The 72,089-nt window shown below is 38.4% G+C and overlaps 1 protein-coding gene and 1 long non-coding RNA gene across 2 annotated transcripts; one reads left to right on the top strand and one right to left on the bottom strand.

Moving 5' to 3' along the window:
* Positions 1 to 8,758: 8,758 nt before the first annotated feature.
* LOC129926896 (uncharacterized) lies at positions 8,759 to 16,722 on the top strand. Its single transcript, XR_008778596.1, has 3 exons — positions 8,759 to 8,891; positions 9,433 to 9,545; positions 16,492 to 16,722. It is a non-coding gene; the product is annotated as an uncharacterized LOC129926896 (long non-coding RNA).
* Positions 16,723 to 54,409: 37,687 nt separating this feature from the next.
* LOC106051156 (uncharacterized) lies at positions 54,410 to 64,957 on the bottom strand. The gene is made up of 3 exons (XM_056004194.1): positions 64,756 to 64,957; positions 58,009 to 58,367; positions 54,410 to 55,493 (listed from the first exon to the last, which is right to left on the bottom strand). Exons 1-3 carry the CDS (start codon positions 64,814 to 64,816, stop codon positions 54,645 to 54,647), a joined length of 1,269 nt encoding a protein of 422 aa, XP_055860169.1. The 5' UTR covers positions 64,817 to 64,957; the 3' UTR covers positions 54,410 to 54,644.
* Between the last annotated feature and the right edge of the window lie 7,132 nt (positions 64,958 to 72,089).

Below are 72,089 nucleotides of genomic sequence, written 5' to 3'. Positions count from 1 at the left end.
ATCGAGACCTCCTCGGACATAGTCGACTACAAACACGTCATGAGCAGATTGACTCTCTACTCTCTTTCTCTCTCTCTCTCTCTCTCTCTGTGTTTTGGACGAGCAAATAAATGGCTTGTGTCTTGGTGCTTACTGGATGCTCCTCTCCGGCCGGAAACAGCTCCCCGCCGACATCTGCCGCACCGCGACGCTCTCTCTAGCCTCTCCGTTAACTCTTCCAGTAGCTCTCACGTTATCTTAGCCACCGCCCACTGGCAAGCAAAAGGCTGACCAAAGAGTTCAAATCTAAGACCCATCACCCCTCCCTCTTACCTCCCCCCACCTCTTTCCCCCCCCCCTCTCATTCTCTCAGACCGTACTCTGTCCCGCACCTCCGTCTACCCAAGAATTAAGTCCGGCCTGTAATAAAGATGAATTGCCGAATTAGACTGTAGAAGAGTTATCCGCCCCCTGCTCTCATTTGACCTTCCCCCCCCCCCCCCCCCCTCACCGCACCACCATTTCTTGTTTGGTCAGACCAATAAAAATGACTCTGCTCCCGTCCTCTCCCCCCCCCCTTTTTTTTTTTTCCAATACTAGATTGATAATGGAGCCGAGGTTTTTGGCTTCTATTGGCGAAGGCCACCTCAATAAAGGACAAATAAAACAGGAAGAAAAAAAAATGGAGTCCGCTCTCCCTGTATTTATCCCCGGCGCCGTCACAAGTGTCGGTCCATCATTTATTCTGCTCTTTGCCCCCTCCTTGTTTTCCACCACCCCCGCCCCATTTCCTTAGATTCCTGTAAATTGGAGGGGGAGGAGGGTGTATTTCATTTAAACGTTGGCCAGAAGACGGAGAGGGACTAAACGCGAGCTCATTCAAATGTATCTATTTAGCAGTTGTCCGCGAAAGGTCGCGCAGGATCGTTTGAACCCTTTTGGACACAGTCCATTGTCAGGTCGATCTCAAGGGGACGGGGATCTTGACCAGTAAGGATTTGGAGAGGATGGGGGCAGGAGGAAAGTAGATCTTCAATTTGGGAATACAATTTTCATTGTGATTGAACGACTGTGTTTACAACGTGGCTACATTCTTAAACACACTAAACACAGGTGTAACACACTAAACACAGGTGTAACACACTAAACACAGGGGCAACTCACTAAACACAGGGGCAACACACTAAACACAGGGGCAACACACTAAACACAGGGGCAACACACTAAACACATGGGCAACACACTAAACACATGGGCAACACACTAAACACAGGGGCAAAGCACCAAACACAAGGACAACACATTAAACACAGGGGCAATATACTAAACACAAGGGCAACATACTAAACACAGAGGCAACACACTAGACAAAATAAAAGAAAGTCTGCACACTTAAAAACACACACACATTGTCTTAAGCTTGAACACAGACATATACCCATTCTACAGCAGTCTTGACGACAGCAAACACAGACATCCCCAGTGTCCTACAGATCACAACACAACCAGCTCCTACAGATCGCACAACACAACCAGCTCATACAGATCACTAAACACAACCAGCTCCTACAGATCACTAAACACAACCAGCTCCTACAGATCACACAACACAACCAGCTCCTACAGATCACTAAACACAACCAGCTCCTACAGATCACTAAACACAACCAGCTCCTACAGATCACTAAACACAACCAGCTCCTTCATCACTGAGACCACAACACACGCCCATTACACCGCAGAAAGTTTGGGCCAACAGTTATTTGCAAGACCGACCTCAATCGGCAAACCAAGAAAATGGCCCTGAAGCAAACACATGAACCAACTCGCCATCTAATTTGTGTCTGCGTTGCGTTTTCTACAGTAATAGATGAACGCGCATCCCAACCGAAATGTCTCAGCACTTGAGCTCACTGGGACACGAAAACTTGGTGAGATGTTATGTATTGACCTTCACCTTAACAACAGCACTGACAAGACATTATAAAACTGCCAGCACTATTTATTTGACACATTCAATACACATTCTATTTAGTGTTTAGAACAAAAGAAAAAAAAAACAAGTTAAATACAAACAAAAACAAGGTTACAAAAGACAGTTTGTGTGGAAACACAAACTCAAAATCGGCCCCCGAAGTAAAATGTTTTACATAATTCGGATAATCCTTCAGAGTTGAAGATAGTTTACTTCCTAGTCCAAACCTCCCGCAGGACGACGGGGGATGGGAGCAGGCAGGGTTTGAACCTTCGATCGTCGATAAATCCAAACGACAGTCCAGCGCGCAAACCGCACGACCAGTGGTCCACCCAGGTAGGCTTCAATATTTTCAGAAAGAAAATCCGAATGAAATTATATCAAAGACAAATGAGAGATAAGAATGGAGAAAGAAGGTTAACAGATCTTGTGTAGTGCCCAACCGTCCCGCAGATCAAAGGATACGTGAAAGTGAATGTAAAGTTAGATGTGAACCTGGCCTAACTAGTTTGTGGTCTATAGGGCAGATGATGTAAAGTTCATCTGTTTTTGTGGCCTACGGTTAAAGAGGGTGTCATGTAGCCAGCACAACGACCAACCGCCTTTGCTTTTCCCCAACTAATGTCAGGTACCCATTAGAGCTGGGTAGACTCAGAAGTTGAAAATCCCAGTCTCCACCAGGATTCGAACCCGGGACCCTCGGTTCGAACTAAATAAGTTAATTGTTTTGAAAAAGCTCAATCTCATATTCGAATCCTTAAAAAAAAAAAAAAAAAAAATTCCGCTATATAGAAAAAATGTTCACGAAAATGATGTTTATAAGATTACTATTCGTCTTAAATTAGGTCTAACATATAATGCATACTAATTAGCTTTTTCTTATAAAAAACTGCTTGCATAATTAATTTAAAAAATTAGAATTTTCGCTTTCAGGAAAAAAAAAGTAGCCGTTGCATCAGAACTTTGAATGGTCTAAAATATTGTGAAGTCGGATTTTCAATATCTCTTCTAGTTTACGAGATCTAAACGGGACGGACGGACAGACGGACAGACGGACAGACATTTCGCACAAAACTAATAGCGTCTTTTCCCCTTTCGGGGGCCGCTAAAAAACCCCAATAAAATAACAAAAGTTATATTGATTGAAATTACATGAAATATTTAGAATCAGTCATAACTTTTCAAAAGTGCAGAGTTACTCTCCTGGTCTTGCCACTTTTAAGAGTCTGCTTATCTTGCAAGCTGACTAAAGTCCCATTCGCGCTTTGGGGAGAGTGGGAGAGCCCCTTTCAATCGCATCCATATCTCTCCTTATTGCAAGACTTATTTCCCGTCAGCTTAGTACATTTTTCATATAAAACAAAGTTAATTGATTGCGACAGTTTTATTAACAAATGGATTATTTTTTGTTGCTTTTAATGTTGTCCTCGGCTGTTATATTAATTGTTTCAAGTTTCCAATTGATCTGAAAATAGTGAGAGAAACAAGATGTGCAAGATAGTGTTGGACAGACAGACGGAAGTGAGAGAAACAAGATGTGCAAGATAGTGTTGGACAGACAGACGGAAGTGAGAGAAACAAGATGTGCAAGATTGTGTTGGACAGGCAGACGGAAGTGAGAGAAACAAGATGTGCAAGATTGTGTTGGACAGACAGACGGAGTGAGAGAAACAAGATGTGCAAGATTGTGTTGGACAGACAGACGGAGTGAGAGAAACAAGATGTGCAAGATTGTGTTGGACAGACAGACGGAGTGAGAGAAACAAGATGTGCAAGATTGTGTTGGACAGACAGACGGAAGTGAGAGAAACAAGATGTGCAAGATTGTGTTGGACAGACAGAGGGAGTGAGAGAAACAAGATGTGCAAGATTGTGTTGGACAGACAGACGGAGTGAGAGAATTGGATAAATAGCAATGGCTTTTGTTCTTCATTAAAGTTTGCTACTTGTTTGTCTTATCTTATTGTGTCATTGACATCTATTTATCTTTCCAGTGTAAGTTATGGGGTTATGGGTCTTCGTTGGGTTGTAGCTCCAGTCAGATATTTCAAATATGCCGTCCAGAATACAAAACTTGACTAAAACTTTGAAATGTAAAATGAACGTTTACTGACAATTTATACGGTAATTTTTTTTTTATTTCAATATAGGTATTTGAAGAAACACTAGTGAAAAATTAATGAATTTAAAATGTCTTTCAACTTACTACGAAACAACAAGTCTTTCTGTCTCTGGTCTCTGCACAAGTCTTTCTGTCTCTGGTCTCTGCACACATCTTTCTGTCTCTGGTCTCAGCACACGTCTTTCTGTCTCTGGTCTCTGCACACATCTTTCTGTCTCTGGTCTCAGCACACGTCTTTCTGTCTCTGGTCTCAGCACACGTCTTTCTGTCTCTGGTCTCTGCACACGTCTTTCTGTCTCTGGTCTCAGAAGACGTATTTCTGTCTCTGGTCTCTGCACACATCTTTCTGTCTCTGGTCTCTGCACACGTCTTTCTGTCTCTGGTCTCTGCACACGTCTTTCTGTCTCTGGTCTCAGCAGACGTATTTCTGTCTCTGGTCTCTGCACAAGTCTTTCTGTCTCTGGTCTCTGCACACGTCTTTCTGTCTCTGGTCTCTGCACACGTCTTTCTGTCTCTGGTCTCTGCACACGTCTTTCTGTCTCTGCACACGTCTTTCTGTCTCTGGTCTCTGCACAAGTCTTTCTGTCTCTGGTCTCTGCACACGTCTTTCTGTCTCTGGTCTCTGCACACGTCTTTCTGTCTCTGCACACGTCTTTCTGTCTCTGGTCTCTGCACAAGTCTTTCTTTCTCTGGTCTCTGCACACGTCTTTCTGTCTCTGGTCTCTGCACACGTCTTTCTGTCTCTGGTCTCTGCACACGTCTTTCTGTCTCTGGTCTCAGCAGACGTCTTTCTGTCTCTGGTCTCTGCACAAGTCTTTCTGTCTCTGGTCTCTGCACACGTCTTTCTGTCTCTGGTCTCTGCACAAGTCTTTCTGTCTCTGGTCTCTGCACACGTCTTTCCGTCTCTGGTGTCAGCACACGTCTTTCTGTCTCTGGTCTCTGCACAAGTCTTTCTGTCTCTGGTCTCTGCACACGTCTTTCTGTCTCCTGTCTCTGACACGCTTTCTTCAACCGTATTTACCCTTTAAGTCTCAGTTATTAATAATGTTACATCATAATTTACCCCTCCAAGGCAAACATACACAGCATAACAATTACAATCTAGAAAATAAATTAAATAACATTTTATAGATTACATGTCATAAAGGTATTCCCAAACGCCCGCTCTCCTTGTCAGAACAGAATCCATAGAAGCCTGTAACTAAACTACTAGTCAATTGGAACTTAGGAGGGGATCATGAAACCTTCTGTGCAGTGGCGTAGCTAGGGTAGGGGGAGGAGGGGGAGAATTTGAAAATCCCCCCTTCCCCACTTGAGAGGGGACCCCAAAAATTAAAAATGAGATATTACACAAAATGCAGGAGCCCCCCAAAAAGGTCAAGCCCACCCGGGCCCCCAGACGATGAAAAATTCATAGCTACAACCCCGGCTTCGGTGTACTCATAAAAGCTTTTCTCCATTGCGGTCTAGTTTCACAACCTCGTTTGAGAGTATGGTAAATAACTGAAATATGTTTTAAAATTGGTCTCTTGACATAACCATTTCACATAACTTAGTCAATGTAATTGACTTTTAAAGACCTTAATTGGAGTGTTCAATTATCATCAATCTCAGTTCACAACGTTAGTTTCTACATTCGTTAGAACACACAAAAAGTTTTAATATATAATTATTAAAGAAAAAATAAAGTAAGTGGTGATGGATAATTGATGATTTGTATTAATGTTTGACAAAATGCAATGATTCGAATTCTCATGAAATGTAGTTTTTTTTTTTTTTTAAGATGAAAAAGTTTATGAAGGACAGACAACGTTATGGATAAAATGTTTTTTTTTGTTCTGCTTTCCAGTCTGAGAGACTCTTTGGAAAGAACTCCCCCCTCAAACTAATCTCCCCCCTCCCTTTGCCAGTCTCACACTAATCTCCCTCCCCCTCCCTTAGCAAGTCTCACACTAATCTCCCTCCCCCTCCCTTAGCCAGTCTCACACTAATCTCCCTCCCCCTCCCTTTGCCAGTCTCACACTAATCTCCCTCCCCCCCCCTATCTTAGCCAGTCTCACACTAATCTCCCTCCCCCTCCCTTAGCCAGTCTCACACTAATCTCCCTCCCCCTCCCTTAGCCAGTCTCACACTAATCTCCCTCCCCCTCCCTTTGCCAGTCTTACACTAATCTAACTCCCCCTCCTTTAGCCAGTCTCACACTAATCTCCCTCCCCCTCCTTTAGCCAGTCTCACACTAATCTCCCTCCCCCTCCTTTAGCCAGTCTCACACTAATCTCCCTCCCCCTCCTTTAGCCAGTCTCACACTAATCTCCCTCCCCCTCCTTTAGCCAGTCTCACACTAATCTCCCTCCCCCTCCTTTAGCCAGTCTCACACTAATCTCCCTCCCCCTCCTTTAGCCAGTCTCACACTAATCTCCCTCCCCCCTATCTTAGCCAGTCTCACACTAATCTCCCTCCCCCTCCTTTAGCCAGTCTCACACTAATCTCCCTCCCCCTCCTTTAGCCAGTCTCACACTAATCTCCCTCCCCCCTATCTTAGCCAGTCTCACACTAATCTCCCTCCCCCCCCCTATCTTAGCCAGTCTCACACTAATCTCCCTCCCCCCTATCTTAGCCAGTCTCACACTAATCTCCCTCCCCCCTATCTTAGCCAGTCTCACACTAATCTCCCTCCCCCTCCTTTAGCCAGTCTCACACTAATCTCCCTCCCCCTCCTTTAGCCAGTCTCACACTAATCTCCCTCCCCCCTATCTTAGCCAGTCTCACACTAATCTCCCTCCCCCCCCCTATCTTAGCCAGTCTCACACTAATCTCCCTCCCCCTCCTTTAGCCAGTCTCACACTAATCTCCCTCCCCCTCCTTTAGCCAGTCTCACACTAATCTCCCTCCCCCTCCTTTAGCCAGTCTCACACTAATCTCCCTCCCCCCTATCTTAGCCAGTCTCACACTAATCTAACTCCCCCTCCTTTAGCCAGTCTCACACTAATCTCCCTCCCCCCCTATCTTAGCCAGTCTCACACTAATCTCCCTCCCCCTCCCTTAGCCAGTCTCACACTAATCTCCCTCCCCCTCCCTTTGCCAGTCTCACACTAATCTCCCTCCCCCCCCCCTATCTTAGCCAGTCTCACACTAATCTCCCTCCCCCTCCCTTAGCCAGTCTCACACTAATCTCCCTCCCCCTCCCTTAGCCAGTCTCACACTAATCTCCCTCCCCCTCCCTTTGCCAGTCTTACACTAATCTAACTCCCCCTCCTTTAGCCAGTCTCACACTAATCTCCCTCCCCCTCCTTTAGCCAGTCTCACACTAATCTCCCTCCCCCCCCTATCTTAGCCAGTCTCACACTAATCTCCCTCCCCCTCCCTTAGCCAGTCTCACACTAATCTCCCTCCCCCCCTATCTTAGCCAGTCTCACACTAATCTCCCTCCCCCTCCTTTAGCCAGTCTCACACTAATCTCCCTCCCCCCCTATCTTAGCCAGTCTCACACTAATCTCCCTCCCCCTCCCTTAGCCAGTCTCACACTAATCTCCCTCCCCCTCCCTTAGCCAGTCTCACACTAATCTCCCTCCCCCTCCCTTTGCCAGTCTTACACTAATCTAACTCCCCCTCCTTTAGCCAGTCTCACACTAATCTCCCTCCCCCTCCTTTAGCCAGTCTCACACTAATCTCCCTCCCCCTCCTTTAGCCAGTCTCACACTAATCTCCCTCCCCCTCCTTTAGCCAGTCTCACACTAATCTCCCTCCCCCTCCTTTAGCCAGTCTCACACTAATCTCCCTCCCCCTCCTTTAGCCAGTCTCACACTAATCTCCCTCCCCCTCCTTTAGCCAGTCTCACACTAATCTCCCTCCCCCTCCTTTAGCCAGTCTCACACTAATCTCCCTCCCCCTCCTTTAGCCAGTCTCACACTAATCTCCCTCCCCCTCCTTTAGCCAGTCTCACACTAATCTCCCTCCCCCTCCTTTAGCCAGTCTCACACTAATCTCCCTCCCCCCCTATCTTAGCCAGTCTCACACTAATCTCCCTCCCCCTCCTTTAGCCAGTCTCACACTAATCTCCCTCCCCCTCCTTTAGCCAGTCTCACACTAATCTCCCTCCCCCTCCTTTAGCCAGTCTCACACTAATCTCCCTCCCCCTCCTTTAGCCAGTCTCACACTAATCTCCCTCCCCCCCTATCTTAGCCAGTCTCACACTAATCTCCCTCCCCCTCCTTTAGCCAGTCTCACACTAATCTCCCTCCCCCTCCTTTAGCCAGTCTCACACTAATCTCCCTCCCCCTCCTTTAGCCAGTCTCACACTAATCTCCCTCCCCCTCCCTTAGCCAGTCTTACACTAATCTCCCTCCCCCTCCTTTAGCCAGTCTCACACTAATCTCCCTCCCCCTCCTTTAGCCAGTCTCACACTAATCTCCCTCCCCCTCCCTTAGCCAGTCTCACACTAATCTCCCTCCCCCTCCCTTAGCCAGTCTCACACTAATCTCCCTCCCCCTCCTTTAGCCAGTCTCACACTAATCTCCCTCCCCCTCCTTTAGCCAGTCTCACACTAATCTCCCTCCCCCTCCTTTAGCCAGTCTCACACTAATCTCCCTCCCCCCCTATCTTAGCCAGTCTCACACTAATTTCCCTCCCCCCCCCCCCTATCTTAGCCAGTCTCACACTAATCTCCCTCCCCCTCCTTTAGCCAGTCTCACACTAATCTCCCTCCCCCTCCTTTAGCCAGTCTCACACTAATCTCCCTCCACCCTCCCCTGCACGGAGACAGCGTACAAAACGATCAGAAGAACTAATCGAAGTGACGGTGATGAATGCCGGCAGGTATTAAACCCATTCCTAGTGTTTTCAAACGAAATAATAAACACATCGTAGTTCAGAATTATGAATAAAGTCACCGGGCCTGGACCAAACCTTTCACTTTCTCTCAGCCTCCCCCCACACAAACACTCCTACACATGACGCAAACATCTCACTGAGACATCCACAAACACACACACGCAGACAAAGTACCGGTCGCGTGCAATTTCCTCCCCCCACCTAATAAGCTCTCGTTATAGACCGACAGAACGATTGCTGTAATCACGTGTAATGACCAACAGTCAGATACCCAAGATGCTTTGTAGGCACGGAAAACGGAAGTCGGTGTCTTCTACGTCATGTGTCCCCCGCCCCTTCCTCTTTCCACCTCTCATCAACTCCCCTTGACGACCCCCCCCACCTCAAAAGGGGGAAGGACGCAAAAAATCAATTACTGAACCATGAAGATAAGCCATTTAAACACACGCACACACACACACACAAAGAATCGTGATATTTCCAAATTTTAATTCTCTGAAAGATTCATAAAAATATTTTTCTCTAGCGGTTTTGTTCATCCCCAAGCAGACGTGATACTGAGGAAGATTATCAAAGAACTCTTCCGTGAAGTGAGAGAGAAAATTCTTGGGAACATCCTGGGGAAAAAAATCATTCAAAGTAAGAACTTTCTTGAGCTGATACAAACAAAGCGAGTATAGAATAATAAAAAAGTTTAATTTATTCATTCGTTTTTACAAAACAAAAATTAAGAAACAGATAAAGCACATAAAGTTCAAAGTGGCGGTAAATGTTTCTAATGAGGTGAATTAATGGAAACAGAAAAAAAAACAACAAGGTTACAAAAAGTGGTCCACCCAGGCAGACTTCAATATTTTCAGAAAGAACATCCGAATGAAATTATATCAAAGACAAATGACGGATAGGAATGGAGAAAGAAGGTTGACAGATCTTGTGTAGTGCCCCAACGGTCCAGTGGATCAAAGGATAGGTGAAAGTGAATGTAAAGTTAGATGTGAACCTGGCCAAACTAGTTTCCCTTTCAGACCTTGTGGTCTATAGGGCAGATGATGTAAAGTTCATCTGTTTTTGTGGCCTACGGTTAACGAGGGTGTCATGTAGCCAGCACAACGGCCAACCGCCTTTGCTTTTCCCCAACTAATGTCAGGTACCCATTAGAGCTGCGTGGACTCAGAGGTGCCCAAGGATTCCCAGTCTTCACCAGGATTCGAACCCGGGACCCGGTTCGGAAGCCAAGCGCTTTGCTGCTTAGCTACCGCGCCTCCGCTGGCCTAACTGAAGTCTTATTATTGATGTAATTGTTTTGAGGATGGTAGGGATGGTGATCATCCTGAGTAAATATCTATAAATGCAGTTTACAAGATTACTATTCGTTTTAAATTATGTCTAACTTATAATGCATACTAAATAGATTTTTTCTCTTAAAAAATAGTAAACATTTGTTTGTGTGTAAATATAGTACTTAGTATAAGATAACTTACATAACTTAACAATACAAATATAAAAACTAAAATTTTTGACAAAAAATCTACAACCGTTTGCATAAATGTGTTACTAATATGGTAGACTATCGTCTCCCCTAATAAAGAACCTCAAGCGTTTTGAGTGTTTAATAGTTGTAAAAGTGATGTATTTTTATTTTAAAAACTGCTTGCATAAGTGATTTGAAAAATTAGATTTTTCGCTTTCAGAAAAGAAAAAAGTAGCCGTTGCATCAGAACTTTGAATGGTCTAAAATAATGTGATGTCGGATTTTCACTATCTTTTCTAGTTTACGAGATCTAAACGGGACGGACTGACAGACTGACAGACAGACAGACATTTCACACAAAACTAATAGCGTCTTTTCCCCTTTCGGGGGCCGCTAAAAACATGAAAAAATACATTAATAACATGTCTTTTACAAATTGAGCTTCATAAAGTTATCTGCAAACTGATGCTAAGTTGCCAGTATAGCGCATTGTAGAGTTGTTTTGAGGATATCATGTCTGCTGCTTGTAACTCGTTGGTTCTCTTCAGAATATGATTACACTATGCACAAATACTTGCAATGGCATCTTTACAGGAAATGATTTTTTCCAATATCGGAAACTGCTTACCTAGGTCGCCATAACCAAGTTGCAAAACTAATATACCAGCACTTGGCTTCGACACACAATTTGATCGGTAAGGATACTCCTCCTTATTAAAAATACTCACCACAAGAGGTTCTCGAGTCTACGGATCATCTACTGTACTGGGATAGGCCTGACAAAACGGTAGATTTTAATAGCCATGATCTGCTGCTCATCGATAAAAAAGCCGCTATCTTTATTGACATCGTTGTACCACTATCTCATAATTTAAAAAAAAATAGAGCTTGAAAAACAACGAAAATATGGGAACCTTGACTAGGAGATTAGTAGTTTATGGACATTATCTAAAACAACAATATACCCCATTGTTATAATAACCGAGGGGACAATAACAACTGACCTCACAGATACCTTCAAGGCCCTTGGCATTCCTAGGAACATTCTCAGAGGGCGGTACTACTGCAGACCTGCCTCATCACCAGAAAATTCCTCGGTGGAAACTGATAAAGGGACTACGATGAATTTTGTTTCCCTTAAACGAAACTCGACCCTGGCTTCGCAAGAGGATGAATACTCGTTCTTTTCTAACATACCAAATTTACAGTTTATTGACAAAAAGGAAAAAATCCTCAAACATCATTGAAGTGGCAATACCATTATTTGATAATTTAAGAAAAACTGAACGTGAAAAACAAAATATTGAAAACCTAAGCTTGGAGATTTAGCGAATATAAAAGTTAATAACAATACATGTCTACCCTGTTGTTACATCAGCCGAAAGGGATAGTGACAACTGACCTCGCAGACACCGCCGAGTCGCAAAATATCCCTAAGAATATCCTTTTTGCCTGTCAGAGGGCGGTACATCACCAGAGAGTTCATCAATGGAGACCGTTCAGTCATTTGGACCCAGGCAGTGCCAGAGAATGAAAATTAGTTCATTTCTAAAATAATAACAATAATTAAAAAAAAAAAAGAAATGTCTCCGTCTGGCTATGGCTGTACCTACACCAAGAAATGTCTCTGTCTGGCTATGGCAGTACCTACACCAAGAAATGTCTCTGTCTGGCTATGGCAGTACCTACACCAAGAAATGTCTCTGTCTGGCTATGGCAGTACCTACACCAAAAAATGTCTCCGTCTGGCTATGGCTGTACCTACACCAAGAAATGTCTCGGTCTGGCTATGGCAGTACCTACACCAGAAAATGTCTCCGTCTGGCTATGGCTGTACCTACACCAAGAAATGTCTCTGTCCGGCTATGGCAGTACCTACACCAAGAAATGTCTCTGTCTGGCTATGGCAGTACCTACACCAAGAAATGTCTCTGTCTGGCTATGGCAGTACCTACACCAAAAAATGTCTCCGTCTGGCTATGGCTGTACCTACACCCAGAAATGTCTCGGTCTGGCTATGGCAGTACCTACACCAGAAAATGTCTCCGTCTGGCTATGGCTGTACCTACACCAAGAAATGTCTCTGTCTGGCTATGGCTGTACCTACACCAAAAAATGTCTCCGTCTGGCTATGGCTGTAAATACACCAAGAAATGTCTCTGTCTGGCTATGGCTGTACCTACACCAAAAAATGTCTCCGTCTGGCTATGGCTGTACCTACACCAAGAAATGTCTCTCTGGCTATGGCAGTACCTACACCAAAAAATGTCTCCGTCTGGCTATGGCTGTACCTACACCAAGAAATGTCTCGGTCTGGCTATGGCAGTACCTACACCAAGAAATGTCTCTGTCTGGCTATGGCTGTACCTACACCAAGAAATGTCTCTGTCTGGCTATGGCTGTACCTACACCAAGAAATGTCTCGGTCTGGCTATGGCTGTACCTACACCAAGAAATGTCTCGGTCTGGCTATGGCAGTACCTACACCAAGAAATGTCTCTGTCTGGCTATGGCTGTACCTACACCAAGAAATGTCTCGGTCTGGCTATGCCAGTACCTACACCAAGAAATGTTTCGGTCTGGCTATGGCAGTACCTACACCAAGAAATGTTTCGGTCTGACCATGCCAGTACCTACACCAAGAAATGTCTCGGTCTGGCTATGGCTGTACCTACACCAAGAAATGTTTCGGTCTGGCTATGGCAGTACCTACACCAAGAAATGTCTCGGTCTGGCTATGGCAGTACCTACACCAAGAAATGTCTCGGTCTGGCTATGGCAGTACCTACACCAAAAAATGTCTCCGTCTGGCTATGGCTGTACCTACACCAAGAAATGTTTCGGTCTGACCATGGCAGTACCTACACCAAGAAATGTTCACACCCGACCGTCAATGTATTATCACCGAAAGGCTAAAATAATTAAGTCATTACCGGCCATTTATTAGCTGTCCACTCCAAACAGACACAACTTCTGGAAGAGATCTCTTCTAACTATCTCTCTATTATCACGCCCAAATTTAAGAAAGCGGCGCCCATTGAGCCAATGGAGATTTGGTCACGTGACCCATTTCACTGACGACTTCCGGTCTAGAGACAAAGATGGCAGCGATAACTCACGAGTCCGGCCCAAGTCTCCTTCCCCCCATTTCTCTTACACCACAACCCTCACATTTTCCCGACAGCCTTAGCGTGCTTCACCCCTCTCTCTCTCTCTCTCTCTCTCTCTCTCTCTCTCTCACACACACACATGCACCAACACACAAGATCGGTTCACGTCGGTAGATAGCGGTAGTTAGCTGTGAATCAAAGTGAGCAATTAAAGACACTGTCGCGTGGATGGCAGCCGAAATAACGACCGTAAAGGGGGAGGGGGAGAAAGCGGGCTGCGGTTGTGAGGGCGATGTGCGGTATGCTTGAATTAAAGCTTGGAGTTGGCAGCGAACTCTCAAATCTCGAACAAATCTCCGCCTCGTTTAGTTTCAAGTCTAGAAGAGAAGCGATGAAAACAAAACATGCCGCCGTGTGTGATTTACACCGAGAAAGAAAGAATGCTAGACAGAGAGAGAGAGAGAGAGAGAGAAAACTAGAGACAAATATAGGAAGATAAAGAGAAAAAGAGAGAGATGTTTATCTCTATCATATAAACTTAAAAGAATATTAAAAAGAATATTTAGTATTGAATTATACCTAAAAGGGTCTCAAACCTTTTGACCATAAGTCCCCGTTATATTGTCAGAACTTGTCCACAGACCCCTAGATTTGTAATTATGTGCTCAATACACAATATATATATATTTTTTTGGTTTGGTTTAAAATTTGTTGAGGTTTGTGAACTTTTCCAAGTGTGCATATATTCAGCTCAATGATTGTAAATAGTAACCGCAAATCTCGACGACCATAAATTTCTAGTCGTGTATTTTGGATGAAGTTCATGACGAGACTAAACAAATAGACGGGAAGTTAACAACTTCTGTAGAATGACCTAGTGTCAGGGCCGCCGCTACCTATTGCACAATGACCTATTGTCAGGGCCGCCGCTACCTATTGCACAATGACCTAGTGTCAGGGCCGCCGCTACCTATTGCACAATGACCTATTGTCAGGGCCGCCGCTACCTATTGCACAATGACCTATTGTCAGGGCCGCCGCTACCTATTGCACAATGACCTATTGTCAGGGCCGCCGCTACCTATTGCACAATGACCTATTGTCAGGGCCGCCGCTACCTATTGCACAATGACCTATTGTCAGGGCCGCCGCTACCTATTGCACAATGACCTATTGTCAGGGCCGCCGCTACCTATTGCACAATAACCTATTGTCAGGGCCGCCGCTACCTATTGCACAATGACCTATTGTCAGGGCCGCCGCTACCTATTGCAGAATGACCTATTGTCAGGGCCGCCGCTACCTATTGCACAATAACCTATTGTCAGGGCCGCCGCTACCTATTGTACAATGACCTATTGTCAGGGCCGCCGCTACCTATTGCAGAATGACCTATTGTCAGGGCCGCCGCTACCTATTGTACAATGACCTATAGTCAGGGCCGCCGCTACCTATTGTGCAATGACCTATTGTCAGGGCCGCCGCTACCTATTGTGCAATGACATATAGTCAGGGCTGCCGCTACCTATTGTACAATGACCTATTGTCAGGGCCGCCGCTACCTATTGCAGAATGACCTATTGTCAGGGCCGCCGCTACCTATTGTACAATGACCTATAGTCAGGGCCGCCGCTACCTATTGTGCAATGACCTATTGTCAGGGCCGCCGCTACCTATTGTGCAATGACATATAGTCAGGGCTGCCGCTACCTATTGTGCAATGACCTATAGTACAGGATTTAAAATTGGAATCTGTTTTTTGTAACCAGAACTTGTGGTAGCCTTGTTCAAACGTTGGTTTAAAAGTAACTCGTTTTTTGTCTATTTCAATAAGCTATTCCTGTAGTTGTATAGATTCATCATTCAGCTATGTTAAGTATCTGAGTTTGTCAAAGGGTTTAACACCAAGTCAGGAATATCCAAGTGTAGAATGTCTTCCAATCTTTGCTCTACGTCGGCATAGAAGTATACGTAACAGTAGTGTAGGGCGAGTTGTACTATTTACATTATCCGGTCGGATGAACTGGCTTTAAGCGAAAAAGGTTTTTTAATTGTATACAATTTTCATCTCCCGGACCCCTAGGACCACAGCTTGAGAACCACTACTAAACGGACTATCTGTGTTTCAGCATTTGTTAAAAATATTATTATTATTGATTTGGAATTAGTAGTAAATTAGTAAATCCTTAGCACCCCTATTCATTTAGAAAATACAGTATTTAAACGTTTTGCGTTGCAACAAAACAGATTTTTAAAAATCTTTCTATTAGATCATGGCTAGAGTCTGACTAAAACTATTAATAAAAAGATACTGTTTCTTGTTCACAATTTGCTAGTTGTTTTAAAATTACTTAAAGACAATTAAAAGAATATTTAATGGACGTATTGTCTGGATGACCCTTTCGCCCTAATCTTCTCATTTTACTTACTCATTTTATTGACGTTGGGACTGAATGACCCATAGAATTGAAATAGTTTCTTTGTTGGATCATTCGGAGAATTGTATACATAAAAATGCAACTATATAAATGTGTTTGTGACACTGTGTGTGAGGGTGTGCGCCTGTGTGTTGCTCGTAAGCACTTATAACAAATAAAAAATTGAATAAGTAAGCTAGAGCTATTACCTTGACACTAAGGTGTTAGTTCAAATCTTATAATTTAATTTGCATATTCATTGTTGTTAGGATCTCTTAGAAGAGTGGGTGAGTGTGTGTGTGTGTGTTCCTTTCTAATATTCTTATGTTGCATTCACATTGTTTGGATTCCAACTTATAGAAACGAATACAATCTAGAATAAAAACAAATTACAATAGATACAATTCTGCATTGTTTCGTTGAGTGGTTCACGATTTTTATTTTACTCGATCCGGAAATACCCAATGTAGTTTTGTACTATTTTAAGCACGGCGAAAAGATAACATTCAAAGTGATAATAACACTAAAAATACATTTAAAAAAAAACAAAAAAAAACTTATATCCGTGAATAATTTTTTTTCTTAAGGTACAATTGATGTTGAAACGCCAGGCGTCAGACAACCCTTTGAAGTTGAGATCTCGCTAAGTCAGACCCCATCCCCCCTACAGTGTGGCACATATCTCCTCTTTTGTTTTCCTCTATTCTGAAGCTAACGTCAAATGCCGGTGTCCGCGGAGATGGCAGCGATTCAGGCGAGACTAGAGTGATCACAGCTATTGCACAGCTATCTATAGCACGGGACAACAACAACCCCCCCCCCAAAAATGGAACAAGAAATAGAAACTGAAAAGAAAGGTTTCTGATATAGAGCTAGGATATGAAAGAAAGCACTTAATAAAGATACAAAAAAAAAAAAGGTATTTGATTCACACAGACAGTGGGGCTTTACGGCTCCCCGTGCGCTCCGGTCTTCAATGTCACCTTTTTGTCAATCTGAAAGAAATTAAATGAATTTTTTATTATATCGATCTTCATATTATATGTGCATGAAATTTGTGTCTATATTATTGATACTTAGTTTTGACAAAGGTAAATACAAGTGTCAAGGTGTCTCAGGTAGAGTTGCCTGACTTCTGTACTCCCAAAGGAGGAAATAAAGGAAGAGGTAGCCTTACCAAATAGAACAAAAAAAAAAGATAATATGAATTCGTAGAAACTAGACTTGCATTGTATTTGTTGAAACTTGTCAGTAAACCATAGGTTGTAAAACCACAACATTGGAGATCCTCATACATAGCAGAAAAACTATAAATAGCCAACTTTCTGGGGTATCCGGTATACAAAATGAAATGCTGATAAAAAAAAATGTTTTATCAACAGGAAAATGATAATTTTTGCTCAAATTTTCTGGGATCTTCTGTTTGTGGCATAAAATAATTTCCCTATGTAAGAATCTTCAGACTTTAAAACAACTACCTAGCAGCAATAAAAGAGATTTGAATCATTTTAAACTCATATTCATTCTTTTTTATTTAGTTGGCAATGGAAAAGTTGAATTAAGCGTCCTTGACATTGGTTTATCGAGAAACTCTGCATTAAAGTATCTCAGATGAATCGACTTTACGCAGAGTTTAAATTCCAGATTTGAGAAGCTCTGAGAAACGGGTTTGTTGTGTACAGTCGTGAATAGATAAAACATACATGAAGAAAGTTACCAAAAACTTTCCATCTTTCTGCTATTTCTTCTCACTTTGTTTGCTTGAAGCAAAAGATTAAACAGATTGAATTCGATCGAATCAAAAAATGCAATTGAAATAAATATCAGATTGAAAGCTGGGCATTTTCGCAATTCTTATCTAATCTAATATAATACAGACGTTTCTTCAGAAAAGAAGATGATTACGTCCTACTAGTTCTAGTACAGATCTCAGAGCGCTAGTTCTAGTACAGTTCTCAGAGCGCTAGTTCTAGTACATATCTCAAAGCGCTAGTTCTAGCACAGTTCTCAGAGCGCTAGTTCTAGTACAGATCTCAGAGCGCTAGTTCTAGTACAGTTCTCAGAGCGCTAGTTCTAGTACAGATCTCAGAGCGCTAGTTCTAGTACAGATCTCAGAGCGCTAGTTATAGTACAGATCTCAGAGCGCTAGTTCTAGTACAGTTCTCAGAGCGCTTGGAAAAAACTTATGTAGTATACGAGGTTGAACACTTAAAATGCTACCGTCTATGGCTTAACGCTCTATCACCTCAACCCCACTTTAACAACCTATAGATTGAACATGCTTGGACTTAAAAAACCATCCAAGTATCTCAGAGAAAATAATTTCCTCCTCCTCACAAGATTCGAGCCTGGGTCCAGTGACTCCAGTGACTCCAAACCACATTTCACATTTTGATAATATCTCTCCCTTTGTTGCTACGTCATCCAATCAAATCCCGTCTCTCCCCCCTCCCCCCCCCCCCCCCGAAAAAAAAAACTCACGATCTTCAATGTAATGCATTAAATAAGACATATATACATTAATACGTCCGCCATTCATAAGATCATACACTCAAGATACCTGCAAATTAGCGCCGACATTAGAAGAAAGAAATACCATCGTAAAAATCCATTACAGAGTTTTGAGGTGTAAACCAAATTGAAAGGCAACCTACAGACTTTGTGTTTTTGATCTTTCTGGGGGTCACGGTACATTAAACGTGTAATTGTAGTGCCCTGGACTTAGGGTTCAGTTCAGGGGACCTCAGTTGGAGGATCAGCCTGTATTACAAGTTACATTCATACAGGTCTTAATTTCGTACAATGAGACTGAGACATAAAGAAAGGCGGACAACTCCTTTAAAAAATGAGCTCCGGATATCAAATCATTTTTGGTCAACGATGCGAGTTATGCTTTAAATTGAGAGGTTTTAGGACTTGCTGTGTAGTGTGTAGCATTTAGAGACCTGTTGATGTGTGAATGATGATCAGAGTGTGTTTAGATGCGTGTGTGTGTCTTTGATTGTGTGATTATTTGTGTTTGTTTAATAAATTGTTAGGTCTGTTACTAAAATCCTGTCTAAAACCAAATAGTATCAAGTGATATTAGCATTTTGATGTGAGTCCTGATAACAACGTATGACTTTGGTTCTAAACGACGGATGACCTAAAAATAATAGACTTTGGTTTTAAGCGACAAATGACTTAGAAATAATTGACTTTTATACTAAACAACAGACGCCTTGTGAATAATTAACTTTGACTTCTTGTGACGCTGGAAATGTGTTGTTGGCACTGTCTCGAGCTTCACTGAGGACTTCTTGTGACGCTGGAAATGTTGGCACTGTCTCGAGCTTCACTGAGGACTTCTTGTGACGCTGGAAATGTTGGCACTGTCTCGAGCTTCACTGAGGACATTTGGTGTGAAGAGAACCAACACAATTCTTCTTGAAATAATTAAATACTTGAAGAATTCGAATTGTAATCATACAATGAATACTATTACTATTGGCCTCCTTCAGTCGTAGAACGACTATGTTCATCTCATATGGTTGTGGAGCCCTATTTTGGAGAGACACTCCTGTCCACATATATTGCAGGCCAAGGTGGCTTTCACTTTGGTGGTAGAGGAGCTGGCCATTATTCATGTGGCACGCTTTTCTTTAAGAGCTGTCCATAGCTTTCTTGGTCACCGTCTCTCTCCAACTAGTGCGGCCTAAGGCTATGTCTTCGCAATGGTCAGTATCAATGCTTAAAAAAAGGTTAAATAAGGCATCCATAAATTTGAATTTTAACATGTAAACTTTGTTTAGAAATCCATAACAAATTGGACAACATGAACATTGAATGACATATGGTAGCAGGGGAGGAAATCTGGTAAGGTAGTTTCTTATAGCTCCCCTATGCAGTTCAAGTGACCCTTCAGTTGTCTCCCCGCAGCTCTTGGACACTCTTGTAAGACATGCACCTCTGTTTCCTCTGCCTGCCCCATTAGTTTAAGCAGGATTAAAAAGAAAACAGTACAGTATTGACATGCTTCCAACCTCATCTGCTCTCTATGAGGGAAATTACTTCTGAACCTGGCAAACAGACAAAATGATAATTTCTGTGAAAGAACATTTGCGCATGTCTGTAGACAAAATTTCCTCCTACTTTGCAAATCTACTCAGCATCTCATTGTACTTGCCAGAAATCCAATGAAATTCAAAGTTAAAGATTTTTAAGAGATATAAATAATTTAACAGTGAAACATTTCTTTTTAATTAGGCCTACACAATTCTGGATCAAGCGTTTGCAGCCATGTTCCGCTTTTGTTTCGGTTGCACCTTCTTCGTCCATTTGCAATAATAGATTTATTTCTCGAAACAGCCTGTTAGTTCTCAAATTTAAATACAGAAAATTGTCACGTGTGTGGAATGTGACTATGAAGTACTAACGTAAATAGATGCACGTCATAAAGAAATTAGTTCATAATTGGATAATAAGGAGAAATATATCTATACCATAAACATTCAACTTTGGCAATACAAATCAGATAGTTACATTAGGCCTCCAATTATAATTTTGTAATATCATACTTATAAACGAAAATGATTTAATGTTTGGCGTCGCTAATAAGTGAGGAATGGTAAAAAGGGTTCGCAAAGCTAAAAAGGTTGAGAACCGCTGTTCTATGGCGGCTTTTGGGATTTTCTCGATTTTTTTCAGCTTGAAAACTCTTCTTTGGGTCAAAAGACAAAAAAAGGGAGGGTGGGTGGACACAGTTCTCAAAAACGTCTCTAAGGATTTTCATAGATATTTGATAATTGATGTATATCTTTGGGAAAAGAATTACTAGCTAACTTGCCACAATGGGATATTTTAAAACATTAATAAAATTTAATTTTAATTTAATTTGAAGGTTGGTTTTTTTTTTTGTTTTTTTTTAATCTTGCACAGACATTACGTAAGTTTTTCTAAGGCTGTATCTATAGGCTTCTAAGAATTGTATTTACTCTGAGTAGATTTAGACCTTTACTAAACCAAGATTTCTTTCCGTGGGGAGGGGGGGGGGAACAGTGGCGGAGTTAAAATGTTCCATTTTTACTTCAATCAATCATTCATTAGATTTATATGGTAAAATAGTAAAATATAAAAAAAAAATATATAAAAATCATCAGCTTCATAAAGGAATTTAGTTTTAGAAAAATATTAAAATATAATTTGTTGAAATTGAAGGCGAGGTGGCTGGATGGTTAAGCGCTTGGCTTCCGAACCTGGGGTCCTGGGTTCGAATCTCGGTGCAGACTTTACTTCAAAAGGAAGATAATTAAGTCCTATTATCATTGTCAGTATCTGCTCTTTTTTTAAAAAAAATAAGTTATTCGAATGGATGGTCTTAAGGTCATACGATGTGAATGTGTGGGCACTGCATCGTATTGGTTTCAAAATCAACCACCGCTAGAAAATAAAAAAACAAACAAAGAAACAAACTTCGAATGGATGGTTTTGAGGTCATACTATGAGAATGTATGGGCATTGGCATCGTATTGGTTTCAAAATCACCCACCGCAGGAATCCGCTATCGGAATAATTTAAATATGCACTCGCTGAACCTCCAAGAAAACATTGAACATCTATATTTCATTTAGTATGGGGATCCAACCCAGGAATTGTGTGACAGGCTCGAGCTAAATGGGAGATGGAATAAACACGGCTTGGTGTAGAACCAAATTGATGTTGGAAATCAAGTGCCAGTGCTTCTTGTGACTGAATAAGTGACAGTATTATAAGCGCACATTTTTAAAAGGATAAAACGATATTATTAATTAATATCTATTCGTTTTAAGACCCATTAGGAAGTAATATGTAAGCACGTAGTTTAAATATTGGACTATTAGTGTTAAGTTAAATTCTAATTTAGGTGATGGCCAGAGACTGTAGATATATACGACGTAACCACTGCCTGCTACACAAGTAAATATCACACCAGTATTGCGAGGACTATAGGACGTAACCACTGCATGCTACACAAGTAAATATCACACCAGTATTGCGAGGACTATAGGACGTAACCACTGCATGCTACACAAGTAAATATCACACCAGTATTGCGAGGACTATAGGACGTAACCACTGCCTGCGACACAAGAAAATATCACTCCAGTATTGCGAGGACTATAGGACGTAACCACTACCTGCTACACAAGAAAATATCACTCCAGTATTGCGAGGACTATAGGACGTAACCACTACCTGCTACACAAGTAAATATCACACTAGTACTCCGGGTTCAAGAACATCTTGATGGGCTCCTCTCCAGCCAATGAGACAAATTTAGTATGTGACAAAAAATGAGTAAATTAAATGTCAAGACATTCCAATGTAAAGATCGTACCTTTTTCTTTAAAAAATTAAATGATGTCATGTCGTTTGATTCCCTTCGCACCATGGATGCTACGCCACTGTGTGTGTGTTGTTAGACACCTTATTTATATAGGTTAGTTATTTTAGCGACGCACCATAGATGACGCATATTGAACGGGACTAGTGACGTTTGGGATATGTTGGGTTAGAGACCGGAAAATCAGTTAGCAATAGAACATTCCAGGGTAACGACGTGTTTAGTGACAGAGACTTCTACTGTGGCCTTTTATCAGAATAAATTCATGTGAACTTATTCATCAGTGTTGACTACATCTCTTCACCTGTTAAAACAGGTGTTGTTTTATTCTTGTTTGGCTTGTCGTTCAACTGCACGTAATACACCCGAACAATTACACCCAAACGATTGCAGAGTAATTGGTTGACTTCAAGACAGCCTGAATTAGCAACATCACAGTGGCGACCCCGAACCTCGAAGCCCGAACCTCGAAGCCCGACGAACATCGAACCGGACCTCGAAGCAGAACGTTTACTCAGGTGAGGGTCGTGCACTCGAAGATATAAGATTTCATCGGAGTACGGCTGAACACAGCAGTATCGCAGAGTGACTTTGTTTTAGATCTACAAGTAGTCGTCGCCTGTTTGATCGCACGTTCAACGAGCCGTTAACTCAGGGTGACCTTCGTCAGGACAGTAATCATCGTAACGTCTGGTCTACTTAACCAGTATAGTATCAAAGCCTGATCTTCTTATGCTGAATCGACCTACAACCAGAGAAACCGTTCATTCATAACGGGTGAGAGATCGTTAGTGAACCTGTTGGACATATTTTTTTCTTCGTCATAGGAGCCACATCGAGTATCAAGTTTTACCTCGTCAGTTTCGAGAAGGACAGTTTGCCCGCTGTCAGAAGTATTGTGAGTACTACAAGTTTGGTAGCTAACTAAATCGAAATCGCTCTGTCGTCTTACCCTTGGAGAGATTCTTGTGGAGCAGTTTGCTCATTGAACCGGTTGCTTGCCACGTTTATAACGGTCACTGTGTTTAACCTTTGGAAGGTTAGTAAAATCGTATTTGCTGAACATTGATATATCTAATATTCGTCGGTCTAGACGATATCTAGACTTGTTGATAGTGAAGTTGTGGAAACAGCTACGTCCACTTAATTTCGTTGAAAACCGTTAATCGTCTAACGGAACGTCGTCGGAGGTGACCTTGGTTTCACCTAGTCTACATTGGACAGTTGGTCTAATGAAGCAGAGTACAACAGCAAACTTCGTCGTACTACCAGAGTAGCAGCAGAAGCAGTGAACTATTCTTAGAGAGCCGTTATTCGTCAGCCCAGATCAAGTCATCGTCAAGAAATTCGTTATTCGTCAGTCGTCCAGATCAAGTTGCCGTCAAGAGACTGTTATTTGTCAGTAGTCGTCTACACAAGTCAAGTCATCACCAGAAGAACCGTTAACCTATTCGTCAGTAACTGTGTACACAAAGTCGTCGGAACTACACATACGGTCATCAACAGTCGTCGAAGAAACTAGAACATTTTGCTGTGGCATATCAGGACATCTGTGGCATTACGTGGGATACTGGTAGCACCGGAGAACAGAGTCAGAACTGGAAAAGAGGCAGTGGAATTTGTTGTGATCTAGCATATTCGGGAGTCCGAACAAAGGGATCTTTCTTATCAAAAGCTAAGTGCCATTTTTCTTATTAGTATATGTTTAGATTGCCCTTAGAAATAGATTTTGTCTAAATTTGGTACGTTAGCCTGAGTAAAATCAGGTGGTGCGCCTTAAAACCCGTCGGGGTAGAAGACGTAATTTAGATGAAAAGCTATATTATACGTTTAGAGTTGTAATTTGTTTTGTTTGTGTAAACGTCATATCCGTTGTTGCCTGGTTACTTCGTGACGTTATCATTGTGTGCCATATTGTCATACCCCAACCCATAGTGATAGTCTCATTTACTTATTTCATTTGTTTATATTATTTTAAATTATTTATTTTTATTAATTTAATTAGATCTGTATTTTTTTTTCACTTAATGATAGAAAGTGCGGGTAGGATTCTTTTACTGTGAATCAGACTAAAATAATTTTAGTTTGAGCGGTTAAAATCAAATATGATTTTACCATGAGAATAATGCCGAAACTGGCTATGTAGTCAAACACTGTCGTCTGGCTAAATTTAGATCTGCAAATTGTACATCTCTTTGGACTATTAAATCATCTAGACTCTAATTTGAAATATTATTAATTGAAAGATGAATGAAGGTAGTACATTCTAGATATATATATCTTGTTGAAGATATTTGACACTGTATACACATATGTATTTCGCATGGTTAAATAGAACCATAATCTACTCTAGATCTAGACTCTAGACAGTCTTTGAATTTACTCTAAACACTTCACTGTGACTTCAGTCATACCAGATTTTAAAATTGATCATAGTTATTCATACTAATAGTCATAGTGCTCTTGATAACTATAGATCTAAATAGTATTATTATACATACTATAATATACTAGATTTAAATTTGTGTGATACTAGACCTAATATACAGATTTGAATATAACCATAATAACTCAGACTAGATTTACTCATTTACTAAATCTATAGATAGAGACATAACACTTAAAACTTATATAAAAGTGTGGAAAAACTTAAATATAAAATAAGTTTAAAGTATAGCCATAACCAATATAGGCTAAGTAAAAATATATAAATTTGAGTGAAAATAAAATACAATGGCTACATCATCATATGTGGACCTTAAGGAGGTTAAGGAAACAGCTATGCAGGATGGAAAGGCCATGGAGTTAAAAGGAAAGGACTTAGCAGCTTATGTACAGCAAGTTGTGAAGGAAGAAACGGAACGTCAAAGACAAGAGACAGATAGACAAGAAAGGATCAGAAAGGAAGAATATGAGAAGCAAAAAGAGGAACAAGAAAGGCAAGACAAAGAGAGAGAAAAAATTAGAGAGCATGAAGCTAAAATGGAGAAGATGAGATTGGATGCAGCACAAGCCAGAGCCCAAACTGAACAAGGAAATAACACAAATAACTCAAATAATTATACCACTCAAAGAGACAACCCTAATTCGCAGACATGGCTAAAAAGAAAAATTCAAAGTTTTGATGAACAGAAGGATGACATTGGTGATTTTTTGAAAAGATATGAGGCAAAAATGTCTACATTTAATATGCCTGAAGAAGAATGGTCTGAAATACTGATAGACTTTGTTCATGGTCAAGCTCTAACAATATGCCAAAATCATGACCATCATATTGATGATAGCTATCAGGTTTTAAAAAGAGAGTTACTGAATGCCTATGGTCATAATGCTACAACTTTTAGAAAGAAATATTTTGACAATATACCATCATTAGAAATAGAACCCCAAACTACTATTAATATGGAAAAGGATTTCTTCAATAAGTGGGTAAAATTAGAAAAAGTGACAAACTCTTATGAGGGATTAAAAAATTTTATTCTAGTGGACAACTTTGTAAATAAATGTGATCCTCAATTACAATCTTTTATTAGAGAAAGAAACCCAAAAACTATAGATGAAATAACAGAAATAATGAGAGTATACAAAAATGCCTATCCAAATAAAACATTTTCTGATAGGGATAAGAGCAAAGTAGATTTAATAGGATACACCAAAGAAAATGTTGATAGAAGTAGAAATAGAAACAGATCAAATAGTGGAAATAGAAAATATAGTGAAATAACCTGTTTTAAATGTCAAGGAAAAGGTCATATAGCAGCTAACTATAGAAGAGGGAATAGTAGGTCTGGAAGTAGAAATAGATACAATGAACAAAATAGCAGTAGATATAGGAGTAGAGATAGGAATGACAGGGGAAATTATAGAAATAGGAGTTACAGTAGGGAATACAAAAATAAAGGTACAGATAGGATATATTTCATGGAAGGAAATAGGAACAATTTTGCAGTGTACCCAGGATTTGTAGATAGAATTCCGGTGGAATTAATCAGGGATTCAGGTTGTAACACCTTGGCAGTAAAAACTAAATTTGTCAAACCTCATTGGTATAAAGGGTTTACTAGGAAAGTAGAATTAGCAGATGGCACAGTAAGGGAATTTAAAGCTATAAGGGTATACATTGAAACCCCATTTTTCACTGGTTATTGTGATGGCATTGCAATACCAGAAATGAGATATGATATGTTAGTAGGAAACATAAAAGGAGTTAAAGAATGTTCAAGAAAAGAATTAGAAGACTGGCAAAACAAATACAAAAACATAAGACAAAATCATGAAAACATAGAAACACAAAATATAACAAGTATGATAATAACAAGATCAATGGATAAACAAGATAAGAAACAGGAAAATACAATAAATGTAATAAGTAATGATAAAGAAGAAGAAACCAGTAATGTAATACAAATAGAAAATACAGATGTTAAGGAAAGAAAGATAGAAAATGAAACACAAAATAGTCTTGAAACACAAATATCTCAAAATGAAAAAGAAACAACACCCACATTTGCATTAGAACAAATGAATGACAATATTATTGGGAAAATTTATTCAAGAATATCAGATAAAAACAATAATAATCCAATGGAGAAATTTTGTATAGAAAATAAAATATTATTTAGACAAACAAGTAATGATAACAAGAAAATAAAACAACTTGTCTTACCACAGAAATATTGGAAAGATGTTTTAATCATGACACATGATAATAATTTAGCAGCACATAGGGGAGTAAAGAAATGTTATAGGAATTTGTCAAAACAAGTATTTTGGCCCAAAATGAAAGCAACAATCAACAAATACATAAACTCATGTGACATATGTCAAAAGAGATCTAACAAAAGCCTAGTGAATAAAGCACCTATTCAAGAAATGGATGAACCTACAGCACCATTTCAGAAAGTATCTATTGATTTAATAGGTCCTTTAATTCAAACTGAAAATAATAACAAATACATTCTAACAGTAATAGACATGTTTAGTAGATATCCAGAGGCAATCCCATTATCAAATACAAGTGCAGAAAATATCATTAATGCCATAACTCAAAAAGTAATTACAAGACATGGTATACCTAAAATTATATTGAGTGATCAGGGATCTCAGTTTAAGTCAGAACAATTTAAGAAATGGACTAAACAATACAATATACAGCACATATACTCTTCGGTTTACCACCCGGAGAGTAACGGTTTATGTGAACGATATGGTGGTTCATTAAAAAGATCACTAACAAAGATAATTCAGAATAATCAGAACAAGTGGGATCATTACATTAACTATGTACTATTTGCTCATAGAAACAACATTCATGAAGCAACACAATTTTCACCATATGAAATAATACATGGAAGAAAACCCAGAGATGAATTAGATGTTTTTAAAGAAAATCTAATAGACAATGAGAATAAATTAAATAATGACAGTGAAACAACAATCACAACAGAATTGAAAGAAATATGGACTCAAGCATATAACAACAATAAGAAGTACAAACAAAGTGCTCATGAGAATCTAAATAAGAAAAGACAATTGAAAACACTAGAAGTAGGAAACAATGTATTAATATTGATAAATGACCTGAAAAATAAAATTGGTAAACAATGGAAAGGTCCATTTAAGGTGATAAAACAAATTAGTGATGTGAATTATCAAATTGAAATAAATGGGAAAATTAAAACATATCACATAAATAATTTGAAACTGTATCATGATAGAGAAGATGAGTTGATACAAAACATTCAGGAGAAAATAGAAAATACATTTTCAGAAAGAGAAGAATGCTTGATGATAATAACAAATGAAAATCATAATGAAAATGATATTAAGGAAATACCTGTAATAGAAACAAAAGAGAATCAAACTTGGCAAAAGATTAATCTTAATAATCTAACTAAGGAAAAGTCGAAAGACATAACTAAAATAATACAGGAATACAAAGAAATTTTTTCCAGCATACCAGGAAAAACTAATATTATTAAACATGACATTAAAGTAACAGACTCAAAACCTATCAAGCTTAAGCCATATAGAATACCGCTACATTTACAAGACAAAGTAAAGAAAGAAATAGACAATTTACTAGAATCAGGTATAATTGAGCCATCAACATCTCTTTATGCTTCACCAATTGTGATAGCCAAAAAGAAGAATGGAGATATAAGGTTATGTATTGATTATAGGAAACTTAACAACATCACAGAATTTGACCCATATCCAATGCCAAATATAGAGGATATTTTACATAAATTAAATGGAGCAAAATTTTTTACTAAATTGGATTTAACTAAAGGTTATTGGCAAATACCTTTAACAGAAAATGCAAAACCTTACACAGCATTTGTAACACCATATGGTATTTTTCAATGGAATTATATGAGTTTTGGATTAGTAAATGCACCTGCCACATTTAATAGAATGATGAACATGATAATTGGAAACAAAGAAAATGTTATTTGCTATTTGGATGACATATGTATTTTTAATAATAGTTGGGAGGAACATTTGGTAGATGTAAAAGAAGTATTCAAAATAATAAAAAAAAGTGGACTTACAATTCAAGCAGAAAAAGTAGAAATAGGATTGGAGGAAATAATTTTCTTAGGACATAAAGTAAATAACAACATGATTAGCCCTATTGAAGATAACATAAAGAAAGTACTTAATATTGAAATACCTACAACAAAAAGACAAATTAAAAGCATATTGGGAATAGTAAATTATTACAGAAAGTTTATAAAGAACTTAGCAGAAATAGTGAATCCACTAAATGACTTACTTAAAAAAGGAAAACCTCAAAAAGTAGTCTGTAATGAGGAATGTATGAAAGCTATTGACAGAATTAAAGATGTTTTTAGTCATGAACTAATATTAAGACTACCTGATAAAGACAAAATATTTTATGTCACAACTGATGCATCTGGTAATGCTATTGGTGGTTGTTTAATGCAGAACTATGATAACTTACATCCTATATTATATGTAAGTAGAAAATTGTCAGAGGCAGAGAAAAAATATAGTGTCATTGAAAGAGAAGCCTTAGCTGTAATATGGGTAATTACTAAGCTAGAGAGCTATTTAATAGGAAGGAAATTCATATTATTAACTGATCATAAACCTATTCAGTATATACAGCAAAAGAGCATGAAAAACAGTCGTGTTTATAGATGGTTCTTAGCACTACAGGAGTATAAATTTGAAGTGAAAGCTATTAGTGGATCTGTGAATATTGTAGCTGATCTATTGTCTAGAATGACATTGAAGTGAAATAATTTTGTAAATAAACTATGATTATATTGAGTATGTAATATATATTAATATATTGACACCATTTATATGTTATGGAAAAGGGAGATAAGTAAATTTGATGTTAAGCGTTTAAAAGTAAGTATGGATATTTTTTTTTGTGTGAATCATTTCATATATCATTGACGAAAGTTAGTTCTATGGAAAAGGGTGAGTATAAAAGAAAAATGGACAAAAGCGTATAAAAGGGTGGTAAGAAAAAAAAATTTACTGAATGTGTAAATAAAGTTTATAATTGTTTTTTGAAATAATGTATTTTATCAGATTACTACCAGTAAAGAACATTTGAGATGTGTAGGACGTGCCCATAAGATGCCACATTTTCCTCCATGATGAACTGTGTACCAATGAAGATGATTCTGGAATGTTATGAACTGTTATGAACATTGACTTGAATATGAGGAACTGTCAAGATGAAGATGTCAAGATGAAGAGATCAAGATTTTATGTTTGTGGTCTTCCCCGTAAATTGAAAATGCCCTTGTAAGACTTGACAGTAGTGGAAAAATATTGACATATTTTTTTTTCAAGGGGGGGAGGAATCTGTTAGACACCTTATTTATATAGGTTAGTTATTTTAGCGACGCACCATAGATGACGCATATTGAACGGGACTAGTGACGTTTGGGATATGTTGGGTTAGAGACCGGAAAATCAGTTAGCAATAGAACATTCCAGGGTAACGACGTGTTTAGTGACAGAGACTTCTACTGTGGCCTTTTATCAGAATAAATTCATGTGAACTTATTCATCAGTGTTGACTACATCTCTTCACCTGTTAAAACAGGTGTTGTTTTATTCTTGTTTGGCTTGTCGTTCAACTGCACGTAATACACCCGAACAATTACACCCAAACGATTGCAGAGTAATTGGTTGACTTCAAGACAGCCTGAATTAGCAACATCACAGTGTATAAATGTGTAGATGTCATTAATGTCAATATATTTACATGAACATGTATTTCAAGGTTTTTACAATCATAATTTTTAAACACCTTTTTTTTTCAAAAAGAAAATTACATTTTAATGTACATCAAGCATCTACCTTAGAAGATATTCTAATCAAACATGTGGTGGCAGTGGCGTAGCTATGGCTTTGGGTGCCCGGGGTTGCTTGATCTCTTTAGGGGACCCAGCATTTTGACATTCGACATCATGACATGTGGTAATGGCGTAATATTTAATGTACAAAATCAATTTCGGACGCAATTGACACTTATTTGCCCCCCCCCCCCAATGGGAGCCCGTGCGGGAATTTTTAAATTTGGATACCCCCTTTCCCCACCCTAGCTACGCCTCTGTGTGGTGGCGTATGATCGCCATTTTTGAAATTGTTAGATGTGAAGTGTAGATCCAGTGGCGTAGCTACCAATGTGCGGGTGGTGCGGGCCGCACAGGGCACCAAGTGGAGAGGGGCACCAAAATTCCCCCAGTGTGTATTAATTTCCTATTTCCCTGAGCTTTTCAGAAAAAAGGACTTATTGTATGGACACGAACAAACATAAACTACTGTATTTTAAACATGAACTAACGATTTATAAACTAATCATGTCGCTATTTTGTTTCATCTCCTTGACGATTTCTTCCATACAATGTAAGCTATAGAACAGTTTGAATCTAATTTACTAGATTCATTTCGGACACACGGTACATGTTGTTACTACACTGATCAATGCTCTGTAATATAAAGAAGAAGATAGGCCAACCCTTTTTTTACTTCATTGTTTAGTCCATTGGTTTAATCTAGATATTGAGTTAACAAATATATTTCTAAATTCTAGCTCTAAACAATTGTCTTAGTTTATTCATTTCTTTATGATTCTTTATAGTTTAATTTTGGAAATAATTCTATTGTAATGTCAATATTTTTTTAAATAAGCTAACCTTTGTTTTCTACGAGTTTTTTTTTAACTTACTAGTTAATTGTAATATTGTAACGTAAACAAAATGATGAACAGTGCTCAAGACTGACTGGCGCCTCAAAACCCTTTTAAGCTCAGACGGAGAAATCGGCATCTCTGGTTCTGTCCGGTCTGGGTAGACTATAAGGGCCCTATACCCAGATCTATCGGGGTCCCTCATTACCGACCCATCGGTATAGCAGAAAATGGCATCTGATGGGTAGGACTTTAGTGTAGCTGATGCCAAGTTTTGGAGTATGACAGGTGTTAATCGCCTATTGGTAGCTCCCTCTTGTCCTATAAGGGACATGTTTATTTGTGGGTCCGACAATCTCCTCCACGGAGGGCAAGTACTAATTCTTCCAATAGGAATTCTATCAGTGGAGAGCTCAGCTGATTTTGACAAATTGGCCGCAATGTGGAGGAACGATCGCATTTTTATGCGGCTTCTCTCTCTCCACTGTTGCACTAAGATTGAGGTGGGTAGCCTAGAGTCGCCCCTTTTGTAGGGCTCGTAGGCCGTAAGTACCGCCCTCTCCCTCCTTAAATGTAAATGGGCCACGTTTGTTAAGATTTTAGCAGCGTTTGTTGGGCTTTGGGCTTCTCCGAAAGGTGCCACAAATGAACCTTAGTGCCTGTGATTGTACTCGGTCGAGTGATTCGAGGACAGTTTTACTAGCATATACTTGAACTGTATAGCTGTACTCAATTAGTGATCTGACTGCCCCTAAGTACAATGTGCGTAGCAGGTAAGCTTTGGCACCCCACTTTGTGCTGGCCAGCTTTCTTAGTAACGCTAACTTCTCCGAGGCTTCTCTTTCAACTTCCTGGACGTGCTGGAGCATTGACAGTTTTCTATCCAGGGTCACCCCTAGATATTTTGGCGTGTTTTCACGTTGGAGTCGCAGCCCACCGAGTTGAAGCTCGAATGGAGCCTTAAGAATGTCGATCCCTAGGCTGAACAGGGATCAGGTCGTTTTGGCGACGTTTATCTGAATCTGTCATTTGTCGCAATACGAGGAGATGGTTTGGAGGTCTGCTAGTAATGCCGCCTGTATTTTTTCGGCTTTCTTGCTGGTTGACCAGAGGACAATGTCATCCGCATAAAGCAGTTTCTTTGACCGCAGTGAGGTGCGTTTCTTAAATTTTTTTAAGTCTAAAGAAGCATCGAGACAATTTCAAGTCACATCATTGCCTGAGTCCACCGACTATAGGCGAGCTGTTATTAGGTATGAATTAAATGAACAATTAAAAGCAACAAAGCAAGATGAGACGTTTATCATTGAATCCAGAAAAAAATGATGAGGCAGACATCCTGAATGATGAAAAAGAAGAAAATACTTCAATACCGCAGGTTCTAGAGACTAAAGGACAGCACACAAGCATGTCTTAAGTACACTCCTCAAAAATTCATACTGAAGAAGCTGAACCATCAGACAGTGTAAACAATATAGAAAGCAGGATAATAAACTCTAGACTGAACGACATTGGAGATTGGCCTGATGTCATCACAGATTATATTCGCATACACCTTGTCACTCAAGGATCTGAAACAGTTCAGCGTATGGACAGTCAATTCAGAGAGGCGTATAGACATTAAGAATCAGCAAAAGGAAAGGCTAGAAAGCTTTCATAGGCATGTTTTTTTTTTTTTTTTTGCAAATGTCAAACGGCGAGAAAGTTCTTAGAAAGTGGATGTGTTATTCGGCAAAAAAAAAAAGAATCCTTATTTTGCTTCCCCTGCATACTCTTCTCAACAAGATCAAGTACCAAATCTTCATTTATATCCAAAGACGGATTCAATGAGTGGTGGAGGTTATTCCCGAAAATAGAAAAACATCAGACCAGCAGAGCTCACATTTAGTCATCGCTTGCTTGGAGGGAACTTGAAGTTCGCCTGAGAGTAGGGAACAATATTGACAACAAGGCCAAAGATTTGATTATACAAGAGACGAAAACCTGGAGAGTTAGTAAAATTACTATCAAAGTACTATCCACTCTGAGGGAGCATGTGCTTCGAACTAAGCTTTGTTTCTGACCGAATGCATACATGTCTCCACAAATACAAAATGAATTTATTACAATATTGGGGTATCACGCTAAAAAACAAATCATACAGCAAGTAAAACAAGCCAAATATTTCTCTATTATTTTTTACAGTACACCTGACATCTTAAAGCTGGATCAAACTTCCCAAATTTTACGGTACGTTGTCATGGATAATGACGGGGTGCAGGTTCGTGAGTCTTTTGTTGACTTCATCGACACAAAGGACAAGCATGCTGCTGGAATCACTGAGATGATTCTAGAGAAACTACGTTCGGATGGCTTAGACATAATGGACTGCAGGGGGTCAAGACTATGATAATGCTGCGGTCATGAAAGGTCAAAACTACGGTGTCCAAAAAACGTATTCTAGAAGTCACTATTCATTGCCTGCTCAAACCATTCTCTTAATTTAGCAGAAATTCGAGCTGCTGAAGCTGAAGTCAATTCGGTAATATTTTTGGTACACTGGACCGTTTACACGCCTTTTTCTCAACTTCAACACACCGCTGGGATATCCTCATCAAAATAACCGGAACTAGCCTTAAACGTTTAGATGAGACCCGCTGGAGCGCCACAGGAGAAGGTTAGGTTTTGGTTAGGGATAAATTTTCTAAAATTATAGAAACTCTGGAGACAGGTGGATTATTAGTTGCTATTCAATCTTTTAATTTTCTCACCTATCTTGGATTTTGGGCTCCTGTATTAACTGAAATTAATGATGCGCAATTCTACCTTCAAAAACAAGGATTGTCTATTCGAGACTGCTCACTCAAACTAAAAACATTAGAGACATTTTTAAGTAGTAATCGAGAGGACATCGTTGAAGCCAGCATTACCTTTGCCAAAAGCGTGTGTTCAGATCTGAGAATCAGTACAGAACCTCAAAAACGTATTGGCCATAAGAAAAAGATCCCTGGTGAGAAAAGAAGAGCATCGAAGGGAAATTTATTTTACCTTGGACAGGATTGTTCAAGAAATAATCACCCGATTCGAGAAACTTCATAATGTAGCAGATATGAATTTTTGTCGCCTTCCCAGCTATTAAATCCTCAGGTCGAAATCAATCTCGATAGTACTCCTAGCGAAATTCTGCTGGAGCGAAAGAGGCTTCAACGGTTTGTCACAGTTTAATCAGAAGCCTCCGCACTTCCAAAACAAGGACCTGTTGAGCTCTTGAATTTCTGAAATATCAGCTAGATGATTTAGTCCCGAATATCGTCATCATGATTCGCATATTTTTGACTATTGTGGTAAGCGTCGCTACATGCGAGAGAAGTTTTTTCAAACTTAAACTGATCAAGAATTACTTACAATGACAAATTTACGACTCACTAATTTGGCCATTTTGTCCATTGAACAAGAGCTGGTGGAAAAAATTGATTTCGATAAAATTATTGATACTTTTGCCAGCAAGAAAGCGTGTAAAAGTAAAATTCATTTGTAGTATGTTTATGTAAAAGTGATTTTTTTGAATTAACAATATCGCATTAACGAATACATATTATTTTGAACAAAAAAGTAAGGTTTTGCTATTTTATTAATTAGTTAGTCTTTTTTTTTTTTTGGGGGGGGGGGGCATCAAGATGAGGTACCGCACCAGGCATCATATAGTCTAGCTACGCCACTGTGTAGATCGCTATCTATGTGAAAACAATTTAGCCTCTTTGTGCTACTATAGATCTCGATTAGCCTCTTTGTGCTACTATAGATCTCGATTAGCCTAGTATTTTGTTTTGTTGTTGTTCTGATTTATGCACTGCCGCGTATGTATTTCCATAATAGAAGATTTGTTGATATGATTTGGATCACGTGATAATTGCACGACATTAATTCGACATGCAGTTAGATCTAGAAATGTTTGGCAAGACACTCGGATGAAAGATCAGAAGGGGATTGCAATATGGCTCCAGAAGATGGCGGAAGTGATAACAGGGACTTGTGGGTCAAAGTTGAGGTCATCAAATCATGCACACGTCTGCTCTGCAGAAACTTCCTAGGTTGATGAGTTTCTCCTCTCGCCTCCTCCTTTCCCTCCCCGATAACTTTTTTTTTCTTGTTTTTTCCGCCCCCATAGTCCTCTAGTCAACCTTGTTTGCTTTTCATTAGTTAACATGACTGAATACTTTCTTCTTTTCTCTCCCTTCAGTTTCTTTCTATTTTTTGTCAACCACATACACACTCACACTCTCTCTCTCATTAATCACTTTTACTCCTTTTCACACTATTTCTCTCTCTCTCTCTCTCTCTCAATCACTCTCTCTCAATATAAATATATATCTCAATCACTCTCTCTACATCTCTCAATTACTCTCTCTATATCTCTCAATCACTCTCTATATATCTCTCAATCACTCTCTCTTTTTCTCTCAATCACTCTCTCTATATCTCTCAATCACTCTCTCTTTCTCTCAATCACACACTCTCTCTCTCTCTCTCACAATCACCATTTTTTCCCTTAACAGTTATAAAACTCCTCAATGACCAAGGTTGGAAGTTTTCCGGAATGGAGGGTGCCATGACGAAAAGCCAAGTTAACTTTACATTTTATATGAGCCTCTCACACCCCCCCCCCCACAGCCCCTTTTGAAGTTTCAGACGGAGCGAGAGAAAGGGGGCGTAAGGAGTCGGGGGGGGGGGGCGGATCAACGGCTATATTGATGAACTAACGAGATAGAAAGAAATGATAGCGCTCCCCCCCTCTTTTTTTTTTCTTTTTTCTCTCTGTCGTGAGGTTTGCAGAGCAGTCAAGCGAGGACCTTTTTTACTGTGGCGGAACGAGAGGGGGGGGGGGGGGAGAGGTGATACAAAAAACGGAAGGGGGAGAAAAGTGATAGGGTGTAGCTTTCCTTGGCCAGCCACTACCACAGTGCAACATCCTTGAGTGCCCCTCAGACGACGCCCCCTAATGGAGCCGGCGGGAGTCGATTCCTTGCGCCCGTCATTCTTCTCCCCTCTCTTTCTTATCTCCTCCTCTCCCCCCCCCTTGTCTTCAGTATTGTGGTTGTAAGTTCAACTTTGAACTCCCCGCCCCCCCCCTTAAGCTTCAGACCCTTGTACAATGTTTTCTTCGTCAAGGTATCCACATCGGAGCGCGTAATTGCAGTTGTTCCGGTTCATTTCCTACCAGCTCAGCTCGCCTGTACGGAGTCACCAGGGAGGACAAACAAACACCGGACAAGGTGCTACTTTTGTCTACATCACAGAAGGAGAGGCAGAAATACAAGAGGGGGGGGGGCAACTATTCTTTCTCTCTCTCCCTTGCTCTCTTTCTTTATTCCTTTCTATCTTTATATCTCTCTTTCTTTTTCTTTTACTCACTCTTTTTTTTATTTCTTTCCCTACTCCCTTTTCCCTCTTTCTCTCTTTCATTCACCTTTCTTTCTCAATTGCTCAATCTCTCTTTCTTTCACCTTTCTTTCTCAATTGCTCAATCTCTCTTTCTTTCACCTTTCTTTCTCAATTGCTCAATCTCTCTTTCTTTCACCTTTCTTTCTCAATTGCTCAATCTCTCTTTCTTTCACCTTTCTTTCTCAATTGCTCAATCTCTCTTTCTTTGGTTTTCTTTCTCAACTGCTCAATCTCTCTTTCTTTCACCTTTCTTTCTCAATTGCTCAATATTTCTTTCTTTGGTTTTCTTTCTCAATTGCCCAATCTCTCTTTCTATCACCTTTCTTTCTCAATTGCTCAATCTCTCTTTCATCTTTCTTTCTCAATTGCTCAATCTCTCTTTCTTTCACCTTTCTTTCTCAATTGCTCAATCTCTCTTTCTTTGGTTTTCTTTCTCATTTGCTCAATCTCTCTTTCTTTCACCTTTCTTTCTCAATTGCTCAATATTTCTTTCTTTGGTTTTCTTTCTCAATTTCTCAATCTCTCTTTCTATCACCTTTCTTTCTCAATTGCTCAATCTCTCTTTCACCTTTCTTTCTCTATTGCTCAATCTCTCTTTCTTTGGTTTTCTTTCTCAATTGCTCAATCTCTCTTTCTTTGAACTTTCTTCTCAATTGCTCAATCTCTCTTTCACCTTTCTTTCTCAATTGCTCAATCTCTCTTTCTTTGGTTTTCTTTCTCAATTGCTCAATCTCTCTTTCTTTCATCTTTCTTTCTCAATTGCTCAATATTTCTTTCTTTGGTTTTCTTTCTCAATTGCTCAATCTCTCTTTCTATCACCTTTCTTTCTCAATTGCTCAATCTCTCTTTCACCTTTCTTTCTCTATTGCTCAATCTCTCTTTCTTTGGTTTTCTTTCTCAATTGCTCAATCTCTCTTTCTTTGAACTTTCTTCTCAATTGCTCAATCTCTCTTTCTTTCACCTTTCTTTTTCAATTGCCCAATCTCTCTTTCTTTCACCTTTCTTTCTCAATTGCTCAATCTCTCTTTCTTTCACCTTTCTTTCTCAATTGCTCAATCTCTCTTTCTTTCACCTTTCTTTCTCAATTGCTCAATCTCTCTTTCTTTCACCTTTCTTTCTCAATTGCTCAATCTCTCTTTCTTTCACCTTTCTTTCTCAATTGCTCAATCTCTCTTTCTTTCACCTTTCTTTCTCAATTGCTGAATCTCTCTTTCTTTCACCTTTCTTTCTCAATTGCTCAATCTCTCTTTCTTTCACCTTTCTTTCTCAATTGCTCAATCTCTCTTTCTTTGGTTTTCTTTCTCAATTGCTCAATCTCTCTTTCTTTCACCTTTCTTTCTCAATTGCTCAATCTCTCTTTCTTTCACCTTTCTTTCTCAATTGCTCAATCTCTCTTTCTTTCACCTTTCTTTCTCAATTGCTCAATCTCTCTTTCTTTCACCTTTCTTTCTCAATTGCTCAATCTCTCTTTCTTTGGTTTTCTTTCTCAATTGCTCAATCTCTCTTTCTTTCACCTTTCTTTCTCAATTGCTCAATATTTCTTTCTTTGGTTTTCTTTCTCAATTGCTCAATCTCTCTTTCTATCACCTTTCTTTCTCAATTGCTCAATCTCTCTTTCTTTCACCTTTCTTTCTCAATTGCTCAATCTCTCTTTCTTTCACCTTTCTTTCTCAATTGCTCAATCTCTCTTTCTTTGGTTTTCTTTCTCAACTGCTCAATCTCTCTTTCTTTCACCTTTCTTTCTCAATTGCTCAATATTTCTTTCTTTGGTTTTCTTTCTCAATTGCCCAATCTCTCTTTCTATCACCTTTCTTTCTCAATTGCTCAATCTCTCTTTCATCTTTCTTTCTCAATTGCTCAATCTCTCTTTCTTTCACCTTTCTTTCTCAATTGCTCAATCTCTCTTTCTTTGGTTTTCTTTCTCATTTGCTCAATCTCTCTTTCTTTCACCTTTCTTTCTCAATTGCTCAATATTTCTTTCTTTGGTTTTCTTTCTCAATTTCTCAATCTCTCTTTCTATCACCTTTCTTTCTCAATTGCTCAATCTCTCTTTCACCTTTCTTTCTCTATTGCTCAATCTCTCTTTCTTTGGTTTTCTTTCTCAATTGCTCAATCTCTCTTTCTTTGAACTTTCTTCTCAATTGCTCAATCTCTCTTTCACCTTTCTTTCTCAATTGCTCAATCTCTCTTTGGTTTGGTTTTCTTTCTCAATTGCTCAATCTCTCTTTCTTTCATCTTTCTTTCTCAATTGCTCAATATTTCTTTCTTTGGTTTTCTTTCTCAATTGCTCAATCTCTCTTTCTATCACCTTTCTTTCTCAATTGCTCAATCTCTCTTTCACCTTTCTTTCTCTATTGCTCAATCTCTCTTTCTTTGGTTTTCTTTCTCAATTGCTCAATCTCTCTTTCTTTGAACTTTCTTCTCAATTGCTCAATCTCTCTTTCTTTCACCTTTCTTTTTCAATTGCCCAATCTCTCTTTCTTTCACCTTTCTTTCTCAATTGCTCAATCTCTCTTTCTTTCACCTTTCTTTCTCAATTGCTCAATCTCTCTTTCTTTCACCTTTCTTTCTCAATTGCTCAATCTCTCTTTCTTTCACCTTTCTTTCTCAATTGCTCAATCTCTCTTTCTTTCACCTTTCTTTCTCAATTGCTCAATCTCTCTTTCTTTCACCTTTCTTTCTCAATTGCTCAATCTCTCTTTCTTTCACCTTTCTTTCTCAATTGCTCAATCTCTCTTTCTTTCACCTTTCTTTCTCAATTGCTCAATCTCTCTTTCTTTGGTTTTCTTTCTCAATTGCTCAATCTCTCTTTCTTTCACCTTTCTTTCTCAATTGCTCAATCTCTCTTTCTTTCACCTTTCTTTCTCAATTGCTCAATCTCTCTTTCTTTCACCTTTCTTTCTCAATTGCTCAATCTCTCTTTCTTTCACCTTTCTTTCTCAATTGCTCAATCTCTCTTTCTTTGGTTTTCTTTCTCAATTGCTCAATCTCTCTTTCTTTCACCTTTCTTTCTCAATTGCTCAATATTTCTTTCTTTGGTTTTCTTTCTCAATTGCTCAATCTCTCTTTCTATCACCTTTCTTTCTCAATTGCTCAATCTCTCTTTCACCTTTCTTTCTCAATTGCTCAATCTCTCTTTCTTTGGTTTTCTTTCTCAATTGCTCAATCTCTCTTTCTTTCATCTTTCTTTCTCAATTGCTCAATATTTCTTTCTTTGGTTTTCTTTCTCAATTGCTCAATCTCTCTTTCTATCACCTTTCTTTCTCACTTGCTCAATCTCTCTTTCACCTTTCTTTCTCTATTGCTCAATCTCTCTTTCTTTGGTTTTCTTTCTCAATTGCTCAATCTCTCTTTCTTTGAACTTTCTTCTCAATTGCTCAATCTCTCTTTCTTTCACCTTTCTTTTTCAATTGCCCAATCTCTCTTTCTTTCACCTTTCTTTCTCAATTGCTCAATCTCTCTTTCTTTCACCTTTCTTTCTCAATTGCTCAATCTCTCTTTCTTTCACCTTTCTTTCTCAATTGCTCAATCTCTCTTTCACCTTTCTTTCTCTATTGCTCAATCTCTCTTTCTTTGGTTTTCTTTCTCAATTGCTCAATCTCTCTTTCTTTGAACTTTCTTCTCAATTGCTCAATCTCTCTTTCACCTTTCTTTCTCAATTGCTCAATCTCTCTTTCTTTGGTTTTCTTTCTCAATTGCTCAATCTCTCTTTCTTTCATCTTTCTTTCTCAATTGCTCAATATTTCTTTCTTTGGTTTTCTTTCTCAATTGCTCAATCTCTCTTTCTATCACCTTTCTTTCTCAATTGCTCAATCTCTCTTTCACCTTTCTTTCTCTATTGCTCAATCTCTCTTTCTTTGGTTTTCTTTCTCAATTGCTCAATCTCTCTTTCTTTGAACTTTCTTCTCAATTGCTCAATCTCTCTTTCTTTCACCTTTCTTTTTCAATTGCCCAATCTCTCTTTCTTTCACCTTTCTTTCTCAATTGCTCAATCTCTCTTTCTTTCACCTTTCTTTCTCAATTGCTCAATCACTCTTTCTTTCACCTTTCTTTCTCAATTGCTCAATCTCTCTTTCTTTCACCTTTCTTTCTCAATTGCTCAATCTCTCTTTCTTTCACCTTTCTTTCTCAATTGCTCAATCTCTCTTTCTTTCACCTTTCTTTCTCAATTGCTCAATCTCTCTTTCTTTCACCTTTCTTTCTCAATTGCTCAATCTCTCTTTCTTTGGTTTTCTTTCTCAATTGCTCAATCTCTCTTTCTTTCACCTTTCTTTCTCAATTGCTCAATATTTCTTTATTTGGTTTTCTTTCTCAATTGCTCAATCTCTCTTTCTATCACCTTTCTTTCTCAATTGCTCAATCTCTCTTTCACCTTTCTTTCTCAATTGCTCAATCTCTCTTTCTTTCACCTTTCTTTCTCAATTGCTCAATCTCTCTTTCTTTGGTTTTCTTTCTCAATTGCTCAATCTCTCTTTCTTTCACCTTTCTTTCAAAATTGCTCAATATTTCTTTCTTTGGTTTTCTTTCTCAATTGCTCAATCTCTCTTTCTATCACCTTTCTTTCTCAATTGCTCAATCTCTCTTTCACCTTTCTTTCTCTATTGCTCAATCTCTCTTTCTTTGGTTTTCTTTCTCAATTGCTCAATCTCTCTTTCTTTGAACTTTCTTCTCAATTGCTCAATCTCTCTTTCTTTCACCTTTCTTTTTCAATTGCCCAATCTCTCTTTCTTTCACCTTTCTTTCTCAATTGCTGAATCTCTCTTTCTTTCACCTTTCTTTCTCAATTGCTCAATCTCTCTTTCTTTGTTTTTTTTCTCATTCTTTCTCTCCCCCCCCCCCATCCCAAACATCTCTCTCTTTCTCTTTTGTTTGACCTAGCACCCAAATTATAAAATATTTATTGGTGCTAGAGACACAAGTTGAAAGAAGGCAGTAAGTTAGGGCGACACCTTTGATACAACTTTGCAACATAACATGGGGAAAGAAATAAGTGGGTGGGTAGAGCACGGTCTGGAGTGGGTGGGTGATACCGATGTGTAGAGCACGGTCTGGAGTGGGTGGGTGATACCGATGTGTAGAGCACGGTCTGGAGTGGGTGGGTGATACCGATGTGTAGAGCACGGTCTGGAGTGGGTGGGTGATACCGATGTGTAGAGCACGGTCTGGAGTGGGTGGGTGATACCCATGTGTAGAGCACGGTCTGGAGTGGGTGGGTGATACCGATGTGTAGAGCACGGTCTGGAGTGGGTGGGTGATACCGATGTGTAGAGCACGGTCTGGAGTGGGTGGGTGATACCGATGTGTAGAGCACGGTCTGGAGTGGGTGGGTGATACCGATGTGTAGAGCACGGTCTGGAGTGGGTGGGTGATACCGATGTGTAGAGCACGGTCTGGAGTGGGTGGGTGATACCGATGTGTAGAGCACGGTCTGGAGTGGGTGGGTGATACCGATGTGTAGAGCACGGTCTGGAGTGGGTGGGTGATACCGATGTGTAGAGCACGGTCTGGAGTGGGTGTGTTAAGAGGAGGGGTAATGTCAAAATGAAACGTGAACAGGTAAAAAAAAATAAAGAGTGATACATTTCTCGAACACAATAAGAATTTTTTAAAAGTGACATTTGATCGTCGCGGCCGCCCGTGTCTCTTGCCTCCCGCGACGCTGCTGCTTGTATTGCAAGTTTGAAATCAGACTAATTTTTTTTTCTTTCTCTTCTGTTGACGTAAATATTTGGTTGAAGCTGCAGGTATTGTGGTGACGATGATTTCAGTTGTATAGTGTTACCACGTTTGTGGTAGATTGACATACAGCAGGTCCCAGTCTACAATGTGGTCTTTTGTGGACCCGGATGTCACGTGATCCTAGAATTCAATGATAAAAACAAAAAGTAATTATTTAAAGTATTTGTGTGTTTGTAACAGGAGATACAAGTGTGACAAGAACTGATTACATTGTCAGGTTTTTGTAATATTAGATTTTAATTAGCTGTCTGCATTCCTTTAGCGTGATATTGACAAAAAAATATTTTTAGTTCAATTGTGCAGAGTGTTAATCATTTCTTTTATGTGTATCTGTAGTGTGTCTATAGAGTGTCTATATCTGATACATTAAGGATAATTTGTGTCTTTTGTGGCATTGTGTTTTGTTGTTGTTGTTAATGACACTGTGGCTGTGGTGTGGGAAATAAATCACAAAGGCTTCTAAAGTTTAGAACGACGCCAACTTACTATCAACCAAGACGTCTGAGTCACGACTTTTTCCGATTGGTCACTTGATATCAGGCTTTCATTTCACTTAGACTATCCTAAGAAGTGTCATATCAACCTGGAGAGATGTCGGGACATAGAGACCAGACTAGTACTTGAACGTAGAACCCTTGCTTAGAGGAGAAAATGCTCTATCACTTAACCCATAAGATGACTTCCCCGAGCTTCATTTTGAAAAATACAAGGTCATTGTTGTGACCACGCAACACCGAGTGACCGATCAATGAAACATGGAACAATTACTTTGGCCTACCTATGAACATTTACATAGACCTCAAAGGGAATCGTACGTCCTAATAAGCTAACATAGAACTCAAAGGGAACTGTACGTCCTAATGAGCTAACATAGAACTCTAAGGGAATCGTACGTCCTAATGGGCTAACATAGAACTCAAAGGGAATCGTACGTCCTAATGAGCTAACATAGAACTCTAAGGGAATCGTACGTCCTAATGGGCTAACATAGAACTCTAACGGAATCGTGCGTCCTAATGGGCTAACATAGAACTCTAAGGGAATCGTACGTCCTAATGAGCTAACATAGAACTCTAAGGGAATCGTACGTCCTAATGAGCTAACATAGAACTCTAAGGGAATCGTACGTCCTAATGAGCTAACATTGAACTCTAAGGGAATCGTACGTCCTAATGAGCTAACATAGAACTCTAAGGGAATCGTACGTCCTAATGAGCTAACATAGAACTCTAAGGGAACCGTACGTCCTAATGGGCTAACATAGAACTCTAAGGGAATCGTACGTCCTAATGAGCTAACATAGAACTCTAAGGGAATCGTACGTCCTAATGAGCTAACATAGAACTCTAAGGGAATCGTACGTCCTAATGAGCTAAGTGGAAATAAAACGCAACAACACCGATAATGTCCTATAATGTCCACGCACCTAATTTCTAAAAACATTCAAGGTTAAAAACTTGTACTACGAGAACTGAAACAAAAATAAAATGTATACACACGGGGCCCCCAGAGGCGTATCAGCTGTTCTCACACACTACGTCACACAAAATCCCATTCAGTGACCATGAACTGACCAAGAAGAGATCATCATTCTTTGAAACAGACATTGTATCAGAGGAATGAGACTCTTGTCATTCCATAAGCTATATGGGAAGATTTCATTAGTGCACAGTCGTTGGATCTGTTCTGAATACAATATAAGATTGAACTGAGTTGTTTCAAAGGATTTCTCCTGTAATGAGAATATATTTGCTGTTTTGGGTGTGTGTGTGTGATAACACTATTAATAATAAAGATCAGATTTATATCACGTTCGCACGCACTGTGTAAACATTGATAAAATAATCGTGAATACTTTTATTGCGACTTTCACACCAAGACATGTCGCAGTAACACTAAGTACTTCATTTCGCTCTGACACCATTTTGTTTCTGCAGGTCTGTGTGTTGACGACTCTTGTATTACCAAATACTGGACAAAGTGCTAGTGGAACACTTAAAAGTCAAACCAATTCGCATTCAACACCAGCGATAAAAATCCTCTCGAATTCAGATTTATTGACCACAAATTGGGCCATTTAGGCACAATCCCGTCGCTGGACTCTATTCGAATTGAGACCAAGTATCAGGACCCGTCACTTCCTGCCGGGCTTCAGGGGTCCGAGCTGGCCAGATCGTTCATTGTCCATTGTTGTCCTTAAAACAGTTTGACCTTTCCCTGTTCAAGCCATTTGTTTAGTCAGTCTTAATATTTGTGAAATGGGAGGGGCTCCTTTTTTATGCGGCTGGACCCACTGGTCAGCGATTATTGTTAAACACTGGTCATTGTTTGCTCTTCAGACTACGTTGAGATCAGGTTTCCCTCTATGAGACCAGGCGTCAACTAATAGTCTGGCCTAAATACGTTATGCTCGGATCCTATTGTCCAACGTCTGATATTTCCTAGAGTGCCAACTGTTACATCCTACATGCTCACATTTAATCTGTAATAGCCAAAGTCCTATTAGGAAAAAGAGTCTTTTTGGGATGGCGAACAGGGGCGACGTCACAAGGCCCCGCGCCTGAGAGGGGCCCCGAGATATGTTGATGCCTCTGCTATCAAGAGCCCATCATATAGATATGCGATGTCTCTGACACGCATTCTAATGAATCGTACCAATACGCTATATACGAAACACAGTGTGTGGATTTTTTCGCAAATATTTCTTCTTAACAAGGATTTGTTGCTCATAATCGTTGAAACATTTCCGGCATCTATACAATTACCTAGGTACTCGTCCAGGTCCCCACTGCTAGGGTCGCCTCTGAATTTGGAACTTGTCAAGAGATGGTAGCCATGCTTGTCCCTGTCTAACTAATAGGATGCACTTCTTAACTCTGCCCGCAAAGATCATATATTTGTATTTCTATTTCGTTTGGTGAGTGTTTTTACTGCTGTGACATTGAAACGTTCTTGTGTTTAGTTTTTACTCTAGCCCTGGTAACCAAAGTAAAAAAAAATAAAGTAAAAAAAATAATAATTTCAAATCAAATTAACTTTTAACCAATTTACAAGTCTTTTTTAAAAAGAATATTTAGTGCATTGTTAAACCAATGATACTATAACTCTTAGACTAGGTTCAGATTTCAGTGTTTTGACTATTTTTTTTGGAGCTGAGACGAACTGCGATGTGAATTTGTGTACAGGAAGTTGTGACATTTAAATGGACTATTGGTTTGAAAAGGATAGAGTCTTCTTATAAGGAACATTGGACAGTGGCATTGAATCTCTCTTTGCAGGCGACAAAAAGCCAATGTTTTACAAACATATATCTTGAAAAAAATACAAAGGGCTGCAACTCTAGTTGAGAATACATTACTCTTGTAAGCCCAGTTGTTAGCGCTGCAATTATAATAGAATAACTGCCTAGACTGACCAGCGTCCAGCGATATTTTTTTTATCGTGGTTAGGAGTGTAAAATCTTGACCAGCCAGTTATCAAATAACCAGATCATGTATTCCGATAGCAGACGACAGAAATTCATTTCAGTTTTCCCACCCCTTCTCGCCCCATATACTTCTTGTTCTCTGTGTGCTCGTCTGGAATCAATTACTTTGCCAGCTCTCCGTCATTACCTGGGTCCGAGATTGTCATCTCTACTGGCTGTCTTTTTTGGGGGCCCATGCTTTGCGTCGATTTCTCCCCGAGATAGCATTCACAGAAAAAAAAAAGGCAATTGTCCGTTGAAAGGCGAGACTTTATAGGCTGCCTTGTCCCAATACGTGCTTGGACACCGGAAATGTAAAAAAAAAAACACAAAATAAAAAAAGTTCAAGACTTTGATGGCTTTTTTTTTTTTTATTTAGAGATATCGAAACTCAGGTATTGAGGCTTTGATTATTAATTGAGAATGAATGGAATTTAATTAGGGCAGGCTAAAAGTATTAACTGTGATTCGAATATATCTGATCGCACAGAGACGAAGAGTAATTATATAAACATTATTTTATGCCGTGTGCATGGTGTCCTGGTGGTGACATGGTGTCTGGCTTTGACTATGTCATCAAAACATTCCATTCAGTGTGTGGATTGCACGTTCTACGCTTGTAGCAGGCGACAGAGACCAGGATTACACAAGCTTCAAGTTGCATTTTGTTTTTGTTTGATTTGCTGTAAAGTTTGAAGTATTGGATGTAGCCTGGTCAATATTTCCTGCTCTGTCCTTCACACTGACTACTGTGGTCAGAGAGACATTGAAGTGGAGGGGATGGAGGGGATTGAAAGAGAGAGAGAAATGGAGCGGTGTTATGGAGTCACAGGATAGCATGAGAGAGACAGAGAGAGACAGAGAGAGCAAGAGAGAGAAAGTTGGAAAAACATAGAACAAAAGCAAAACACACACACAAGTTTTTTGATAGTATGAAAACCAAGCTCTTTCTCTCCAAATCCCCAATAATCCATGTCACAATCAATAAAATCACAAAGTATCGAAGCTCTATCACGTGACGTTTTCCTTAACAGCCTAGGACTTCACTAAACCTGACTACACACGATTCAAGCAAACAATTAATTAATTAATTGATGGTGAATACTTATTTTGTTTCATTTGGAAATAAGGGGAATAAATGCTACTTAATGAGAGATGTGGATGTATGTATCGAATTACTCCCTTTATTACGTTTCAATACGTTTTTTTCTCCCACTTCTCATTCTCGGATCAAGTTGAAACTTTGCACACAATTATTCATAGTCAATGATAACACACAAATAAATCCAAAAATGAACACATTAGTCAATCATTTAGTACTAATTAATTCATTTTGTTTATATAGTAGAAAGGGAGCCAAACCCTGTAATTTTCGGATAATTGACAATAATTAGCGGTTCTTTCCCTTAAATAAGCTTTGTTTTTTTAAATGTATTTTTTCTATTCCTTGTTATTTTATACATTTCTTTATTTCACAACGCATTCTCCTGACATCTAAAGCTCATTATTCACACTATTGAAAAAAAAGGCAGTTCAAATTTAGTAAAATAAAGTACTTGGGGGGCAATGGCCGATACTGAAGTGTACATGACAATCAAGGCACAAGTCGCCTAAGTATATCTTCATAAGGCGTATTTGCCTCTTGCAGTGTTTTGGTCAAAATAAGAAGCGAAGAAAACGATGGTTAAACGCTCTTTGGAAATTCGACTGTCTTTGTTATAGTTGTAGTTTGTTGTCATAGTTTGTTGTAGTTTATTGTAGCATTGTTATCGTTTGTTGTAGTTTGTTGTTATATTGTTATAGTTTGTTGTTGTTTGATATAATTTGTTTTTATATTAGGTTATAGGTTGTTGTTGTTTGTTATAAGTTTGTTGTTATATTGTTATAGTTTGTTCTTGTTTGATATAGTTTGTTCTTATATTAGGTTATAGATTGTTGTTGTTTGTTATAAGTTTGTTGTTATATTGTTATAGTTTGTTGTTGTTTGATATAGTTTGTTTTTATAGTAGGTTATAGGTTGTTGTTGTTTGTTATAAGTTTGTTGTTATAGTTTGTTGTAGGTTGTTGTTGTTTGTTATAAGTTTGTTTTTATAGTTTGTTGTAGTTTGTTGTTGCTGCCCGTACAGTTCATTGTTTGTTGTGTTTCCAAAGTCCTTTGCTTTCTCTCACCTAAGGAGACTAACGGCCTTATTGCGAGAGCTCTTTACATTTCTCAGCTGGTGCAAACTTCTAAGATAAGTTATGTCATTTAATGATAAAAATAGATAAGTCCCATTAGATAGAGACTTGAGAATCAAAGACCATTGTGAACTTACAGAATATGTATTGCTATGTAAATGGCATAATACTTAATGTAATCACATATTGACACTTTGCTCTGTACACATTTATAGGTGACTCCACAGCATCTCCCCAGCTGTTTCGATATTGGAAAAAAACGAAAAAATTGAGTAAGCACAAAAAAAAATAATTCTTATGACTAACATTTTTTAAAAGTAAAATAAACAAACTTGTAATAAACGAGTTTGCTTCCTTTTCTTGTCAACCGTGAACAAAGATTTGTCTCCCTTTTCTGTCAAGTACGCCAATGAACTGCCAATCTCCCAGTTATGAAACTTGTCATTCTCTGGTCTCAAAACGTTTCAATTTAAATCAAGTTGCTCACACCAAAACGTCACCAGACGTAACCGCACAATAGCTTAAAGAACAGGGGCGGAGTCGAATGGAGACGAGGCGAGACACATCAACGTCACGACTGGGGGGGGGGGGGACACTCCTGAGACGATGGCGCTGTCCATGGGACCCATAATTAAAATTAGCTCTAGGCACGGAAAGCTAAAGGTCCCAGGATGTCAGTGTTGCAAGTCTGACTCAAGAACTTTAAGTAAAATATACGGACTGACTATTAGGGATTGTTTTTTAGTTTTTTTTTTACAAAGCCTCAGTCCGTCGGTCTGTCTGGGTGGAATCTTTTACACGTTATTTCTCCCATTTTCCTTTCTCGGATCAAATTAAAACTTTGCACGCTTCTTTAGTGTCAATGACAACTCATGAATCAATAAAAAAATTAGACCAATTAGTTAATCCATTAGTTGTAATTAATTAATTTTATTTTCTATAGAAAATCTACTAAGCTAAGAGTAGAGAGCCCTAGTGTAGAGAATTTGGTCGTTAGCTACAGATTTCAAACTATAAATCTTCTATTTGTATAAATACTTGAAAGCTCAGTGACAAACACGTCAGACTCTGATGTTGGAGACAAAGAGTTTGAATTCAGAATAATTATGTTTTTAACTTGCTGCGAAAAAGGCTAATTATGTGTATAATTGTTATGTCTTTAACTTGTTATGTCATTGACTAATTAAATGTTTTAATGTTATATTAAACGTAAATATTAAATTACCACCAAGCAAGTGGACTTGATGTGGACTTGATGTGGACTTGATGTGGACTTGATGTTCTGTTGTGTGTGTAGCCAGCTCGAAGTCAAACTAGAGTTCAAAGTTATTGAGAAAGCAGTATTTGACCTTGTGAGTAAAGTAAAATTTCCATTTCAGACAGATGATGTTAAGGTCACCTTTTTTTTTTTAGCATCACAACGACCTACCACCTTTGATTACCCCAACTAAGGTCAGGTGCCCTTTAGGGTTGGGTGGACTCTTGGACCCCTAGAAATTCCGAAATTCAATGCACAATTTCATTCATCTATTAAATTAACTGCGTTTTAAAATAGATCACGTGTTATAATCTCGGTATGTCACCTGTTCAACTAAAACCTCTTTTCTAATTACATAAATAAAATATTAAAAGTAATATTGGTTTACAATACCAATGAACTATATTTTGAAATCTAAATTTTATTACCATAAATTCAAAAAAAAAAATTTTTTTTCTTGTAAAATTTTTGTAATAATTTATTTTAAAATTTGTTTTGTAAAATTATGCCACTTGGACTATTAACTGTAAAAAGAATTTTTTATTATCAAATAGGATGCACAATTTTATTTTTAAAACTATTATAGAGTTCTCTATGTGGTTGTGCTACAACGATAACCGAGTAGATAACTGTTGGAAAGGATGTCATCTATCTTTAATCTATTACAGTGTTACTAAATTAAGACTTTTTAAGGTCAAATATAGTGTTGGTACTAAACTGTAGATGTCCCACTAATAATATTTTAAAACATATAAAATGTTTTTATTCTAATAAAGTTCAACATTTTAAAGCCATATTTACAAAATAATGAATTAAAATATTGTAGATTTTTCTTTCAGAAAGAAATTTTATTTAAAGTACATATAAATAACCTCCATTTTCGTATACCTTGATTGTCGTGTGGCACTTGCGTAGAGCATTGGCTTTTTATATCAAAAGTACAGGGTTCGATTCTCTGTAATGGATTTTTCTTTCTTAAAATTTTTGTACTTATTTTCAATAAATAAATAACTAAAAATTGCTATATACTGTGCTTACCTATTTTATCTCTTTTTTTTTTTTTTATCATCATCTGTTTCTTACATGGTGCCACAAGGTTGCTGTCACAAAATGCGTAAAGAAATGTCTTCCCTCTTCCCAACTAGAAGCTATACTTGGCAGAAATGAAGACAAAGCAAGGTCCATTGTTTGACGTCGATCATCTAGCTTTGTAATTATATTACTGAGGTACTTTTATTAGAGATGATTTTAACTGCGAGTCCTGACTGAACCGGTTTTGAATGCCTTGAATTTAAATGTGAAGTACATGTATATGTTAATGTATATGGTAGCAGAATTTTTTGATAATAAGAGATTCACTATTGCAAGTGATATACTTTATTCATTTAGTAACAGGGCTTATCAGATAGTTTCAAAATCATCTAATAAATTATTCATATAGCAAACTACATTCAATATATTATCAAACTTTGCATAATGCTTTTGAGGACAGATAGGATTGGATGACCATCATGTGGGCCTCACTGTATAGAAATGACCGGCCGATTTTGATACCCAGTCCGCCCCTGTTCGAGTCCATGACGCCTTGGTTCGATTCTATGAAGCCTTGGTTCGAGTCTGTGACGCCTTGATTCGTGTCTATGTCGTCTTGGTTAGCAGGCCACATGCTTGATTCTGACGGTCAAACTAGAGTTTTCCCAGTGTGGTCAATTGGTTAGTCTTTTCTTAGCGATTTACATCAGCTGTTCAATTTCTAGAAAAAATCGTTAGAGCCGTTTTCTAGTATCGTGTCTACCCATCCAGGTTTTTGAAGTTTCCACGAAGTTTCAAATTGATTAGAGGCTTGTAAACAGCAATAAACTACAAACGGAAGAACTGGGAAAAGGTGATTACGGAGTGCCAAAAAAAAAAGGGAACAAAATTATCATTTACATTTTCAAATTATAGCTTATAAATACTTCCTTTATTTTGTACACAGAATATACCAAAAGTTATTTAACATACATGAACATAAAGCATAAATTAATCATGGTAATTATACCAGTTTCCCCACTGTATTGCATTATAACATTGTTTTGTACCTTATTGTATTGCATTATATAAGATGATTATGTACACTATTTCAGTCTCTGTTATGTCCGTTTATACAGTTAGCATAAATAATAGCAGTAAATATTTATTTTCTTTTTTCAATGTAAAGTGTACTACATCTATTTGCTGGGACTAGGTCTTCTCATTTCTTATAGACTCGAAATATTTGCTAAACAAATCTCCAGGGGATGTAACCTCTTCACTCACAAGAAACGTTTATCTGCTCCTTGTTTCGTCTTGATGAATTAGAGCGGCCTATCTTTATCTCCCCCCCCCCCCCTTTTTTTTTCAGTTATTCAGTTGCAACATTCTTGGCCAAGATCAAAGGGAAGCTATTGATGACTACACTCGTAATGCACTGAGATAGGGCTGGAATGGATCCTCCCGTGCCCAAGGGATGAAGATCTCCTGTCCTTGATAATGAGCCACGGACGATAGTAATAAAGCTTTAAAGAGATGAAGGTAAACTTTTGATAAGGGTGGCCAAAACCCCCCTCAAAAGGCGTGAGGATCTCCCCGGAGAAAGCGCCTTCTGTGACAGCGCTAATGAGATATGGCCATACCTCAAACGATTTAAGTAGCTCATCTGTTGGTACAGAGTGGGGCGCGGATTCGAGAGTGGACTTCAGGGAGAAAGGGGCGGCCAGCCATGAAAACATGGTTACGGCACGGTGGTCATTAAACAGAGGCGGATATTAAGCAGACGAGTTCGAGGCATGAGATAGGTGCTCAGGTAGGAAACGGCCCTGAACGCACGATGATCAGGAGGCGTCAGTTTTAAACGTCTCAGGGGAGACTCTGTTCAATTAACGATACAGTTTGAAGCTGAACATCATAGCGAGCGAATTCTTCTTGTTCATTTCTGTTGTCGTGTGGACAAACAAATGAAATTAAAGTAGCCTTGTCCACTATTCAGTGCCGGATATAAGAAAATTGAGGCTCTTGGTAGTTTTTTTTTTCTTTCTTTTTGTGTGGATACTGTATAATGATAGGGTCCCCTTTTCAAGAGTTAAAACGAGACGATCTTAGAGTAATGATACATTAGAGTATTTGCACATTAATTACCATTTTCCTACTTTTAATATTTAGTATGCATATTTGGATATTTTTTTTTTACAATACCGCTATTTAAGTCTTCATGGATCCAGGAACCTGGACAGTGATCTAGAATAGAAACAGCTTTAAAGATTTTCCTAGAAATTTAACAGTTGATGTATATCGCTGAGACCAGACTAGATCTTAAGAGTTTTTCAATCAGAACTTGAGGTCTAGTGTTAGATGTCGACATAATGAACATACCAATAAATAATCGCACAAGTATGTCTTGCACGCAGTGGCGTAGCTAGGGAGGAGGGGAGAGAAATTGAAAATCCCCCCTGGCGCCCACTTGACAGGGGCCCCTAAATGAGTGTTTTTTACATTAAAAATTAAATATTACGCAAACTTCAGGGGCCCCTAAAAGGTCAAGCCCCCAAACGATGGAAAATTCCTAGCTACGCCCCTGCTTTCACGCTGGCTCAGTCAGAAAAATCGTACGTTCAAGCAGCTGACGATGTCACTAACCGAATTGAATTCTAGTTTTTAGATTTTGTTTTACAAATATTTTATAATATTTAAAAATTAATAATGGAGGTATTGTCTTAAAAAAAACATTTTTTTTTTCAAGTTTGTGGAGATGCCCCTTTGATGGTGATACCCTGGGAGACTTCACGGTCCTGCACTGCCCTAAATCTGGCTTTGTTACATTCATTAATAGATTAACTGTTTTAGTAGTAATTCTTTGAAATGGGCAGCCAGAGAAAATAAGAAACTAAGTCAGGCAATAATAGAAGTAAGAAACAAGAATACCGTTTGAATAGGAACAAAGTGAATGAGATTAAAGCCTCTTAGCTCCGCTTCCAAACCAATGTATCTCAACTATTGTGTGACGTGTCTATCAACTCACTCTGTCTGGTACACATCTTGTCCACGTTATTTCTGCCAATTCTTTCTTGGTTCCAGTTGAAACTTTGCAGAATTATTCATTGTCGAGGATAATACACGAATCAATAGGAAAAATAAACAGTTATTTATTTAATTACCTAGTTATTAGTTAATTGTGTTTTATATAGGAAAAGGGAGATAAAGCTTGCAGTATTCAGAGATATGGAGGCGCGGTGGCTGAGCGGTAAAGCGCTTGACTTCCGAAACGAAGGTCTCGGTTACGAATCTTGGTGAAGACTGGGATTATAAATTTCGGAATCTTTTTGCATAAATATGTAAAATTGTACACTACGATAAAAATCCAAATTATGCCTACGTATCAAATGTTCATTAACGCTTATCTGTTTAGTTGTCTTTTTTTTTTTTTTTTGTTTTGTTTTTTCGAAAATAGTGTTGCGTAGATAATTTGTAAGTGATTAGTATCCTAGATAAAGTTCTGTCTGGAGTAGTGGAGAGGCAGCAGAGTGCATAGTGTCACGTGATTGCTTTCCTTTTTCAATTCTGCTTCTTGTTTTTCTGTGTGACAATTTTTTTTCGTGAGTCTGGATGAAAGTATGTACCCGGAAATTCGTGAGAAAAAAAAAATTCCATAGAACATTTTACGGATTATGGATAATACTATGTTATTAATATCATTTGGGTGAATTAAAGATAGCATTTCGGATACATTTCTAAGGTATTTTAATTTCATAGTCATATTGATTTTACATACAATCAATTGTCCTGACTTGACAAGTTTGAACCTTAGAACTTCTAGAGGGTAGCTTGAAGTTTTCTGAGGTCATGGCATCAGAGATTTCAAAAAATTAGCAAATACAATTAATACGTTCTTTTTTCCTATAATTTATTCTAGTCACAGAACATTGTACACTTTGTAATCGACATAGTTCCTAATCTTTTTGTTCAATACAAAGCATAAATAATAGGCCTAATAATAATAATAATAATAATTATTATAATAATAAAAATAAAGAAATACTTGAAATATTTCAGCTTCCCAATGATATATATTCTATTTAGTTAACGCTGTTCGTATTATACAGTATGTTCAGCGCTTGAAAATCACTTCTTGTTGGGTACTTCACAAACAAATTTGGTCGGAGACTTGGGGTTTTGGCATGGTTGGTCGGTCATCTTCCATTCAGCATTTTTTCTCATTACTAGGCAGTTTTTGCTTGTGTCTTTAGACGGGGAATCAGACGACCAAACAATATATGGCAGGTTCTTGGGAGAGAACCGAGTTCTCCATTGCCCTTCAACATCTTCGTCTGTGCCACCGATGAGAACACCCTCTGTGACGTCACTGGGTAGCGTGGACTCTTCTCCCAAAAGACCGAAAACTCCTGAGACGAGACTTACCACGAGCTCGAACTCTTCTAGAGAGTCGATCTCAGCCAAATAACCCCCGAAGAGCTCGCAAGTCGCCTGCGCAACTTTGACATGAGAAAAGTCGAATAGAGAAATGTAGTAATTGGTTTTGATATCGACTATTTCCATGAACATTGAAAGCTTCATGTTGGTGAGTCTAATCTCCACATTTTGTCGAAACTTTTCCAGAGCGCTGACGTTCTGTGTGACTGTCTCGACAGCAGACTTCAGAGCTTGAAGCTGGCTATTTATCTCTTCCAAAGGCTTGGAAAAATCAGCAGGCTTGTCCGACATTATCCCTTCGGTGGACTTTTTATCTGGTAAGGGCGCCTGGATGGACGGTAGCAGGGAGCTGCTGTCTCCAAACATTGCTACTGGGATGGTGGCTGTGGCTATAAATGGCTCCTTGGATGTGTCCGACCCAATCAAAGAGCACTTATAGATGCCTGCATCTTTTGATGCTGGATTCCTGACTGATATTGAAAGAAAGTACTGTCCGGAAACATTAAATTTACGTACAACGGACAAATTGCCAACAACATCCTGTTAGAGAACAAACAAAAAAGTGATTACAAAATGTGAAGTTGTAGGATAACAGACAAACAAAACTCACATTGGGATATCGAAGTGCTTGTTTTTTTAAAGTTTGGAATGTTGCATGAATGAATACTGATTATTATTCGACTTTCGTGACAGATATGATTGTTTTATATCTCTGTATGCATTGAGACATCTATTGATATATAATTCGTTTGTAAATATCTAGTTATAAAAAGATATAAATTAGAATGTTACTTTCATAGATTATATACATCTTGTCATAAATGATTGAGAGAGTATTCAATCGCCTTAAGATTTGTATTACGCATTTGGAAAGGGAAAAAATATACGCAATATAACTCACACAACAATGGCGCCCTATACATACAACACTGGTGCCCTATACATACAACACCGGCGTCCTATAGATACAACACTGACGCCTTATAGATACAACACTGGCGTCCTATAGATACAACACTGGCGCCCCATAGATACAACACTGGTGACCCATACTGGCGTCCTATAGATACAACACTTGCTCCCTATAGATACAACACTGGTGACCCTTATATACAACACTGGCGTCCTATAGATACAACACTGGCGCCCTATAGATACAACACTGGCGCCCTAAAGATACAACACTTGCACCCTGTAAAGATGTATAGAAAAAAAATGTCCAGTCATCAAGATGGAAAATTCAATTAATGTAATTAAAGAAACAGATTTGACTTTTTTACTGTTTGAGTTATCGAGAAAAGTAAATACTGAAGTCAATTAATATACGTTAAAAAATACCGAAAAAAACTACTTAAAAAAACAATGCTTAAAATAGTTGTATCAATTAATTTGGATCAGTCAGGTAATTAAGTTTGTAATAAGCCTCAGACGACAACATATAAAGGGAACTAGTTCAGCTTATATCACCACTTCAGTCAAGTACTATTCGTTTCCTTTGTTTGAGATACCAAACAAAGTAATTTATTACCATTAGTTAATTAACTAATTGTTTGTTTGTTTTTAATTGATTCTCGTGTTGTCAGCTAAAAGAAATAATTATGCAAAATTTCAGCTTGATCATCCTAGATAGGGTGTCGGAGAAATAAAGTGTAGGCCTACAATCTTTTGGCCAGATTGACAGACAGACGCACAGACAGGGCAGACAGAGTTAGTTGATATAAGCTTTGTAATGGTTATATATATATATATATATATATATATATATATATATATATATATATATATATATATATATATATATATATATATATATATATATATATATATATATATATACTAGAACACAAAGGTTTCACTTTTTCTTTATGGACTATTTTATTTCCTAACCATTTCCTTTTGGTTTCTACAAACGATTTTAGAGTTTTTTATATTAGACTTTAGAGCTTCCAAAAGTGAATGTTTTGTAGGATAAAGAAATAATCAAACTTTTTATATGAACTATTCTATTGATATACTAGCAGCATATTACCCGCAGCCGGCGGCCCTAGGTTTGGGTGTTACTAATCTACTGGGTTGAATTTAGATCTATGTCAAACATCGAGAATGCTTCCTTCACATTTTTAAAATTTCGCCACGAAAATAAAAGTAGAGTACGAAAATGGGTTTACCCGTTCAGCCGACATATTCATATCCAATATACATTTCTGTGAAAACGGGTTTACCCGATTTGTTAAAAAATTTCGTTTTTTAATAGAGATACAATCAGATACTTTTGTCTATTTTTAAGGCACTCCGGTTAGGGGAGGGACATTAAACATAACATATACTACGGTCTCCAGCATGATCTAAGGAACTTTTATGCCGAGATTTATCAAGATTGGTCAAACGGTTTTTATTTTTATTTATTTTTATTCAAACATACACACACACATACATACAAACATACACACATACATACATACATACATACATACATACATACATACATACATACATACATACATACTTACAAACATACATACACACATACATACATACATACATACATACATACACATACACACACACACATACACACACATACATACATGCATACATACATACATACATACATACATACATACATACATACACACATACATACATACATACTTACATACATACATACATACATACATACATACATACATACATACATACATACTTACATACATACACACACACATACATGCATACATACATACATACACACATACATACATACATACATACATACATACATACACACATACATACATACATACACACATACATACATACACACATACATACATACTTACATACATACACACATACATACATACATACACACATACACACATACATACATACTTACATACATACATACATACTTACATACATACATACATACATACATACATACTTACATACATACACACACACATACATGCATACATACATACATAAACACACATATAAGCATACATACATACATACACCTTACTTTCTTTTTATATATCAGAAGATTACGTACGTCATTAGCTTTCTGTCTTGTGACGATTGCAATTTCCTGTTTCCCATAATTTGGCGCCTGATCACGGATTCGATACAGACCCATCATCATGACCGTGGCCACTTCTGCTTTCAGGTCTGTCGTGAACGTGCAGTTGACGGTCAGCTGGCTGATGCCTTCCTGGATGACCACGGGGTCTGCGTTGATCTGCATTAACTCGTTTTGTTTCGTATGCATGACAGGCTGAGAGGGTAGCTGTGAATCTCCCGCGGAGCCAGCAGACGAGCAGGTCAGAGAGTCGGAGCCTAAGGACGGTTGTTGGTCAGATGTTGTCGTGGTTGTAGTGGATGACATTTTCACTATGGTAGTGGTTGTTGTAGCTGTGAATAAAAAAATTAAAAATGTACATTATTTCACATGCAGTTACAAAATGATGTCATAGATTTAGTGAGTGGCGGAGTTGTATGAGGCAAAGGTGGAAGCGACTTGACTAAGACCAGTGATGCCCAAAATACTGCCCGCGGGACAGATCCGGCCCGCTAAGTTGCTCCATACGGCCCCCCGAATCGTCAATTGTAAGAGTAGAGAATCCCCCCTCTAAAAAAAGGTTGTAAAAGGTGTTTTTACTTTTAGGGCCCTCACTAACATTTTAGTTTTATGTTCTTATTTGATTTATAGAAATTTCTTTTAATAAACCCTAATGCTTTGTTTGATTTTTTGATAGTTTCATCAATATGGGGCTTCCATGACAGTTTTTCATTTACCATAACACCTAGGTATTTTGCGTTTTTAGTCTGTGTTACTGGTTTACCATGAATAAGATAAGTGGAATTAATTTGTTTCAGTTTTTTTTTTTGTTTCTCTTAATAACTGACATTTTTCTGGGTGGAAAGACATGCTCTAATTTGATTCCAATTTCTCTAATTCATCTAATTCTCTTTGTAAAATTTCTGTATCTTGTGTTGTTTTTATTGTTCTATATATTATGCAATCGTCTGCAAATAATCTGACTGTTATTTAACCTTGGTTAGGCCAATAATAGAATATGCATCCTCTGTTTGGGACCCCTCAACTCAAGAAAACATTAAGAAACAAACTGGAACAGACACAAAATAGAGCAGTGAGATTCATAATAAACGAATATTCACATTTGACCAGAGTAACACCTTTAGTAAAATCACTAAATTTAGAAAGCTTTCAAAAGTAAAGTAGCAATTATACATAAAACACTGAACCATAATCTTCAAATATAAAAAAAAGTCTAATAAAATACTCAGAAAGACACAAAGATAAAGACACATTCCTCGTTCCATATGCTAGGACAAATTTGTACAAATGCTTCTTCTTCCCTAGTGCTATTAGACCATGGAATGGGTTGCCTGAGCTAGCCAGGAAAACCAGTGACTTGGCGGAGTTTAGTTAATATGCATGACTAAATGCATGACGCGTAGGACGTAATCATCTTCGTTTTAAAGTAACGTCTGTATCATATTAGATAAGATAGTCTCTCTCCGTCCTATGCAGGAAAGGTGCAGAGAACGATGGATGCCTCTGTGCAAGGAATATTCACATTTTCCTAGCCTAAACCGTCTTCGGAATACTCTTTTCACTGCTAATATACATTACAGATTTGATGGAAAACTTTTGGATATTACCTGACAGAGGGCCAAAACAAAAATCGCCCATGTAAGAGCTCTACTATTCGTAGATGATTCAGCGGTTGTGACACAAACAAGAGTTGGAAATGTCATGCTTCTCACAAGCTTGCAAAGAGTATGGGCTAACTATCAGCACAAAGAAAACAAATATGATTGTGCCATCTGATACCCCTGTCCTTCCTCAATGATGAAAACAAGCTAGAAGCCATACATAAACAAGCTAGAAGCCATACATAAACTAGCTAGAAGCCATACATAAACAAGCTAGAAGCCATACATAAACAAGCTAGAAGCCATACATAAACAAGCTAGAAGCCATACATAAACAAGCTAGAAGCCATACATAAACAAGCTAGAAGCCATACATAAACAAGCTAGAAGCAATACATAAACAAGCTAGAAGCCATACATAAACAAGCTAGAAGCCATACATAAACTCTGTAACAATTCAAGATGGCCTGTTCAACGAAGAGGAGATTTTTTTTAAAAACGCATTAGGAAGGCAGCATCGAACTTCGCTAGACTCAGACCAAAAAGTTTAAGAAAACCGGAAGCTTATTACAATGATCAAACTGGAGGTCTACAAGGCATGAGTTTTTAGCACGCTGCTGTACGGCAGCAAATCATAGACCTTTTATGCAAAGCAAGAGAGAAAACTAAATTCATTTCACTTGAAAACCACGAAGAAAGAGTGTGTACCACTGAGAACCACGAAGAAAGAGTGTGTACCACTGAGAACCACGAAGAAAGAGTGTGTACCACTGAGAACCACGAAGAAAGATTGTGTACCACTGAGAACCACGAAGAAAGAGTGTGTACCACTGAGAACCACGAAGAAAGAGTGTGTACCACTGAGATACTTGCTCGAACAGGTCTTCCCAGCATCTTTACAATCCCCCACAATCCCCCAGAAACGTCGTCTGCTCTGGTATGTTCATGTCCGGCCGTTGCCGGATGCAGGACAATCGTATCCCGAAAATCCTTTATCGACCACTTGCAACTGGTTCAAAAAAAATTGGTCATTCCCGACTCCCATTTGTGAATGTAATCGTCAGGAACAAGAAAGCTACGGACAGCGAAAAATCATCGGCTTCAGATCTGGAACAAAAGTGTGTCAAACGAAAAATGTCTGGCTCCTCTACCACCAAAGTGAAAACCAGCTTTACCTGCGATACATATGGTCGGGAATGTCTCTCGAGAATAGGGTTCCACAGTCATATGGAAACGTGTTCTACGAGATGAACCCTAGTGGTTCTACGACTGAAGGAGGCCAACAATACAGACTTCACAAGTTCACAATATAATGTTTTAAAACCATTTTTTCCTTGCTCTACTTAAACTAAACTTAAGGAAACAAAGAAGTTTTTTTTTTTTTTTTTAAAGTAATGTTCACATTAGCACCAAGAAGTAAAGTGTCTGTGTATGAGAGAGAGAGAGAGAGTGAGTGTGTGTATGAGAGAGAGAGAGAGAGAGAGAGACCACACTGAAGTCCACCTCATGCGTGAACTCTGGTTTGTAGTTGTCAAACACCCGAGTTGTTAATAACCGGAAATAATATAACGGCCATCTTCAATTGTTTATTGATTGCATATAGAGCGACGCCATCATAAATTGTGCACTGGCTAACCCGCGCTCCTTACAAAAAGGTCCCTTCTGTATTGTCTCAGCCGTGTAAAGTAGTAGACTACAATGGGCTTCCCCTAATGACTCTGATATGAATCAGCGCTTTCTGGGGCTTTGATCGACTAAATACATTTAACAAGCATTTAACAATCAACCTATCTGATCGTCGTTGACGGGTAGATAACTCCAGAATCTTACGGGCCGTCTTCTCTCCCCTTCTAACCTATTTCTTTTTTATTCGCTCTTTCAATCTTGTCTTATCTTCATATAATTTGTATATTTTAACCATTAAAATGTCTGTTGAAAGACGATTCCTTAAAGGGCAGAATCGATTCGATTCCATTTTTTTAAATCAGCAAGTATGGTTGGTATAATGTTGTTTAGTTTCGTAGTTTATGAAAGTAATGAAGAGAAACACGGGATTAGAACAGATGTTTATTAGCTTATTAAGAAACTTTTGTATCTGTGTGTGTGTGTGCGCATATCTATGTGTGTGTATACACCAAGAAATGTGTAATTCTCTGTTTGAATTATTGTGCGAGTGTGTTTGCACATTTTTGTTCTCAAAATAATCATCAATTTAAATTTTTAAAAAATCATACTAAGAATTTTTTTTCTCTACAAATAGATTTAAAAACGAATACACCAATGTTTTCAGTGAGCACCGTGAAGCACTGGAATGGATAGATTCGATTACAAAACTTCTTACATCTAGTTACGAATCCATAACGAGTATCGTAGTTTAGTTTATAGCACATCTCTGATAGGTACATATGTATCAGATGTAACGGCGACTCTGTCAAGAAGATAAAATCTTAAGAGAGACATTTTTTCTCATCTTTTATTTCGGTGTTAATTCGTGTGTTTGTTTCTGTTTTTTTTTCCCTTTGTTTGTCTGTTTGTTTGTGTACTTGTTTGTGCGTTTGTTCCTCTTTGTGCGTGTTTGTGTGATTGTGTTTAAATTTGTTTGTGTGTATGTTTATCTTAGTGTGTTTGTTTTGTAAGTTTGTTTCCTCTACCTCTGTTGACTCACACAACCAAGTGAAGCATTGGAGGAAGAGACACTGCTCCCCACGTCCCATTTCTCCCTCCATTATTAAATGACTCGTGGATTAATACGTAGCTCAGAATGGTATCTGTGTAGGAACACAAGTTTCTTTGACATGTAGGGCACATCTTCTCCTTGCACTACATTTTTCTTTCGCGGCAGCGCGGTGCGATTTTTTGTTTGTTGCATGAATGTAATGACGTCAGCAGAGGAATGACGTAAGAATGAACAACAGAAATCTTGATAATATGAATTGAATCTGATTTAATAAAAAGAAATAAGGCTTCTGCCTGTCAATTACAGGATTTGACTTATTTTATTCTATTTTGATATTCGCGGAAGAGTTTGATCAGTTCCAACACCCTAGATCAAGACCAAATAATATTATCGATCAACAGAAATACAATGTGTCAACTAAGGTTATCAAATTGAAAGTAAGATAGTTCGACGTCAACTTTCAACCTGAATAAATATTCATAATGCATGCAGGGCCGGACTTAGGCCACTGCAACCTTTGCGGTCGCACTTTCATAGGCCACGCGCTTATTCAAGTTGTATATTATTAAATTAAAACATTATAACTTATATATAATAACAGGTTTTGTGCGACTTCCTGATTATCCTGGGTCTAGTGGAAATCTTTTGTAATTGCAAAATATACCAAAAATGTTCTGGAAATGTCATGAAAACTCATACAAATCTCCTGAAAAATTAGAAAAAAATTGGCATTTTGGGGTGCCAATCCTACTCGCAATAAAAAAAAACGCCATTGTCAGCTTTCATTTAATAAAATTAATTGTAAAGACCAATGTATTTTCTAATACAAAATCTTAATGCTGACATTATCCCTACCCAGGCTAGGCCCCGCGCAATACTTTTTGCATAGGGCCCAGCAATTGCCAGGACCGGCCCTGAATGCATGTATGCGAGAAGACAAGTAGTCTTCTTCTATGTTCTTATTATTATGTTGGAGTGTTTAAAAATTAAGACTAAACATCTCAGTGTATGAGGTTGCGCAAATCATAGTGTATATAAAAACCTGTGGGCAGTTTAGACCTATAGCTTGTTACCACGTCATACAAACATGTGATATGGCAACAAACTACTGGTCTCCACAACCCACAGCTTGAGACGTAGCAAGACAGTGTACAGGTCCTCTATAACGATTGGTCTCGGCTGGCTTCAGGGTCTTCCTAAAAAATCCAGTCTTAAAATCCCATTTTTTTAACGAGATTCGAACGCGAAGACCATCGGTTCGAAAGCCAAGCGATTGACCCATCAACCATCACATCACTTCCTAGTGTATATAAACTAATGCTATTGTGCTACGTGCTTCTCTTTGCTCTCTGGAGTTGAGTTAAAGGCGGGAGTTTAAGTTAACGAAGTAAACAATTCTTCAATACTAAATTTCAATTGTGAGCGAAACGAGCCATAACAGCTGGGAACATTTTCCACTTGTAATAGTAGAGGAGGAACGGTGGCTAAGCGGTAAAGCATTTGGCTTCAAAACCGGGGGTCCCGGGTTCGAATCCTGATAAAGACGGATTTTTAATTTCGGGATCTTTAGGCGCCTCTGAAACCACCCTACCCTAATGGGTACCTGACATTAGTTTGGAAAAAGTAAAGGCGGTTGGTCGTTGTGCTGGCTACATGACACCCTCGTTAACCGTAGGCCACAAAAACAGATGAACTTTACATCATCTGCCCTATAGACCACAAGGTCTGAAAGGGGTACTTTACTTTACTTTAGTAGTATAGCTTCAACATTTTCATTTCAATTGAAACAATCGTACATCATATGATGACTATTAAACTATCTTCCTTCTAGCTTAGCGGTAAGTCTGTAAGTAAAGACTGGTGTTAATATTTTACAGTATATCCATATCGATCTGTTTCGTATTACAGGACAATGCATGAATGATTATTCATTTCTGTGTTCGTAATGCGGAATGTTCAATGTTCTAGATAACGCAATTAATCGTAAAGAAAATAAACAAATTTTAAAAAAGCTACTTTTAAGAAGTCAGGGATTCAAAATTGATATTGAAAGAAACGCATATAGCGGATTAAATAATCCATGTTTTTAAAATACATTTTAGACGATGGTTTTAAAGCTATTGGAATTGTTCATATCTATGGGCGTAAAAACCGTAAGCAGCAAGCTATTTGGTGTCTCCGGGGTTGGAGGTATGCTTTTTACAAATCTTAGGATTATTTGTGTGTGCACTGTTTAGCTCTGTAGAGTCACATTTTGACGTTCTTCTGTTGGTAGCTTTTGTTTTGTTTTGTTTTTTAGTTGGCAATTTGAAAGTTCAATTAAGTGCCCTTGACATTGTTTAGATCATCGAGAAAAACTCGAAAAAGAAGAGAAGGACATTTTATAGTGTCAGTGTGTTTTGTAAAAAAAAACACAAAATATGATGGTGATGCCGACATTACCTTCCAAGTCTGTACTAAAACAGACAATGCACACAATTAAACACAAATAATTTGAACGCATTCTTCATATGTCGATGCTTTCTCCTCTTGAAAGTGTATCCAATGTAAAATTACAATTAAAAAATAAGATAGTCCGAAGCACCAGTAGGTTAATTGTGTCAGAGTGAGTGCGTTCAAACAGGGAATGTTAACAGCCAGATACTAGGTCTACTGTCCACTTCCGTTCTACTTGTCCACACTTGACCTTTTTCTCGTCTCCTACCCCAAGGCCTATTGTAGCAGTGCTTCTCAAAACTTTTGTCTCCTACCCCAAGGTCTCTTGTAGCAGTGCTTCTCAAACTTTTGTCTCCTACCCCAAGGTCTCCTGTAGCAATGCTTCTCAAACTTTTGTCTCCTACCCCAAGGTCTCCTGTAGCAGTGCTTCTCAAACTTTTGTCTCCTACCCCAAGGTCTCCTGTAGCAATGCTTCTCAAACTTTTGTCTCCTACCCCAAGGTCTCCTGTAGCAGTGCTTCTCAAACTTTTGTCTTCTACCTCAAGGTCTCCTGTAGCAGTGCTTCTCAAACTTTTATCTCCTACCCCAAGGTCTTCTGTAGCAGTGCTTCTCAAACTTTTGTCTCCCAGGGAGCTTTTTCTTTCCATCTTTCTCGCTTCCACTATATCATTCGTTCAAGTTTCCTTGTCTATCACGACCCCAATCGTTTCCTTTGTAAAGCCCATTGACCTTTACGTTTAGCATTATTTCTTCCACCACCGTCCCCCCCCCCCTCCCCCATCAGCCTTTTCACGGGTATATTTTTCACACCTGACATTTTTCTAATTGGAGGCATATCCCTAAAAATAGCAACAAAATAAGTTCGTTTTCTAATTGGATCGTAAAAATAAATTTAGAAAAAATTAAATTGATCATCACTAATTAACTTTCATGTATAAAACGATTCGTCAGTTATAGATTCAATTGTTCATGCATTGTATATGTATATTAAAACCATGTGATCGTCTGCTGTATTCCAATATAGCAGACTTCAGATGTTGTTTTTTTAACACATAAACAGACAAAGTGATTCTTAGCTACAGCATATGCAGAACACATACGTGTCATTTTATGATATACCTAAAAAAATATTTTAATGCATGCAAATATTGCAGGAAGAAGAGTTACTAGCTTGCGCTTTGCTGACGACATAGATGGTCTTATTATTGGTCTAGCAGGAAGAGTAGAAAGGTAAGCTGACTCGGTGATGTGCATAGACAAGTCTTCTGAAACATATGGTGTACAAATCAATAACTAAAAAACACAAATCAATAGCCGACAGGGCTTTAAAAGGGACATCAGTATTGGATATGAAAAGCTAACAAGTGGAAGGAGTTTTAAATACTCGGAGCTATCGTCTCAGATGAAGGAACCAAACATGACCTTCTGGCCAGAATTGTACAGTCTACAGCAGCACTGGCAAAACTTAAAACAATCTGGAAAGTCCAAGTCATAGCACACACTAAAATCAGACAGATGTGCTCACTAGTCATGGCCACATTCTTATATGCTTGCCATTTATGGACCCTGACTGTAAAACTAGAGAGGAGAATCCTAGCAATGAAATTGAGATGCTACAGACACATCCTAGGTGTCACTTAAAAAGACTGCATCACAATTACAAACAGAGATTAATACAGCAATTGAACCCCAACGATGACCTGCTTACTACTGTTAAAAAAACACAAACTTAAACTCTATGGCCATATCTCAAGGTCCTCGGGGCTCGCAAAGACCTTCCTTCAGGGAACAGTAGCAGGAAAAAGAAGAAGGGGCAGACAGAGAAAGCGATGGGAAGACATCATGAAAGAATCGACGGGCCTGTCATTGAAAGAGATTGTATCCACTGCAAATGACAGAGAGAAATGGAACAAGACGGCCAACAGATCTTGTGTGGTGCCTCAACAGACTATGGGATATGTGATGGTGAAAGAATTAGGTAATGGTAGGTAATGTTTACTTTTAAAACTTAAAACCAAAGTTAACGCTTTCGAAAGACTATTAGAAGCTGTAGCACCTAACATCAAACCTTAATATGTAGTTCAATTCATCTCATCACGGGGAGAGGATTAAATTCGCGTTGTGAAAGTAATTTGCTTGTATCTTTATGACCAGTTTTTGTGTTACTAACTAAACTTAACATCGTTTGTTCTAAATATCTCATACACTTTAGTCATAACATCATACACTGTTTCCATCCATCTTCCTTTCTCAACACATATTTGATAGATCAAAAGCCTCTAGAGAGTTTCGTTTTTACAATTTTAATGTTCCCACATTAGTGCTTCACCTATGATCTCGTCAATCTCTTCTCTATTCACTTCATCAAATAACAAGCACTGGGAACATATTATCCTAAGGATAAAGTTGTAACTAGAATTGAGCAACATTAAAGACTCTAAAATGCGCTCATAAAATCTAATAGTTCCGTACCACATTAACTCTCCCTTCAATAAAGTTTAGTTTTATTTTTTTTAATTATTTTTTTTTCAAGATTACAGCCAAAACTACGGCGACGACCATTTCCGGCAAGCGCTCTTTGACTATTCAATCTGCTGTTGATTACATCGTCGATCGATCATTGAATGTTTTTTCATCTCTTGACGAAGCTTTAACGTTTGATATCAAAGTCAATACATTATTCAATGTAACACAAGAATATGACTTTGTTTTATTAGTCAGGGGTGATGCTTATAAGCCGAGTAACATTAAAAATGCAAACTGCAATACAGCTGTTATAAAACTATTGTTTTGAAGTACTGAGACCCCAAGGATGAAATATTTGTTTTTAAATAGTGAACTTAAAATAGATGTAATGTTTTCGGCTGAAACAAACAAACAAAAAAAGTTCTGCGGAAACTGTCTCAGGCACTTTGACAAAGTCTGGTCGGAAAGCTCTGTGGTCACTCTTCGGTGAGGACATTTAATAAAAAAGAAAAAACCGGATGTCCTCAGCTGTATTATGGAGGGAGTTGGCAGGACAATGAGGAGAGAATGTGAGCAGGTTTTAAGGTCGACAGAACTCATAAGATGAATTGCATTCAACATGCGAGATTCAGTTACAGATGTTATAAAACGGTTACTTTATACGAAACTAAAGAAATCAAGGTGCCGCTAACTGTTGGGAGCAGTGACAATTGACTAGTAAAAGATCTTTAACATTACAATGGGACATGTCAATGATCTTTATCTACATTCAAACAGGACTTCTAAAGTAAAGGATCAATCTTGACATTCAAACAGGACTTCTAAAGTAAAGGATCAATCTTGACATTCAATCTGGACTTGTAAAGTAAAGGATCAATCATGACATTCAATCTGGACTTGTAAAGTAAAGGATCAATCTTGACATTCAAACAGGACTTCTAAAGTAAAGGATCAATCTTGACATTCAATCTGGACTTGTAAAGTAAAGGATCAATCTTGACATTCAATCTGGACTTGTAAAGTAAAGGATCAATCTTGACATTCAATCTGGACTTGTAAAGTAAAGGATCAATCTTGACATTCCAACAGGACTTCTAAAGTAAAGGATCAATCTTGACATTCAAACTGGACTTGGAAATGATCGTAGATGTAAAACTTGAATTGCCAAAAGTCGTTATACAAGAAAAAAAATCCTTATTAAAAATAAATTTAAATTGTATTACTGTCTTTAAATCAACTTCCACTTTTGGTTCAAATAATCTAGTAAATGAAACAATTATATTGTGTTTGTCCTGGAACAAAAAAAAATAAAACAATGGACAGTGTGGGAATTGAACCCACGAAGTGACGCTCTACTAGCTAGCTATGCTGCCTATGCAGTCCTACTACAATGTGCGAAATGTAAGCTTGCAATCAATGATTCAACTATTTGTGTCTTTTGACCAACTTCCATCCTTCAACCCGCATAAAGAAACTGAGAGCTTAGAGAGCATTGAACTGAACTAGGTTGAGAAACTTTTGATTCTAGAGTTGAGTTTGATTAATTAGTAGCTCAAAAATATCTTTCTCAGCCCATTTTCTAACTATTTCTACTTCTTTATTCTCTTTTTTACTCCCATCTCTCTTGTTCTCTGTCTCTTTATCTCTTGTCTTGTCTCTTATAGTAGTTAAATCTATTCTCATCTTTACAGATAAATCCCGTGCTCTGATCTCCATTTACTGGGTGCATGCCTTTCATTTTACGAGCCGTACGCAGAGGGCCAATACTGAATAAGTCTGGGCTAGAGCTAATTGATGGAATAATTACAATTAGTCTCTTGGCACAATGCACAACAAACATGGCGCCCTGCTCATGGTTGATCGAAAGCCGGGTTTGACGTTGTGTGCGGTTTTGATTTACCTTTTCATTCTTTTCTAAATTTCGTCTCCCTAATTAACACAAAAATTACATTTCCTAAAATACAAAAGAGGCCTTAAACAAAATCGATCTTTCGAGCCCGCACTCTATGACAGCGCGTAACGACATGATGAGGTGTGATTCGGTAACTTCCTCTGAAACAGCACGTGTCTATAGCCTCCATTTTTTTTTTTTAAATATATAATTTGTCCCACGTCTGCTAGGGGAAATTTGAAGCGAGTAGTGCCCCCTTTGTTCACGTCATAGTTAGATGAGCTCGAGGTACAGACAATCAGAAATTGTCATGGATGACAATCAGTGAGGTTTGGCTGAGAATCGAGTGTCTGACTCTCTTGTTGACCTCCAGAAGGTCACACTTGAAAGCATTGGGATGTCTACAGCCATACAGTGTATGAAGGGTTTCTTCTTATTCTTCTTCTAGCCAGCTTTTTGCTGCTGAGCTGTAAGCTCTTTTGCAGACTGTGCCAAGGAAAAATAGTGTGCTGTTTTCTTCAGTTGTTCTGCACTGCCGTACCTTAGTTATGTGTTGGTTATGTTGGGCTGTAGTGGAAGTAGGGTCTGCCTAAGGGGGATTAGGAAGGGGCATTCAAAAAGGATAAGGTTTACGGTTTCATAAGGGTGGGCGCAGTGTCTACAAAGGGGGAGTTGTGTGGAATTTATTTTATCGAGATGGTAATTTAACAGAGGTGTGTCCTGTCCTTAGGTGGAAGATTGTAGATTGCTCTTTGCGGGGGAGGAAGTTAATACTGTCCAGTTTGTTAGGAATGTTCATTTCTTTGTACATGGCTTTGCCAGTGTTTCCTGTTGCCCATTGGTTGAGCCACCCCTCTTTGTGATTGTTGATTATGGAGGGTTGAAGTAGACGTTTCAGTGAAGATCTATTTCATCTCGATCTGGAAGAAATACATGTAATGACAAATAGGCGAATGTAAAAAAACCACAACAACATGTAAAACAAAATTAATTAATGACGATCAATTGATAAACTAATTGATTATTTTTTATTAGTGATTCATATGTTGTCATCCACTATTAACAATTGTGCAAAGTTTCAACTTGATTCGAGAATGGGAAGGGGAGGGAAAAAAAAGGAAAACTTTTTAAAAAATCTATAAAAAAAAAACACGAGCGACTATTTTGCTTTTAATAATTAATAAATGTTTGATTTTAAAAAGGAACATTTCCCCATTCCCCACCTCCCGGCCTCAACTCATTTGAGAAAAAATCCTGGTTCAGTAAATGTATAAATCTACTACACTTTCTAAGTATAGGCCTCTAGATCTCGACCTAAAAGATGCGCAAAATGTTGCTGAATATTAATATATTCAACTCTTGAATCACACAGAGAACACAGATAGACATTGAAGAGAAATATTTTCTGGTTTACAAGCCAAAATTTAAATTTATTTCTTTTTATACTTTGAAAGATCATTACGATCAAACTAGAGTTTTCCCAATGTGGCCAACGGGCAAGAAATTCTTTTCCCAATGTGGCCAACGGGCTAGAAATTCTTTTCCCAATGTGGCCAACGGGCTAGAAATTCTTTTCCCAATGTGGCCAACGGGCTAGAAATTCTTTTCCCAATCTGGCCAACGGGCTAGAAATTCTTTTCCCAATGTGGCCAACGGACTTGAAATTCTTTTCCCACATGTGGCCAACGGGCTAGAAATTATTTTCCCAATGTGGCCAACGGACTTGAAATTCTTTTCCCACATGTGGCCAACGGGCTAGAAATTCTTTTCCCAATGTGGCCAACGGGCTAGAAATTCTTTTCCAAAATGTGGCCAACGGGCTAGAAATTCTTTTCCCAATGTGGCCAACGGGCTAGAAATTATTTTCCCAATCTGGCCAAAGGGCTAGTAATTCTTTTCCCAATGTGGCCAACGGGCTAGAAATTCTTTTCCCACATGTGGCCAACGGGCTAGAAATTCTTTTCCAAAATGTGGCCAACGGGCTAGAAATTCTTTTCCCAATCTGGCCAACGGGCTAGAAATTCTTTTCCAAAATGTGGCCAACGGGCTAGAAATTCTTTTCCCACATGTGGCCAACGGGCTAGAAATTCTTTTCCCAATGTTGCCAACGGACTTGAAATTCTCAATGATATATATCAACTGTAAAATTTCTAGGAAAATCGTTATAGCTGTTTTCAAGATCCATGTCTAGGTTCCACCCACCCACCCAGTAGGTTCCGGTTTTCATGTAGTTATGAATTGAATAGAGTTATTGTCATAACCGTAAACAAAGCATTATGGTTTTTAAAAGAAATTTAACAAGAACATCGAACCTTAACTTAACCTTGGTTAGATCACTATTAGAATGTGTGTCCTCTGTTTGGGACCCCTGAAATCAAGAAAACATAAAGAAACCAAAGTGGACGTGAGATTTATTACAGACGAATAAGTGTATTCACATTTGATTAGAGATACACCATTAGAAAAAAAATTCGTTCAAGTTAGAGACGCTTAGATAGAAGACTGAATCGTAGAGTAGCAACAATTTACACTGAACAGTACATACAACACTGAACCATAATTTACTAAGACAGAAGGCAAGACCTTATAAGAAACTCAGAAAGACACAAAGATAGAGCCATTTTTAAACATTTAGAGACGCCCAGAACAGAAGACCTAACACTTTACATTGAAGAGACTATTTCTCGAATGTTTCTGACATTGTTTTAGGTTGGGTTTCATCTTCATAAGAGTTTGACAACTTGGCATGCTTAATTTAAAAAAAAAACGCTATACGTAATATGCCTAAATGGGAAGTATTATTCAAACAATATGCGCTAAGTTTAAATTCAAATATTTTATTTTATATTTAACTTACGCAGCATTTTTCTTTCAATGGTAGTTTCAAATCTGCGGTGGACTGGGCTCGCTATGCAGCTGTTGTACCGAAAGCTCAGACTGAATCTCTTAAAATAATAAAAGCTAAGCATGATACATTTATAAA

The sequence above is a fragment of the Biomphalaria glabrata genome, chromosome 1, assembly GCF_947242115.1.
Source record: "Biomphalaria glabrata chromosome 1, xgBioGlab47.1, whole genome shotgun sequence".
Lineage (NCBI taxonomy): Eukaryota > Metazoa > Mollusca > Gastropoda > Planorbidae > Biomphalaria > Biomphalaria glabrata.
This window is presented reverse-complemented; position numbering and strand designations above follow the sequence as displayed.

Coding starts and splice junctions, on each gene's coding strand:
- LOC106051156 (XM_056004194.1), bottom strand. CDS start 64,816: ATGCGTTCAAATTATTTGTGTTTAATTGTGTGCATTGTCTGTTTTAGT. Junction 58,368..64,755: donor TTTTAGTACAGACTTGGAAG/GTAATGTCGGCA, acceptor TTTTATTCACAG/CTACAACAACCACTACCATA. Junction 55,494..58,008: donor CAAGACAGAAAGCTAATGAC/GTACGTAATCTT, acceptor GTTCTCTAACAG/GATGTTGTTGGCAATTTGTC.